Consider the following 60,007-nt stretch of genomic DNA (forward strand, 5'->3'; position numbering starts at 1 on the left):
TGAGCTGCCAAAGGACAGCCAATAGGAAAATAGCTCTTAGTTGCTAGGTAAATTTCAATTGTGTTGACTCAGCGGCTAACAAGATTTATTGCAAGCTTAAGCTCCCTACAAGAATCTGAACTACTAATGGTCAAATCAATTTGATAATACATAAGGAATTCAAGGTGGGCTGGACTTAGATATCTTGTAGATGTGAATCAGAGGTGGGTTCCTCATGGCTTGGACTTCTGGTGACATCACGATGGTGTCATGGAACTGGTTCTGTTGGTGCCAGTCCATGGATGCCACCATATGTTTTTTGGATTTTTTGGGAGGGGGGGATTTTTTGGAATTTTCTTCCAGTTTTTTTCCTTCTGCGTATGCACAAAAGCTAAGTTTCTGGCAGTGCGCATGCAGCTCTTAAAAAAAAAAATTGGCACTGCGCAAAAAGAAGTGAACGGGCAGCAAGGTAAGTTAGAACCCACTTCTGGTGTGAAAGAGACTCATGACTGATGGGCTCAGCGGGTCATCTCCTACAATATCACAGCTTTATAGTTAAAGTGTATGTTTGTTTTCAGAAGGTTCCAGATTCACCACTAGTATTTCAAAGGCCCACAGCTTTGTGGCAAGATGGGTGACAATCAAATTTAATGAATAAAAAAGAATAGAAATCATTTTCAATATGCACACGCAACACATAGTGTGCTCTCATCTTAGGCAATTTCTTACATTGTTGTCTTAAAGCAACTTGGGAAATAACTTGAGAAATTGTACCCCCTGATTCCCAGGTTGAGTCCTATCATTAAACAGAATGAAAAAGTTTCTTCAGAAGATAAAATACAGAAATGAGCAGCCAAAGGTTATAGAACATCATTCACTCAACCCTGGAGACTCTGTAACATTTTCTACAGCATTTGTAAAGTACTTCATCTGGCCAATGGTGTTAAAATAAGATTTCCCTAAAGGGATGTTAGTTAGGGGGCATAATATTTTGAATGTGAAAAATTATGGCCATGAAATATTCTGTTGTTTGTTTGTTTGCATGAAAATTGGAACAAATCATTTTAGACTCTCTTCGTTGTTTTACAGATTATTTGGTCACTGGTCTTTTGAAAGAACTTTTGTACCCAAAAGTTTTATTATCCAAAGCTTATTTGGCAAAGCTGTTTGGAACCACCCATTTCTTACTCTCTACAGCTGTGCTTCTCAACCTCAGCAACTTTAAGATTGGTGGACTCCAATTCCCAGAATTCTCTTCAAAATTAATGATACTATATTGTTTTCCTATTTCTTGAACACATTTTCCCTTTTGAAAGAGAAGATACTCAGGCACGGTTCAGTGAGCATTTGCTGAAATCAGATTTGTTTAGATTACCCTTTAAAATCCATTTTCATATTTCATTATCCTAACCAAACTCTCTGCTTTGTTCCTAGTAAATGAACCACTCCTGGTTATTCTTCAGATCCTAGCCATGCTTTGGCAGTATTTAAACCAGTCATTTTAAATGCTGTAAGTTATCCTTGAGTAGAAAAAGAAGTTTTAGACTAATATAACCTTCCACCCAATTTCCTCTCCTCCAATTTGTTGACAATTGGAAAGCATTGGACCCTTGGCCCTCTCGAGTTTATAGCCCTTCCCACAGGAATCCAGTTCAGAGAAGGCACTCAGATTTACGATTCCTTATGTGACAGGCTCTATTTATCAAATCAAAGACGTTACCATTATGAAATCTTTATCTCAGAGCATGGGCCACTTAACTTTTCAAGGTGAAGGAACCTGTATATACTTGGTTTATACATTGCTATTTTTTCTATTACTGCAGCAGCAGAAATAGATTGAAAATTCTATGTTTGATATTGAAATACTTAATATTTTATTGTATCAATGGTCAATTGTTCAAAATTCTGGATGTATTTTTTTTGTTTGGAAGCTGTTTGCTGTAAACATACAGAATTGATAACTCTTATTTAACAGCTTCTGATTCAAAGCTTCAATTTACCTTCACTCCCACTCATTTTTGTGTAGTTATTATTTTCCTTCTGTTAGTATTATTTAGAAGAGAATTTTCTCTCTCTTCATTTAAAATTGTATGAACGTGTTGTTAGGATGTCTTAAAAAACAGAGCCAGATAAGAATTTATCTTATTAATATAAACATATGCCCCTCATCCAACAAAAATAAATTAAAAATAAATTACAAAGTAATTTAAAAATGATAAATTAATTTAAAAGAAAACAAAAAATACACAAATAAAAGGCAGATTTGATGGACTATTGTGTTCTTTTTCTCCCATCAGTTTTCTATATTTCTATGTTTTAATATGTTTGTTTGTTGTTGATTTTTGTGATCCATCTTTCCAGTTTAAGTTGAATTCTGTTATTGCTCTGTACAGTTTGTTTATCACATCATTAGATATAATCCAGGAGCCTGCCATGTTTGTTAAGTGCAGTGTTATTTTTAACTGATTTGAATGCTACACATTTGATGGTATGTTGTGCAACAGATATTTTTTAGTGTCATCTGACATTTCGTCCAGACACTTGTGCTAATTTTAACTTCACAGCGTAGATATAGGGAAAACAAATAAATGTCGTTTTTTTCAAAACAAGACTGGTGATAGGAAAATCTGATTCCTTTGAAATGATATTAATAGCAAGTGATTGAGGCAATTAAGATTGTACTTAGGTAAAATTTTATAATTGCTTATTAAAATGTTTATGAAATGCTGTGTTAGAAAGTGGTATTTTTGGAATGGAAAAGAGGTAAAGTGGAAAACTATTAATAATAATAGCCATGAAAAGGTTATGATTCTATTTTACCCCCAAAACTGCCTGACTTCTAGACCTATCCCCAAAGCCTAAATGTTGCATATCAACATCTATGTATGTGAACCTGGGGAATCAGAAATCTCAAACATATGTAAAGCCACTGTGGGTTGCAGATATAAATTTATATTTGCAGATGGTCATGCTAAATATTGGGTTGTTGTAGTAGGCCAAGATAAAAGACAATCTAAAGGGTGGAGATAAGTTTCTCTGAACTTTTCCCAATGAGGTATCCCTAACATCCTATGATATAGCATGATTTGAAGAAAACAGGAGAAAATGTTACAGATATTCACGTTTACTTTTTCTGTACTGGTTGAGCCATGGCCTACAGGCATAAGTTGAACCCCTATTTTGTGGCTTCGAAATTGCAGGGTCTGATATTTTAGAATGCTAGTAAGAAAGCAATGCATTATTTTTCTGATTTTCCATGAGAAAAAATGGAAACGTATAATACTTTAATGTAAGTCTTAATACAGGTAGTCTTCGACTTAACAACAGTTCATTTAATGACTGTTTAAAGTTATTATGGCACTGAAAAAGTGGCTTATGATCATTTTTCACACTTACCACCATTCCAGCATCCCCAAGGTCACATGATCAAAATTCAAAATGTAAAAAGCTAGGCACCTGACTCATATTTATGAAGGTTGTGTGTTTCTGTGATCTTCTGACAAGCAAAGTCAATGAAGAAACCAGATTTGTTTAACAATTATGTTATTAATTTAACAACTGCAATGATTCACACAACAACTGTGACAAGAAAAGTCATAAAATGAGGCAAATCTCATTTAACAAATGTCTCATGTAGCAACATAATTTTTGGCTCAATTGTGATAATAAATTGAGGACTACCTGTATACCAAAACATTTTAAAAAATCAAATACCTACCATATTTTTTAAAGACTTTGGCCACTAAAAGATTTTCATTCTGTTTTGTTTATTGGAAATGTTTTTTTTTTCACATAGGTGGGCTGGTTTTAGGCCTAAGCTTAAAATTCTATAAGCAGTTAGCTAGTTTAAGGAATAGACTTAGACATATGGAGACATTTAGAATTATGTAATGGATATTATTTTAAAGAATTTAAGTCAGCCATTGGAGATAAATAAACTCCTTGTTCCACAAACATTTTTTTCTGATTATAAGGGGCGTACATAAGTGCACCAGTGTGCCTTTCGTCCCCTGTGCAATTGTCTCTCCTTTATCTCATATATCTTTTCTTCCTTTCATATATCTTCTCCTCTATTTTTATATCTTTTCTTCTATCCTTTTCTTTATATACATTACTACATGTCTATTCTCTTCAATATGTATTGTGTATTTGATAGATAGATAGATAGATAGATAAATAAATAAATAAATAAATAAATAAATAAATAAATAAATAAATAAATAAATAAATACCCCTGTTCTTTATTTTGATCTGCAGTTTTGCTAGCTGGTGCATTGACTGATTATCTGCCATTGAATCGGTGTTGGTTTTTAGCAATCACAATTAGCCCTTATCTAGTATGATCCGATATATTTTCTTACAGCTATTTTCCTTCAAAACAGAGTTGGACCAGACTTATTTCACATAAAGGTTTACCTCTTCAAAAACATGACAAACGATTATGAGATCAAATTAATCCACATTGGGATGATGCTGTCAGATTGGTAAGAGGTCAGGTGGCTGAGCAATTGAGAAGCCCATTTTATTGGAGGCTCCACACTTGTGGAATTCTTTCTTTTAAACATTTCTCATCACTGTTTCTCTTAAATCTTCAGAAATTGACCCAATATCTCATTTTGTTTGGCTTTACCAAAGCAATAGCAATAGCATTAGCATTTAGACTGATATACCGCTTCACAGTGCTTTACAGCCCTCTCTAAGCGGTTTACAGAGTCAGCCTATTGCCTCCAACAATCTGGGTCCTTTTTACCCACCTCAGAAGGATGGAAGGCTGCATCAACCTTGAGCCTGGTGAGATTCGATCTGCCAAACTGCTGGCAACTGGTGATAATCAGAAATAGCCTGCAGTACTACATTCTAACCACTGTGCCACAATGGCTCTTGCTTTTGTTACCAGGCCCATTTCTGTGTTTTTAATCTAAAATGGTTTTTAAATTGTTGTTAGGGCATTTTTATCAGTTTTATTTTTTTTATTTTATAGGTTTTTTTTAATAAACTATTTCCTGAAATCTTGCTCCATGATACATATAGTGACCGAGCTGAGTTAAAAATGGATAATGGTGATAATTATGAAGATCCCTGCAGTTATTTTGGATCTCTGTTTTCTCAATGCTATTCCTTCATCTTTATGAATGAAAAATGGTCAGTTTGTAGTAAATGTCCTTTGAAGATACTGGCTATTTTTACAGGTCAAAATCATGCCAGGATTGAATCTTAGCTCTTAAAACTAGTTTGTTAGTATAATTCTTTTTTAATGAGTAGAACTTCAACCACACACTTTTAGCAACAGTGTTTGTCACATAATTATGTTTGGTTTTTTCCTTGCTCTGCTTTGACTACTGCTAACTAGACAAGCTTTCCATATATTTCTTAAAATTCAGCAACAAAACTTTAATTAAAAATTCTTCTTAACCACATCTGAAAACAAATGCTATTTGCTAAACAAAGACGAGCTAGACTGCCATGTTTATTCACTAAGGGATTGTATATTTGTATACACTTCCCTTTATTTTAGTTTAAAATCCAATTCTATTTATAACTCTATGTTCCACTTTAACTTTACTTCCATTCTGAAGCTGTGTGCCTGACCTTCTCTTGATATTTACACAAAGTGAATCTGAGATTGTAATAACAGTCAGTTCTTCTAAGGTTTGACTTATCAGCCTAAGACAGCAGACAGCTAAAATGGCATTGAGAGGCTCAGATAACTACACTGTTTCTGTATACCAGTTTTCCCATATTGGTGTTTTTGAAGTATATTTAAACAGGATTAGACAACATAATACCCAATAGGCTGTGTGACATCAGACAGATAAAGAAGGAGAAAGAAGGAAGGGAGAGAAGAGGTTTTGGAGGAAGGTCTGTTCACATCCTGCAAATGATTTTTTTTCCTCAGCTACAGTAACCAGTGATGTGAAATAATATAACAAATGTATGTCTTTACTATGAGAATGTAATAGAAAAGTATATATATCAGTGAGGGCAAACCTATGGGCAGCATGCTGCAGGTGGTATGTGGAGCCATATCTGAGGGCATGTGAAGCGCTACCCTATGTCAGCTCCGCCAAATGATTTTCACTTTTCTTTTTGGTCATTTTCATTCTCCACAGGGTTCAGGAAAGCCTCCTGAACCCTGGGGATGGCAAAAAACGGCCCAACTGGCCAACCGGAAATTAATTTCCAAACTTCCGATTGGCCTGTTAGGCCATTTTCCGCTCTCCCCAGGCTTTAGGAGGCTTTTCTCAATCCTGCGGAGAGTGAAAAACAGCCCAAGAGGCCTACCGGAAATCCAGAGGCTTCAGTGAGGCCTGTGCGCATGCGCGGGTGGAGGGGACACAGAGTGGAGAGGTTGTGTGCATGCACGGGGGGACAATGGGAAGTTGTGCACATGTGTGGAGGGAGAGCATTGTATTGTAGGCATGGGCACGTGCAAGCTATCGCGTGTGCATGCTCACTTTTGGCACCCGAGCCAAAAAGGTTTCGCCATCACTGGTATATATCATTTAGAGTGGCTGTCTGGTTAAAACAGATTAGGACCAATTCTAAGCCTACTTATCACACTTTTTCTTAAAACTGAACCTTAATTATGCACATTAATTCTTCATTAGGTCCTTAAACTTCTATATTTTCCATACACATAGAGCTATGGACGTGGCTTATGCAGGACGCCCTGTATTTTCTTTCAACATCTTTCAGTGCAAATTGGATGATCTGGGTGGAGTTCCATTTTCACTACCCCACTGCGTTCCCCCCCCCCATCCAGGCAGCAGCCCACTCCGGGCAGCAGCTAAGCTATCTCCAAACCCCAAAGCACAACTCTCTGAGTCTTAAGGGATTACCAAGATATTTTGTGTATGTTTTTGTTTATTGTAAGCTGTCTAAAATTCTAGGATGAGATTACATATTCAAGTATATATCAGATCTTAATGGATGCAATTGCTCAATTTATTCTGAGCAGGCTTCGGTATTAGTGCACAGTTGAAAAGAAGGTTAATTTTGGTTTTAGAAACTAACCCGAGCTTTCTCACGCCAGAAACATAGAAACATAGAAGTCTGACGGCAGAAAAAGACCTCCTGGTCCATCTAGTCTGCCCTTATACTCTTTTCTGTATTTTATCTTAGGATGGATATATGTTTATTCCAGGAATGTTTAAATTCAGTTACTGTGGATTTACCAACCACTTCTGCTGGAAGTTTGTTCCAAGGATCTACTACTCTTTCAGTGAAATAATATTTTCTCACGTTGCTTTTGATCTTTCCCCCAACTAACTTCAGATTGTGTCCCCTTGTTCTTGTGTTCACTTTCCTATTAAAAACACTTCCCTCTTGAACCTTATTTAACCCTTTGACATATTTAAATGTTTCGATCATGTCCCCCCTTTTCCTTCTGTCCTCCAGACTATACAGATTGAGTTCATTAAGTCTTTCCTGATACGTTTTATGCTTAAGACCTTCCACCATTCTTGTAGCCTGTCTTTGGACCCGTTCAATTTTGTCAATATCTTTTTGTAGGTGAAGTCTCCAGAACTGAACACAGTATTCCAAATGTGGTCTCACCAGTGCTCTATATAAGGGGATCACAATCTCCCTCTTCCTGCTTGTTATACCTCTAGCTATGCAGCCAAGCATCCTACTTGCTTTTCCTACTGCCCGACCACACTGCTCACCCATTTTGAGGCTGTCAGAAATCACTACCCCTAAATCCTTTTCTTCTGAAGTTTTTGCTAACACAGAACTGCCAATGCAATACTCAGATTGAGGATTCCTTTTCCCCAAGTGCATTATTTTACAGAAACCTTTCCTGAAAACTGCAACTTCTCACTTAATTTTGCTGTTTTCAGTTCCCTTCTGTCTTCTGATTTTTTTTAATTATTATTTTTTGCAAGCCTGTTTTCCTTTTGGCTATTCCTTTCTCTTGGCAGTTCTTGGTTTGATGATGATATCACAGTTCTATTTAGAGCAGGGGTGGGCAGCTACAGTCCCTGGGCATGACTAGCTCAAGAAATCTGGGAGTTGAAGTCCACAAGGCATAAAGAGACCCTAGTTGCCCACCGCCAATTTAAAGAAACAATAAATACCACATTCTCCAAAGACAAAAGTTGAAGGATTTAATTTTGCAGGTGACATATAATGAACTTTTACAAATGCTGTGCTATTAAATATTAAATTATGAACATTAAATGGACATGCTGGAAGACTTTCTCCTGCAGGATCCTCAATGCTAACGAAGACTAATAGCTTTTATTTGGCATTCTTAATCTGTTTAGGTAAAACTCTGAGTTGCTTTCTGGCATCCATTCAAATCCACCACGCAAAAGCAAAGCTATTTCTGTACCAGTTTTTAAAATATGACTGTTTATGGTTGTGCTGAACATGGGCATTGGCTAAAGTAATTATATGGAGAAATTGGAAGTGTGATATTATTCCAGAAATGGTTGTTGGATATGTGTAATTTATCTGTTTTGAAATAGATACTGTAAAAGATAAAAGAATGCAATAATACATGTTAGTATGGCAGATATTTTGGGATATCTTCTAATAATATTATTGTAATTGAATTATTAGTAAGTCAGTAATTGTTGACCATACAACAGATTTTTTTCCTTCTTTTTTTTCTTAGCTTGTATTTTCAAACTTTTTTTTTCTTTAAGGTTAAAGATTGTCTTTAATGGAAACATAAACTCACTAAATAAAATAAAAATAAAAATCTATTTCTAAACATAAATTGGAATGGCATTTTGATATATGTGTGTATAACTCTCTACACACAAACACATATATTTGTGTATTTAGTTATATATATGTGTGTGTGTGTATCACAAGTTTTTGCTGAATTTTTGCCTAGAAGCAAAAAGGCGCTATGATGTTCCTTTAATATACCAGGGTGATCCAACAGAAAAAACATGCATATATATAACCAAACACACAATGTGAAATAATGCTAAACTTCACGTTTCAAAATAAACCTGCTGTCCTATAATTACTTACATTGGAGTGAGTGTCAAACATAATATAATATTGTAAATAAATATAAATATAAACACTGTGAGGTTTGCAATATAAATACGTACTGCTCCTATGCTCGGGTCTATAAAACCCGAAATGAAATTTGAGACCCTGTAGATTATTTGTCATGCAGATCTGAAACTTGTGATTAATTGACTTTTCCTCATTTGAGGGGTTCTTATTATGTTACATTTCATTACACCCAAAACAGTACAAGTGTGCAAACACAACAGCAGGGTTAAAAGTAAATTTGTCAACTGATTGGTGAATTTTAGCTGATTAATAATTAAGTTTCTAATTGATTTACTAACTCCATATCTTTGCTTATTGCTAAAACCCCAATGATTTTCAGGGAGGGTGAAATAACTATTTCATTATTTAAAAAGCAAAAGTTGTTCAACTCCTGGAAAAGATAGTCATGTTTAATATTTTCTTTCTTATTACTTTGGTTTCTTGACTTGCATCTAGTCAAGTTGTAAACTCAAGCAGCTGAGACCATGGGATGAAGTCTTTGTGATCAACGGGAAAATCACCCTCACTCTGGCATTATAAAATGGACAATGTTTAAACTATTTGGCCATAGAAATAAATGGAATGCCATCTTCATGCTTGGTCTAGAAGTGTGTATAGGTATACTATACTACCCTCATGGTGAATATCTTAATGACCACTTGAACTAATCACTGACCATTAATGGAGAGAAAAAGTGTATAAGACGGCTTGTGTTTCTGCAACCCTAATTCCCAGCCATTTGAACTTTTGACTTGTTTCTGAATGTCACTTCCTGTTTTGTCTTTTGTTTTCAACTTCTGCTTTGCTTTTGGCTCACCTCAGATGTCTGTCTGTTGTGCAGCCTTGAGGGGCAGGAACCGAGGCCAGATTTTTTTTCTAATGCTCAGTGGTCTAGTACAATTTTAAGAATGTCCTTTATCATTTTTGGAAGGTCTTGCTTTAGCACAAATAAATACTCCCCATAGTCTGAAGTTTCACCACTGATGGTCAGCTGGATTTGATAAATCCAAGGAAAATAATGCCTCTGAGTTCTTTCATACAACCAATGATGTCTGTGCACCAGCAGGGTTCAAAGAATAGCACAAACAGATGCATTCCTTGATAGATGCATGCCTTGAATTCAGAAATGATGACCTACATTTTGTTCTGGGGACAGTATAAAATTTAACATCTAAGACATTGCATTGCACAAGGCTTTCAGGAAACAAATAGGAAGGGATGTCAATTCAAAGAATATTAATAATATCTATTTTTCATCATTAATTTACTCCAAATGTTACTGAATTGTGTTAACAAAACAGAATAACTTTGTAGAACTTTTTATCAAACTGAATTTTAAGAAAATAGAAATAAACATAGATTATTAAGACAGAAACTTCCTAATTAAAGGAAAGTTACACTGTTTGATCAGGCTTATTCTGAAAAATCAGGGACAAAATTTTGTGGCACTAGTAAAATAATATATTACATATAATATCTCTCCCAGGTCTCTCATTTCATCATGATACTTACCATCTTTTTTCTCTAGTTTCCATTAATTTTATTATATTTCTTGTTGCTTGTTCTGAGACACTCAGAATAGTAGTAGTAATTTTTAAGCTGGAATACAGTGGTGTCAGTTTTGTTACTTTAAAACAACGTGTTTATCTCTCAAAAGATTTATTTTCTTTATTTATTAAAGTAAATCCCTTTTTTCATTAAAATTGTCCTATAGAGCAGGGGTGTCAAACTCACAATGTAGTTGACATATCATGATTTTTTCCCCAGGTGTCGGTGTGGTCAGCGCATGACACATCTGGCCAATGGGACATGAGTTTGACAGGCCTGCTCTACAGGATTGTTACAATAGATTCCTTGGAATTGGGTAGAAGATAACATTATTCACTTACAATCTCTTTCTATTTTCATTTTAAGTCTGTGATTTTTTTTAAAAAAAAAGGTTTGCTTACATATCAAATAAGTTGTATTTTATTTATTTTTGACTTGGGACATTGTGAAGGATAGAACATGGTGTGCCTTAGTCATGTATTAACTAATTGGGTATAACTAAAACATCTTGCTTAGACCAACATGCAAACTAAGTCTTCAACACTATCCAATTTTTATATCCAATTGCATTAAAAGTATTATCTAAAAAGCAAACACTTAAAAACAACTTTGGTCTGACCTAAAATTATCTGCCAATGTCAATGACTACTCCAGCTTCAACCACAACAAGAGCACACAATAGATACAAACTTAAGGTAAACCGCTCCAACCTCAATTGCAGAAAATGTGATTTCAGCAACAGAGTGGACAATGCCTGGAATTTATCTCTGTGGTTTCCCAAACCCCTTAAAATAAATAAATAAATACATGTTAAAAGTTGAAGAGCTCCAATGTAAAATTTTCTAGGTACTTTGCCCCTATGATGAAAAACGGTGAATAATACCTGTTGTTACAGAATTCACAGTTTCTTCATTCACATGTAGAGATCTGCCCTACCTCTTCTCCAGTGAATTAAGACAGCACTTTCCCACTCTTTAAAACCTTTCAGCCAATTTTTAATCCTCCTATTATCCCTTAGCTCTTTGTTCTCATTGATGGAACTTGGAGTCTTAAAAATACTAGAAGGGAAACAATCTTAGAGAAAGCCAGGGCTATAAATAAAGTAGATGTGCTAAAGAAAATCATAGGCAATTTTTCCCCCTTTCACCATCAGCAGAACGGCCATATATGGTCTACTTGTCCAGGACTGCAAATAAATGCTGATATAATAAAAGGGCTGGCTTTGTGTCACTTAGTGAAAGGAAGTTGGGCAAAGTGAAGTTCTACAAATTATAATGCTACAGAAAGAAGTCTAAAGAGAAGTAACAAGTCATTTTGTTTCAAACTTCAGACAGGAAATTTGATATGCAGAACAACTTACATTTTGGCTTGTAAATGTTGATCATGGGGTGATCCAGAAATAAACTCCAGACTTCAAAGCAGGAGAAAGTTCAAAGCTGCTCTGCATTTTATCAACAGAGAGAGACAGGAGAGCAATGCATCCAAAAGAAAATATTCTGATTTAATAGTCCATGAAAAAATAATTCTGCAGTAAACAACTTTCTACAAATTACAAGGTAATAATGCATGGTTTAAGTGTATTATTTTGGTCCAGGATTAATCTTGCATGTAAAGGGCATAATTTTTCTTCTCTCCAAATGCTGAATTGTAATGATTTCGCTATGAGAAAGAAGTAGCATGACAAATGTTATAGCTTTAAAGTATAGGTTATTTTGAATTTAAATTACATTCTACAAAGTACATATCTACATGCATTTCTCTAGGAACTACCTCTGAAATATACTATGGGAATATGAATGTCTTCCAGTTACTAAATCTATTTCGCAGACAAGAGGAAAAGTCATTTGAAGTTACAATTTATTTTATTTTATTTATTTAGTTTTAGCTCTTTATACAAGTGGTGTGGATGAATGGATACAATGATAAGCAGTAACCTAGAGAAAAATAGTTGTTGCACCAAGTGACGTGCCAACTTTACTTCATAAACAGCTGTTTGGGCAGCTGAAGATCGATGGGATTTATTTACTCAGAAATGTTTCATCATCAGGAACTGCCTTGCTTTGTGCTGAACCAGCTTGTAAATATATTTGGCAGTTCTCAATCTACAAGTTATTCAGTTCATCTAAAGACATTAGATTGAGAAATCTGCAAAGTAATGCCTGTGTTTGGAAATAAGATACTTGGAAAATTATGGCTTCGTGCAGAGGGTAATCTTAGACAATAAACAAGGTTGGTTCATATAGTACACTAAATCAAATTGTGGTTTATTTGGTTTGATTTAGTATATGCCAGCCCAAACATTGTGCTTTGAAACCTCTGTTGTGTTATTATATATTATGAAAACCCAGCCAATTATAATTTAGAGTTGTGTATGGCTTTATACAATGTATAAAACAAAGCTATAACAGCAATAACAATAAGCTGACTTAGGAAGAATGTAAGAAAAGATAGGAAAATAGAACTGAGGGCCAATTTTACTATGCTGATTTTAAAGCAATAAAAGAAATTGCATCTAAGTAAAGAAATGAGTGAAATGGAAATGCACAAATCTTGTGCTTATAGAATGATCTCCAATCTTCCCTTGTCCAATTTGCAGTAAAAAAGCAGTGCATTTCATTCTGGTGTACCTGCAGGCACAGTGAAATAAACACAGTTCATTCAATGCCTGTAGCTCTTTGAGTCCATTACAGTTCTCACAACATAAAGAAATTGTTCTTTATATACCAAGGTAGAATCCTATATTCAGGTAAAGAGGAGAGGCTCCATTGCTATTAAAGAGAGGTGTATTTCATAGAAAACAGGATTGGAAGTTTGAAAGCTTTTGCAGAAAAAGAGAAAGGGGGAAGGATATTAAATGCATGGGGCGATGGCCTCTAGCAATTCCCAGCATTCTGGCTAGAAAATTCTAGGAGTTGAAGTCCACACATCTTAAAGTAGCCAAGGTTATGAGGCACTGATCTAACCAGCTAAACAAATAGGACCGTGATGGTGAACCTACGGCACGCATACCACAGGTGGTATGCAGCACCCTCACTGTGGGCATGTGAGCTTCTATCAATATGAATTCTATGTAATTAACAGTCAAAGCATATGGATTATCTAGGTAAATAGTGCATATTCATAACAATGAATAAGCCATTGAATCCATAGTACCAAGGGCTATGATTCCAAATGTTAAAGTCAATCTACAATTTGTCATTTGTCATTCTGATTTCCCAGAATAAAAGAGTCTGAACATATGGATAATCTAGGTTTATAGTATACTGTATATTAATAGAAATAATTAGGCCTTTGAATCAAGAGTTCCAGGGGCCCTGATTTCAAAGTTAATGAAGACTTTGTCAAAATCCTGGCTTCAAATGAATAATATTATTATAGAGCCAGGAGACCAGACTTCAGTTACATTTTCAAATCAAATCAAATACACAATTGCTAATTAACATTTTCTTACAGATATCAGAAAGTCTTAGAAAAATTGTGAAGCAGCCTAGAAATGAGGAGACTTTCTGAGTTCTGGAAAGAGTAACAGCACTCAGTCAAAAATAGGGCAAGATTTCACAAACAATTTTTTCCCCCCAGTAAGGGCAGGAATTCTACAAAGAATGAGATTTCAAAAGGACAAGACAAATGTGGCAAACAATGCATCATTCACAGTTCAGGTGATTCCTGTTTGAAACCTGTATCGTAGGGCAAACACATGAAAACAGTCGACCCATTGATATACATTAGCTACTGGCAAGAAATTGTAAAAATTACAATTTAATAAAATGCCCCAGATTTCTTACTTCTAGTTTCACAGTAACCATTTCTTTGTTATTTCATTCTTAACTTAAAACAATGATTCTCAACCTTCTTGATGTCCTGACCCTTTAATACCTCTTTAACACCTACTTTACTTTAACACCTCATGTTGTGGTGACCCCCCAACCATAAAATAATGAAATTATTAGGAAACTCAGGTGGCGGTTCTAACTTATCTTGCTGCTGGTTTGCTTCCTCCTGCTCTGTGGGGCCACATATGCACTTTGCAAATGCACACATGCGCAGTGCTGAATTTTTTAAAAAGATTATCCAAAAAAAGTGCCAAAAATAAGATGTCGATGCATGCACAGTGCCAGAAATTTGGCTTTTGCGCATGCTCAGCAGTTCCCATGGGGCAGAGTTGTTGGGTTTTTTTGCAGTAATCTATTTTCATGTGTTTGGACCCGCCTGGAGACAGATAGAGGAGTAGTGTCTCGGTTCCTAAGACCATCAGAAATATGTGTTTTCTGAAGGTCTTAGGCAATCCCTGTCAAAGGGTCGATCGACCCCCAAAGGGGTTGCGACCCACAGGTTCAGAACCACTGACCTAAAAGAAAAACAAGGGACAGGTCATTTACATAAATCTGGTAACTTTTGGAGATTGTTGTCTTATCAGGGGTATTATTTATTTATTTACTTATTCAAATTTTTTTAATGCCGCCCTTTTCCTTAGACTCAAAGTGGCTTACAACATGTATGCTTGTGTTGTATGTTTTTAAAAAAATAATGGGTTTTTAGATATTTTTAAATATTAGATTTCTTTATTGTATACTGTTTTATTGCTGTTGTGAGCTGCCCCGAGTCTGCGGAGAGGGGCGGCATACAAATATAATAAATAAACAAACAAATAAACAAACAAACAAATAAACAAACAAACAGACAGACAGACAGACAGATAGATAAACAAACAAACAAACAAATAAATAAATAAAATAATAATAATGTTAGCAATAGCACTTTTTAACCGAGCCAGCATATTGCCCCCACAATCTGGGTCCTCATTTTACTCACCTCAGAAGGATAGAAGGCTGAGTCAACCTTGAGCCGATGATGAGATTTGAACCACTGACCTGCAGATCTAGTATTCAGCATTAGTGGCCTGCAGTACTGTACTCTACCCACTGTGCCACCTTGGCTCAACCTATAGTATACAACCTAATGCTCCTGAGAACATTGGCTATGGCCCATAATCCTTCAAAACATTGACACTAAAGTGTATTTTACTGAGCTGCTCAACCTACTGTACTTTGTGTAGTATGTCCCCTGGCACAAAAACATTGTACATTGTACACCTTGAACAGCAGCATCTCAGTTAATCACCCACACTGTTGAAATATAAGGTTGCTTCATAGCATTTTGCCAGATATTACAACCAGATACCGACTCTTGTCAAAACGTTTATTGGAATAATTAAAAAGTGACATGAATAAATATATTTGCAGAAGTTGGACTTTATTTAGTTCTTTTGCCCAGCGCCTTCATATGTTTGCTGTTGTCCAACTTGTTGTTTAAGCATTCAGTTCATGTGATGGTTCCGGTAAAACATTAACACACACACCCCTGACATCACTCAAATGATATCTTTCTTTGGCAGATCTCTTTGCATTCTCAAGCTCTTGTGTTTTGAAGTTCTAGGTTGGTTCTTTCCTTGATTAGTTTCCATTCATTGCTTCTTGTCCTGCTTTCAGGACAAACATAATATTATAACCTTAGAATTTCACAGTTGGTATAAAGTTCTAATTGTGGAATGTGGCAAATATTTGGTTTCTACCACGTGTCACATCACTTACCACTCCTAAGTGGACAGTTTGGTTTCACAGAAGTTTGATTTACTTGAAGTTATTTCTGTTTTTTAAGTGTTCCCTTTATTTTTTTGAGCAGTGTATATTGCATTGAGCTAGAAGAAAAGTAGAATATGAATCAAATGAATAAGAAAATTATCAACAGTAAAAAAAAAACAAAGTAATCAGACAATCATTTTAAACTACTTTGTAAGTTGTACAAGTTTAATTTAAGAGTGAAAAGAATAAAAGAAAAACATATTTATTCCAAAAAAGTAACTGTGAATTTAAGATGATCTATGAAGAGCATATTGAAATATTCTTTGCCACTTGTTTTTTAAATGATATCAAGAAGCCATTTCCACAAGTATAACTATTTGGTCACACTAAAAGATGGGGGAAAGACTGAAATTAAATGCATTTAAATTACATTAAAATTGTTTTTAAACTAATTAAATATAATTACTATGATGAGATTTTTTTTTTAATCATGTAATAACTTCTCCCCTTCTTTATGTCCAAATTTATCAAAATTGTAACTTGGGGGGGGGGGGGTCGATGACATTCTCCCCGAGGTGCCCATTTAAGTTTTAGATTCGAAACAGCCTTCGTCTGTTATCACATTTCCAGTGCCTGGAAACTGGGGAGTGAAGTATTGTTTGAGTGACAGTAGAGTTCATGTGATCTGCCCATGATAAGATATGTGACCTGTATTTATATGCATTCCAGGGTTATTTTTAACCATCCCTTCTGACTTACAAGAAAGTGGAAAATGACAACGCAAGTTACCGTAGGAAGAGCAGGTACAATTGGACATGAGGAATACAGCCTGTACAGCAGCATGAGTGAGGAGGAACTTATTCAGATGGCCATTGAGCAGAGTTTGACGGAAGACCCGGCTGAGCAAATAGCTGCGCAGAAGACAGTCACTGCCGCGCCACCTCCCCATGAACCCTACTGTCACAACTTCTACTTTTATCCTTGGCAAAGGTAAGCATGCCAAGGAGAAAGCTCAAATGAGAGAGAACTCAGACCAGACTTCTGCTGATGTCTGCATCTCATCTTTTAGAAACATAGAAACATAGAAGTCTGACGGCAGAAAAAGACCCCATGGTCCATCTAGTCTGCCCTTATACTATTTTCTGTATTTTATCTTAGGATGGATATATGTTTATCCCAGGCATGTTTAAATTCAGTTACTGTGGATTTATCTACCACGTCTGCTGGAAGTTTGTTCCAAGGATCTACTACTCTTTCAGTAAAATAATATTTTCTCATGTTGCTTTTGATCTTTCCCCCAACTAACCTCAGATTGTGTCCCCTTGTTCTTGTGTTCACTTTCCTATTAAAAACACTTCCCTCCTGGACCTTATTTAACCCTTTAATATATTTAAATGTTTCGATCATGTCCCCCCTTTTCCTTCTGTCCTCCAGACTATACTGATTGAGTTCATTAAGTCTTTCCTGATACGCTTTATACTTAAGACCTTCCACCATTCTTGTAGCCCGTCTTTGGACCCGTTCAATTTTGTCAATATCTTTTTGTAGGTGAGGTCTCCAGAACTGAACACAGTATTCCAAATGTGGTCTCACCAGCATTCTATATAGCGGGATCATAATCTCCCTCTTCCTGCTTGTTATACCTCTAGCTATGCAGCCAAGCATCCTACTTGCTTTCCCTACTGCCTGACTGCACTGTTCACCCATTTTGAGACTGTCAGAAATCACTACGCCTAAATCCTTTTCTTTTGAAGTATTTGCTTTTTCTGAAGCTTTGTGGAACTTCCCCAATAAATATTAAGCAGAATAAAGTGATCGCTCCAGGCAGCAGTTATTGCGGGTGGGGGGGCAGCACGAGTAGAGGAAAGATTCTACCATTAGTCATGTTCTTTCTAAAGTGGCCATTTTCTGGTATGGTGGAGGCCACTTTGCCAGTGACCACATTTGGAGTACTGTGTTCAGTTCTGGAGACCTCACCTACAAAAAGATATTGACAAAATTGAACGGGTCCAAAGACGGGCTACAAGAATGGTGGAAGGTCTTAAGCTTAAAACGTATCAGGAAAGACTTAATGAACTCAATCTGTATAGTCTGGAGGACAGAAGGGAAAGGGAGGACATGATCAAAACATTAAAATATGTTAAAGGGTTAAATAAGGTTCAGGAGGGAAGTGTTTTTAATAGGAAAGTGAACACAAGAACAAGGGGACACAATCTGAAGTTAGTTGGGGGAAAGATCAAAAGCAACGTGAGGAAATATTATTTCACTGAAAGAGTAGTAGATCCTTGGAACAAACTTCCAGCAGACGTGGTTGGTAAATCCACAGTAACTGAATTTAAACATGCCTGGGATAAACATACAGTAGTCCCTCACCTATCGCTGGTGTTACGTTCCAGACCTGGCCGCGATAGGTGAAATCCGCGATGGGGAATTTATCGACTGATGGTACTTATTTAAGTATTTATATTGTAATTGTTTGGTAAGTTTTCATTGTTTTAAGTGTTTATAAACCCTTCCCATACAGTATTTATTTTAGATACAGTATTTAAATACAGTATTTACAATTCTAGATATATATTTTTTTTAAAAAACCTGCTGATCGAGTTCGGCGGGCTGTTTAAATCTGCCGATCGACTTCCTCAGAAACCCACGATGAAGTGAAGCCGCAGTAGGTGAAGCGTGGTATAGCGAGGGACTACTGTATATCCATCCTAAGATAAAACACAGGAAATAGTATAAGGGCAGATTAGATGGACCATGAGGTCTTTTTCTGCCGTCAGTCTTCTATGTTTCTATGTTTCTAATAGTTGCTCATTCTACTTTAAGGCATGTCTTCCTAGCCCACCTTTGATTTCAAATATAATATTTTCTCCAGTCAGTTCTGTATAGGTAGCCCTCCGCTAGCAACAGTTCATTTAGAGACCTTTCAAAGTTACAATGCCACTCAGGTGGAAAATGACTTACATCTGTTTTTCACACTTTATGACCCTTGTAGCATCCCCATGGTCACGTACACTAAATACAGACAACTTGGCAACTTGGTTGCAGTATCCCGCAGTAATGTGATCCCCTTTTGCAACCTTCTGACAAGCAAAGTCAATAGGAAAGCCAGCTTCACTCAACAGCTATGTTACTAACTTAATGAATGGCAAGAAAGGTTGCAAAATGGGGCAAAACTTACATAACAAATGTTTCACTTTGCAGCAGAAATTTTAGGCTCAATTGTGGTCCTAAGTTGAGGATTGTACCTGTACTGACTGGGACATTTTCAGAGATGTTCCAAGAATGTCTGGTATAATACAGAGATCTTCAAACTTGGCAACTTTAAGACTTTGTGGACTTCAACTCCCAGAATTCTCCAGCCAGCTATGCTATAAGAAAAGTTAAATTATTCTTTTCTGTCAGGTATGAGGACCTAGAATCTTCCAATTTCTGTTGAATTACAACACCCGATATACCCCCTTTTGGTCATACTGACCGGAGCTGCTGATAGGTGTAAATCAGCAACATATGGTTGGTCTCTGAAATCTTTACTTTATTTATTTATTATTTGGATTTGTATGCCACCCCTCTCCGCAGACTCGGGGCAGCTAACAACAGCAGTAAACAGTAAATAACAAAATCCAATATTAAAAAACAGTTAAAAACCCATTATATAAAAAGCCAATCATATGTACAAACATACCATGCATAAAATTGTAAAGGCCTAGGGGGAGAGTGTATCTCAGTTCCCCCATGCCTGGCAGCAGAGGTGGGTTTTAAGCAGTTTACGAAAGGCAGGGAAGGTGGGGGCAATTCTAATCTCTGGGGGGAGTTGGTTCCAGAGGGTCGGGGCCGCCACAGAGAAGGCTCTTCCTCTGGGTCCCGCCAAGCGACATTGTTTGGTTGATGGGACTATTTGCCAAGTTTGCATTCTTAATTAATCTGAAATCATCCACGTGTGGTTAAAAAAAAATCATATGGTGTCTCCCCCCCCATAAACATCATAGTACAAATTTCTAGAAATAAAAAAGTATGTTCTTGCATTCAAATACAACTAAAACACAACTTTCAAAAAACCCTAAACTATCCACTTAAATCTAATTCAGTAACAAATGAGTAGCATTTTTCCTATTAATTGATGGAGGAAGAGGTAAGATTAATTTAATCTCTCTTGAGAAACAGTTCTGAAGTTTAGAGGGCAGCTATCACATAGTCTTTCACCTTTATAGCAAAGATGCTTCTCAAGCTGAGGGACACAGAGAGAATCTGACTACCACAGGGCCACAGATAATATAATTTCCCAAAGTGCCTGCTCTGAAATATAGTCATATATGGGCAAGGCTCCAATGTTACTCATAACTGTCCTATTCTATAATCTGATCCTTCAGCATTTGGGATCAGCTAAGTTTTAAGGACCAATATCATTTAAAATGATAAACATATGTCGACCTAATTTATGATCTTGTGTTGCTGGCAGAGAAGGACATTTCGTCCAACTTGGATTAGATCAGGGGTGTCACATTCGCAGTGGCACGTTGTTGTCACATGAGGTATTGCTCTTTACTAAAGTGAAAGTGGGAGTGGCCAGGGACTGCGGCCCACAAGTTTGACAGCCCTGGATTAGTTGAATGGAGAACTATTGATTGTAAAATGTGATCCAGCACACCTGAAGCAGTAGGCTAGTTTATAGACTGAGAGTAAAGTGTATAACTTAGAGAGTTTTATCTTTAAATAAAGGGAACTTTTGGGTTTCCCAATAGTAATAGCAATAGCATTTAGACTTATATACTGCTTCATAGTGCTTTTACAGCCCTCTCTAAGCCCTTTACAGAATCAGCATATTGCCCCCAACAATCTGGATCCTTATTTTACCTACCTCGGAAGGATGGAAGGCTGAGTCAACCTTGAGTCGGTGGTGAGATCTGAACTGCTGAACTACAGCTAGCAGTTAGTTGAAGTAGCCTGTAGTGCTGCACTCTAACCACTGTGCCACCCCGGCTCAAGGTGATCCAGAGGTAATATTGTCTCCATTTGCAGGTTGTTTACTTTGACAGAATTTATATTTGACCCAACTCTAGCAGCCTTTGTCCAGCTGTCTTGGATCATCATAACAAACAGGCCAATACAGCACTATTAATCTTTACACTTTTCCTGTCTGCATCTCAATAAGAAAATTAAGTTAACACATCCTGTATTATAGGAAAGAGATATAAATTGTCCCTAATCTCTTACCCAAAGGGATATTTTTGCAGATGAGAAGATTCCACACATAAAATAAAAATTATTTATGGATAAAACAGGTCCACCCCAGACAAAATCTCTAGTTTAGTGGTCCTGAAAGACATATTTTAAAAACTACAATTTGCCATAAGTATACCTATATTTTTAACCTTATTTTAGATATTTCTATCCTGTTTTTTTCTATTTGTACAAGTAGTGAAGATAAGTAATAAATATAAAATAAAAAAGTCAGTGGTTAAGGCACCAGAGTAGAAACCAGGAGACTGTGAATTCCATTCCTGCCTTAAACTGAATCAATTATGGGGTTGTGATTAGAGGAAAATAGAAGTAGGAAGGTGTATTAGATATGTTTGCTGACTTCAGTGATTTATAAAAATGAATAATATTTATTTATTTATTATTTATATTATTTATATTATACAGTATTATATTATTTATAAAAATAAAAAATAAATAAAAAAAAATATAGAGACATGGAAACATAGCAGAAAAGGATGTTGTGCTCCATGGAATCCCTTTGAGTTTTTGATTTTGATTTTCACTTAATTATTTTTAATTTAATTAGAATTAAAATTTTATTTATTTTCAAATTTATTTTATTTTATTGTTTTAATTTTTTGTTGAATGATGGACATGTGTTTATCCCAAGCGTGTTTAAATTCTTTTAAACTTCCCTCCCATCAGCTTGAAATTATGCCTCTGTGTTCTTGATTTTTGCTTAATATTAGGATATAAATAAATATAAACATAATTACAGTCAAAATTGTTTAAATTATTTTTGGCAAAAGTTGCACTTTGCCACTTTCTAAAATATTTGGCGAACAGAGTCAAACATGTTTCCTTGAGGAGTACTTGCAATAGGCCACACCATAAAACAAGTTAAACTAAAGCACATGAATAGATTACCTTAAGAAACATATATATAGTTAAATGAGTAGCACTGTCAGGAACAAAAGCCACGTTGTGGTCACTAAATCTTTGATGTGAATCCTTTCACTTTACTTTCATTTTGATCAGTGTTGATTCCTGGCAACTGCCTAAACAAGTCTCTGCTGCTTTCTTGGCTAAATTTTGGAAATTCTTTGTCGTTGCCTCCTTCCCAAAGATGAGAGAAAGTGACAGGCCAAAGGTCACTCAGTGGGCCTTGTCCCTAACGAAGGGCTAAAATTCACGATCTCCCGGTCACTAGCCTGATGCCAAACTGGTTCTCACTCTTACTAGAAAAATAATACAGGTAGTCCTCGATTTACAACAGTTCCTTTAGTGACTGTTCAAAGTTACCAGTGGTGTGATTCAAAATGTTTTTCTACCAGTTCTGTGGATGTGGTTTTGTGGGCATGATGTGGCGTGGTGGGCGTGGCAGGGGAAGGTTACTGCAAAATCTCCATTTCCTCCCATCTCCAAGGGAAGATTAATGCACATCCTCCTGATAAACTGGAACTTGGGAGGCAGAGAATAGATGGGGGTGGAGCCAATCAGAGGTAGTATTTACCAGTTCTCCACACTACTCAAAATTTCCACTACTGGCTCTCCAGAACTGGTCAGAACCAGTTGAAACCCACCTCCAATCGGCACTGAAAAAAGTAACTTATGACCATTTTCCAGACTTTCAGCACATGCTCAAAAATTCAGATGCTTGGAAACTGACTCATATTTATGATGGATGCAGTGTCCCAGGGTCGTGTGATCCCCTTTTGCAACCTTCTGGCAAGCAAAGGCAATGGGAAAGCTTGATTCAATTAACAACCGCGTTACTAATTGAACAACTGCAGTGATCACTTACCAACTGTGGCAATAAAGGTTGTAAAATGGAGCAAACCTCACTTAACAATGGTCTTGCTTAGCAACAGAAATGTCGGGAACAATTGTGGCCCTACGACTACCTGTCATCCACGGTTTAGATGTCACAACAGAGAAAGCTACTCCTGTCCTCACCTCACTTTTTTTGCTGCAGGATGACACTCAAAGGCCAGTTGGGTTACTCAGCCCTAGATAAATTGTGTGCCCCCATGCTAAAAAATGTGAAGAAAGAGGGGTAAAAAACGAAGCTGCATCCACTTAATGTGCCGGTGAGCAAGCATCCTTGGTTTAGATCAGTGTTTCCCAACTTTGGCAACTTGAAGATATCTGGACTTCAACTCCCAAAATTCCCCAGCCAGCAAATGCTGGCTGGGGAATTCTGGGAGTTGAAGTCCAGATATCTTCAAGTTGCCAAGGTTGGGAAACACTGGTTTAGATGAATGAGTCCCACTTCTCTGACTTGCCTAAATTGATGGTCTTTCAGAATTCAGTTGCATTGCTCTTTTGGTTCCCACTTTAAAAAGGCTTTTAAGAGAAAATTGACATCTTTGTGTCATAGGGAGAGGGGAACAAAATCTCTTGTACCTGTATTGATTGCACTTACCTTTCAAAATATACATATTTTAAAAAACAATCAATTAAAATATTTGCTAAAACATGTAGGTAAAGATTGCTTCCATGTATGCTTTGGCCCATCATTGAAAACCTTTGATGACCGGAATAGCTACATCTGATATACCGAAAAGATATCAGAAGCTTATGAAATTTAGGCATAATCTAGCAATCTCTTCCTGGCCTGGTTTAGTTAATTGTGCAAAGCTCTCTGACAAAGCATTCTTCTTCAAAGCATTAAAACAACCACATCTTTTGCAAGACACACACAGCTACTTCCAAAGGTGCTGTAGATGTCTATCTATGTGCATCCACACCCCATTCTGTCCTTGACACTGACTCAAAATAGTTCTGCTTACGTTCAAGGACCGGATGGTGTTTAAGCTGGAAAAGGAGAAACTGCTTCGGAGTTTATGCGTGGAACACAAACCTAATATGCACTCTGTCTTCTTTTTTTTAAAAAAGAAACTGCTCATTTTCCTGGGATTGTGTGGCTGCCTCCCACACCTGTCAGATGATCTTGGGAAAAGCTGTGTTGGGCTTACAGAGTTGCAGGCCAGTTTATGAGCCTTGGGCCCTGAAGCATTTTCTGTCCTCAGATCTGAAGTCCTGCATACACACATGCAGATAGCAGAGGCAATGTTCAGAGTGGTTGCAAAAGCATTGCCAAAGATGTGTCCATTCCAGGCTTGAAGAGACAAGCTTTGAAACAGTTCTTTCAGATGTTTTGCACAACCTTGTCATTCGGAACCAACCTTGGAGCTCTCTTCTTCTTTTCATTTCCGAGCGATACTCTCAGGCCTTTCTTCCCCCTCAAGTGAAAATGCCTTCAAGTCCTTTCTCGGCCTGCTGTGTGGTAGTGGGATTAATCTCACTGCAGTCATATATGGTCATTTAAATCCCATGACACTTCCTCTGCGGGCCAAAAATAATCTAGGAGTGAAAGAGCAGCTGAGACCAAGGCCTAAAAAAACTGAGACCATCTGCTTTTGTTTAAACCTCAGAAAGTCTACAGGTTCTCTTCGTCTCTCTTCTTCGGTCTCATTTTCTGACTTCTTTGCTAGACCAGATATGATTTGCTTTTCTTATTCGGAATATTTTTCGCTATTTTATTCATGCTGTCATCACTTCAGGCGTGCTGCACAGTCCGGAGGCCAGACTTCAGCATCCGGTTCAGGAGTCAGGCAGAGGTACGATGGCAGCTTCTTCATCTTACCCCAGGCTGAGTAAGTTCTTCTTCTCCCTTTCCTGTTTTTTTTTTTAAATGTTGTTTTTATGAGGTAGGCTTGTTTAGGCAGCTGGAATGACATATTAAGCAGTTCATGAAGAATTTACAAAATTAACTGAAGGAAACGTTGCTCTCATGGACTGTTTGCCCCCCCACCCCCGTTTCTACCTTTGCTTGAGCCTCTCTCTCTTGAAAGTCTAATTGTTAACTCCATTTGGTTTTGGTGTCCCTTGTAGAATTTTCTGGTGCATTGAGCTAAGTCAGAAAAAGTAAGAATGAGTGGCTTCTCTAGTGATTAATTTTGACTGCCATTTAGCCAATTTTTCTTAGCTGCATTGTCACCATGTATTTTATTCCAAAATAGGATAATTAGCAATGATCAATTTTTCATAATCCTTGAAAGAAATATAATGTCTATATTACTGCATGTTGCACAAGATGTCAGCTCTCTGATTAGGGCCCTACTATGGCCATAATAATTACATGTTGTCTAGTTGCTAAATTAACTACAGTGCCTCAGTATTATCAGTATACAGGTAACCCTTGACTTGTGACTACATTTGAGGCTAAAATTTATATTGCTAAGTGAGAAATTTGTTAAATGAGTTTCATCCCATTTTACAACTTTTTTGCAATGTTATTAAGCGAATCACTTCAATTGTTACGTTAGCAACATGGTTGTTAAAGAAATCTGGCTTCCCCATTGATTTTGCTTATCAGACAGTTGCAAAAGGGAATCACATGACCCCAGAACATTACAACCGTGATTAATGTGAAACAGTTGCCAGGCATCCAAATTTATTTTATGTATTTATATATATTATTTATTGTATTTATATGCTGCTAACTCCAAAAGGACTCTGATTTACAGTCATAAGATGTGAAAAACTATAAGATGCAACAGTCATAAGATGTGAAAAACTATAATAAGTCACTTTTTTCAGTGGTGTTGTAACTTCGAATGGCCACTAAATGAACTGTTGTAAGTTGAAGACTATCTATATTTGCAAAACAGTTTTGACACTTGCAGATTTGGTCAGATCTGGCCTAGTTAGTGGGATGGGAGACCATTAGAGAATGTCAGAGATGCAGACTAGACTGAGAAGACAAAATAATCCCAAAAGAATGTAACGGTAACCATTTTGTACTGTTGTCAAGAAAACTATGAACTGAATTTGAGTTAAAGGTAATTTTACTTTTAGATATATGTTTGGCACTGGTAACATTTCCTTTTATATTCTCATCTGTATAATATTGTGCTTCAGTTAGCTTCCTGAATTGCTTTCTCTTTTACATTTATTGTGCAGCTTTGTCAATCCTTCGGGAGTGTGATGACATCAAATGGTACTTGATAAATAAATATGCCAACAGGCATTGCAAATCCTGTATCAGAAATAATTCTAGAGAAAGTGATGGGTTCTCCCTTTTGTTTTAAAGAGTACTGGATCCTGTAGTGTCGGTGATCAAGGAAGGAGATGAAACAGCACTGCAAAACATGATACAGGCAGGAAAAAACCTTGCCCAGCCTAACAAAGATGGATGGTTGCCACTACATGAAGCTGCTTATTATGGACAAGAGAGCTGCTTGAAACTCCTGCATAGATGTAAGTATCAGAAAAGAGGCTGATTGCAGAGAGGATGAAAGAAAAAATCATTTCATGATACAAATGAACCTGTTTGGTTGTATTATAACATTGTACATGGTACAAAGTAGCTTGCATGTGCAACCTGTTTCTATACATGCAAATTTTATTTAAACGATTCTCCTAAATTTGAAGATAATGAGTTTGTTTTCTGCAAATAATAATGAAAGCAAGTTTTCATAGTTTCATTATTTATTTATTTTACTTAGAAACTCATATGGTTACTTATCCTATACAACATAATCCTGGGTAGTTCACAAGAATGTTAAATAGTCCACGGAGAGGGGCGGCATACAAATCCAATAAATAAATAAAAAAACAATGTTAAATAAAAACAGAACACATACTGTATATACATACTGACATACTGCATGTATGTGTTCTGTTTATATTTAACGTTATTGTGAACTACCCAGCATGCTTTTTTTATAAGAAAGCTGTGGACTTGGTATATGAAAATCTTGCCTGTTTATAGTATTATGCTGATATAAGGCAGCATGATGCTGCTGCTGCTGATAAACTCAGAAAGTGGGACTTTCCAAAGCTTTTGTACAATGATCGTATCTTCCTACGAAAGCAAATCAATACAACACACCCCAATTGAGTCCCAAAGATGTTAAACTATCCATTAAAGTATATCTATTAAAGTAGTTTACTATCTCATATAGGTTCTTATAGTAATTGCCATGGGCAAGCTTTTAACCTTGATCATTCAGTTGTATTGGATTACAACTTTATTTATCTGCTTGACTGTGCTGCCAAGAACAGAGTTGTGGTTTGATACATCTGGGGTACATCAGTTTGGAGAAGGCTTATTAATATTATCTAGACGTGCTGTATGCCTTACTTAATGTGGTTCAATGTTTTCTCAATAGCTTTCCCTGGGACAATTGATCAACGTACACTTCAGGAAGAAACAGCACTCTATTTAGCAACAAACAGAGGGAATATTGATTGCATGCATTCATTGCTCCAGGCTGGAGCAGAACCTGATATTGCAAACAAAGCCAGGGAGACTCCACTTTATAAGGGTATGTAACTTCATTCATGTTGGGTTTTGAGCTAGAATGTACTGGTTTCTTTAGAATTGGAGATGCTTTCCACCCTGGAACCTTCACATCTGTAATGACTCTTGAATCTTCATAACTTGACTTGAAAGCAGGATATGCCAGAGAAATAAAGAGGTTCCCATCCTTTCCTCCCTCCAATATTCCCCCAATATGCCCTTGGAATTTCCACTTGTGATTCTTAACTTTCTGGGTATAAAATTATTTTGGGCTCAAGAAATACATTTGTTCCACTTAAAAAAATAAATAAATTCATGGATTTCAAATGATCTTATCCCCCAAATCTCCCCAGAGAAATAAAACAGTTGGTATATTTGTAAGCACAGTCCCTTGCTGTACCTAGTGTCATAATTAATTAAATAAATGTTCTCAACATGCAGATTTTCTTTCTTTTGACCTGACAGCCTGTGAACGCAAAAATTCGGAAGCCGTGCAGATACTATTGCAGTATAATGCTGATGTGAACCATCGCTGCAATCGTGGATGGACAGCCCTTCATGAAGCTGTTGCTCGAAATGATTTAGAAATAATAGAACTTTTAGTTCAAGGAGGTGCCAAAGTTGAATCTACAAACTTTTATGGAATTACCTCTTTATTTGTAGCAGCTGAAAGCGGCCAGTTAGATGCCTTGAGATACCTGGCGAAATGTGGTAAGTACCAAATGTAGGAAGCCACAACCAAACCATTGATGGATTGGTGGTGGTCTGCACATCATTTATTCATTTTTCATTTGTGCTTTTCTTTAATCAGCTTATGATTTGTTATTGGTTTAGTTTCAAGTACATTAAAATATTTATATTTACTATTATTTTATTTATAAATAAAACAGAAACAATAGAAATATCAAGAAACATCAATACACCTGTGTATTATTCCAAGCTTTAAAGCTACTTTGAGAATCCTAAAATAATTTTATTCCTCTTGAAAATGTGCATTATTTGCATAAATTGAATATTCATTTTTTTCTGATTGAAAAGAAGTCTAGTGTTGGGCTGCTTTGTAATTGTGTTTCTAGTTACAGTTTTGTTAAGTCTGCCAAATATAACAAGAGTTTTCTGTTGTTTGCAAGAGAAACAAATTCTGTTTGGCACAGATTTACGCAGCTGAATGTTAGGCATGTTTATTTAAATGAAATCACCATCCTCTTGAAAGAGGTTTGTTCTCAAAGTATATGTGTATGTGTGTGTATGTGTTATGTGTGAAAGATTTCAGGGCATTGAGATCAAGCAGCAGACTGACATATCCTATTTCAACAGGGAATCTTTGCTCATGGTCACTCATGTCCTTTTCACCTCAAGGTTTGACTACTGCAATGCTCTCTACATGGGGCTACCTTTGAAGAGTATTCAGAAACTTCAAATCATGCAAAATGCAACTTCACAAGCGGTTATGGGCCTTCCAAGGCATGCCCATATTTCGTCATCATTCCGCGGACTGCATTGGCTGCCAATTGGTTTCGGGACACAATTCAAAGTTTTGGCTATGACATATAAAGCCCTACATGGCATAGGACCAGATTATCTCTGAGACTGCCTTCTGCCACACAAATCCCAGCATCCAGTCCCACAGAGTTGGTCTCCTCAGGGTCACATCAACCAAACAATGCCGGTTGGCGGGACCTAGGGGAAGAGCCTTCTCTGTGGGAGCCCCGGCCCTCTGGAATCAGGTCCTCCCGGAGATTCGCACTGCCCCCCCCCCTTGCCTTCCAAAAGAGTTTAAAAACTCATCTTTGTCACCAGGCCTGGGGTAATTAGATCTTCCCCCTAACCAACAAATTTTTTTTAGCGTAAGTTATTGGGTGAATGTTAATGAATGTTTTTAAAAATGTTTTACAATTTTAAAAAACATTTTAATTGTATTAATTGGATTTATTGTATTGTTATGTCTACTATATATGCTGTGAGTTGCCCCGAGTCCTCGGAGAGTGGCGGCATACAAATCCAATTAAACAAACAAACAAACAAACAAACAAATGAATAAATAAATAAATAATATCCATTTCTTTAGAGCATTTCATTGTCACTTTTGCAAAAATGATTAAGTTGGTAAAAAGGCATTCAAAATAATAATTTGTGAGATAAAACATTAAAATAGTGACACCCATTAAAATAATATCCAAATCACTATATCACTTTAAAAAAATAGAATTTAAAACATGCCAATTGTTCTTAAATACCCCAAGTCAAAGGACACATTTTTCAATAAAAATCTTATTACCATGTTTTTAGTCAGAAATAGTAATATCCTAATTTCAGTGAAGCATTCATTATTTCTTTTAACTGTGTGATTAGAAAGTTGGGGCTTAATTAAAAGAGTAGCATTCACCCCTTAAGAGTTCCTTTCAACCTACAACTAAAATGACCAAACTGGACCATTTCCAGAACTACCTTCTCTTTATCTAATCTAATATTGACCAAATTAAGTCTCAACCTTGAATTGTAACTTTATCTGCAAACAACAAAGGTGTCCCAGTCATTTTTTGTCTGCATCTCTATCTCCCATTCCACTGACCTCATGGGCATCCTCCTAGAAAAAGGACTTCTTGAAACCCTAATTAAAACGGATAGTTCAACCATATCATCTCTCTTGTTATAACTGACTTTTCTGCTGAGCTACAAGAAGATTACATTTTACAGTGTAGATTTATTTATTCTGTGTGCATTGAATCAAGTTATTGTATGATTTCCAGCACTTCATAAGCATAAAGCAGTTATTGTAAATCTTTATGTTTTCTTCGGACTAGAAGTTTCTGGTAATGAACTTTGTGCTCTTATTAATTCCAGATTTTTTGAGATTCTTCTTTATACATATTTCATTCCTAGGTGCTGATATCAATACCCAAGCTAGTGATAAAGCTTCAGCTCTCTATGAAGCTTCTAAAAATGGACATGAGAAGATTGTGGAATTTCTCTTGTCTCAAGGTGCTGATGCTAACAAAACCAATAAGGATGGGTTCTTACCAATTCATATGGCCTCCAAAAAAGGCTATTATGAGTAAGTTGCTTCTTTCGTTTTCAGTGTTTGGTCAGTTTAAACAAATGAAGATTAACTGTGTATAAACTGCAGGTTAAAAAAAATCAATTACTTTCACCTCAGCAGTTGACATCAAAAATTCAGTTATCATTTAAATAAAAAACAATCAGGATGTGATAGATCATATACAATTTAGAATACCCAAAATAGCAAGAAAGAGAAAAATATTCAAGTTTATATTGCGGATACATATGATACATCTTTCTCTGTCCCATATACGTACTTTTTATGCGTGAAAATCTTCTGTCCCAACATTCTTAAAAGCTAAAGTTTCTTTGTGAAGGTACGAGACAAGGAACAGAAAAAAGTAAGACTAACAAAGGATGAACCAATGCAATTGTTTTGACATTCTAATAGTTGGTTAGACTTGAATCATGGGAGAAATGGGTCCTTTAGGCCACAGACCTATAACTGGTAACAAGGTTATACAGGTGGTTATATAGTTTGGCTCCTTCCAAGATAATTATTTAATTTTTTTTTTTTAAACCCTAGTGATTATATTGCTTTAGCAGTATTTTGCAAATTTATACACAATGTAAAGTGATGATTTGAGATCCATTTCAGGTCATATTAGTGAGTCAGTATCTATAACCAGAATGGACTTGGACAGTATCACAGGGTCAATATTTTTAATGTATTTTCAGTCATGCTAACTTTCAAGTAAGTTTCAACTTATATGTGAGATTCGTCACACAGGAAAATTTTAATTGCTCATAGTAATTGTTAAGAGCTATATAATAATATGGATTTGTTTTCAGAAAGAATTTAAGATTGAATCTGAACAAATCTGAATCTTAGTGTAACTCTTGTAATATATGTGTCAGTAAGATGTACATTTTTATATGTTTACTCAATTTAAGAATTCTAGCCCGAGTTATTAATCTAAACAGGTGGACTTGAATGTTCTTCCTGTTGGGGTAGACTTCCACTTACAAAATACTGTTCTATCAAAATGATTCAAGTTTCAGGTAAAATTATTCATAATCTCTTCCTATCTTTTCCATTAATGAGGTCGGCATATCTGTAAATCAGACATAGAACAATATTGATTTTTGCAGTCCACATACTGAAAATACCTACTGTTCGCTACAATCACCAAACCCCCAAAACTTTAACCTTAGACTATCTATCAGTTAACCTCATCCCATTCCTAAGAAGTCTGTAAGGGGCGTGCATAAGCGCACCAATATGCCTAACGTCCCTGCCCTAATGTCCCTATGTGTTTGTAACCAATTTATAATGTATTCATAACCATGTGTATCCATTTTATATAGTCACAATCATGTTTATACTTTTTTGTAATGCTTGACAAATATACTTGACAAATAAATAAAATATAAATAAAAATAATAAATCTTGTTCATGTAATCCAAGGAGAATGAACAGGGAGAAATTATTAGATTACAGTGGATTAGTTATTAGTGGGTTCATATTAATTGGATTTGGATTTGGATTGCATTGTTTTTTATATGTTGTGAGGTGCCCGGTGTTCTTGGAGAGTGGAGGCATGTAAAGCCAATAAATAAATAAATAATCAATTTTTTACCTAATACCCTATGTAACTGGGGGGAGATACTTGCACTTTTCACATATCAACAAACTACCTCTCCCATCATCCCTAAGTACTGACCATGCTGCATATTGATGAGAGGAGTTCACATCCACAGGTAATGTACCCCTGCCAGAGGAGAATTGTTTAAAAATCTAGTTCTGTCTCTTTAAGAAAAGGAAGTACAGGACCCAGGCTGGGAGACTAAAGAGCAGGGAGTTGGAAATGAGGCTGGAACAGTGGAACTGTGTTCTCTGATTTTTTTTTTTTTTTAATGACATTTCTTTTTAAAGCACGTAAAGTCTTGTGAAATTCTTTGCAGGTCACTATATAAACACTAAATGAACTCCAATATGTTTTGTCAATAACTTGTTTATGACAATATGGTGTGTGGTGTGAGAGAGAGAGAGGGAAGGAGGGAGGGAGAGGGAGAAAAGGAGGAGAGAGAGAGAATGAAAATGAGAATGTCCAAATCTGTCCACTAGAGCATGAGGGTCTCTTATTTGAAGATTACTATATCTACTTATTGCATCTATTTATAATCAATAACTGATTATATTTGTCTTTCAATTTAATTTTTGCCAGGATTGTGAAAATGCTGCTCCCAGTAACAAGTCGTACTCGCATCAAACGTAGTGGCATCAGCCCTCTACATTTGGCAGCTGAGCGCAACCATGATGATGTCTTGGAAGAGCTGATTGATGCTGGCTTTGATGTAAATGCCACCCTTTCTTTTGAGCGTTCTCGACTCTATGAGGATAGGCGCACCAGTGTTCTCTATTTTGCAGTCATCAACAACAATATATATGCCACTGAGCTGCTGCTTGGGGCTGGCGCTGATCCCAATGTTGACCTTATAAATCCATTGCTCATCTCCATCCGCCATGGTTGTTTGAAGACAATGAAACTGCTTCTTGATTACGGAGCTAACATTAATGCCTACGTTGCTTCTCACCCTACAACTTTCCCTGCTACTGTAATGTTTTCAATGAAGTATGTTGCCCTGCTAAAATTTTTGATGGACATGGGCTGTGATGCCAATTCTTGCTTTACGTGTTGTTATGGGTGTGGCCCACATCCTCCAATTGATATTAGAAGGGACAGGTATCATGATCCTGCTCCTGCAGTGACCAATGAAAGCAAAATTGTACAGGTAAATTTATTTTTATTATGGAAAATTGACCTAGTCTCACAGAATTCTGTACTGAATAGCTTCCAGACTGCAGGTAGAGTCTTATTTTTAAATGCAGAGTATAAACTTTTCTTCCCATATATAGATGGATGGATTTTTATGCAGAAAAAAATCCAAAATATATATTTCCAATCCTAAATGGTAACCTTAAATATTCTGGTTTCTCCATTTCCTTTTGTGTACCTACCTTACTGTCCCTATGTTGATTTATATATGAATTGGTAGATTTCAGATTTTCCTGTAGAATGGTCATCTATGTTTTACCTTTTCCTGTAGCAACATCTATGTTGTAACACGTTTGAGTTTTTTGAAAATCTCCTACCTTTCTGCTGCAATGAAAGAAATCAATGATTTTTTCCCAAAATAATAATAAAGAAATGACCTTCAAAAACAATTACCAGGCTATAAATATGAATTCAGCCCCTGGTCCAATTAATATTATATCATACTTAATAAAGATAAATGCTCCTTTGATTCACCTCGATTTAGTTACAAGTATATTTCATTCCAGTATTTTCTAAACAATATATATATATAAATATATTAAGGAATACAGTAGCCTGAAATTCTTTCATTTGGAGTGTCAATCCAAAAAACATGTCTTTCACTAGATCCATTCAGCTAAACCTTGAACATTTTGGAAAAAATGAAAGTGTGTATGTAGATTTAGACAGAATTAATGCACATTTACAATGATGTTATAAGAGCCTAGTATTATTATGCCCCTGAGGCCCATCTGGCCATGATTCAGTCAGGATTCTAAAAAGTCTTACAAACATGGCTTCTTTTGGGGCATGGGGATTAGGAAGTTAAGATGGCCAGTGAAATGGAGATTGTTACAGTGCTTGTTTATTGTCCATGGGGCCATTCTGTGTATATATATTTTCTGTATTTTTATATTTATCATTATTGGATCTTTGATGTATTTGTTCTTGTCTTGTTTCTTGTTTGATTAGCTAGCCAAAGTTGCTGTGGCAAGATGGGCAGCCATAGAAATAGATTACATAAATAAATGGTACAGGTTTTTTTAGACTTTTATAATGCATAACATATTAGAAATGGGTTCGTCAACTGTTCTGAGACAGTGACTGCTTTCCCCACTACTGGAATACAAATTCCCTTCTCTCCCCTATAAGTGATATGCCTCTTTCTCAATCTTGATTCTCCACAAGACGTTATGAGTTTGAGGGTTCTCTGCAGCATCGTAGCTGTTTCTAGCATTACACTATTTTGGACAGAGATTTCTGATGCTGTTTCTAGGATCTGTTGGAACACTTTTCAGCTTAGGAGGCACAGCCCTGAGTGTGCCAATAATGGCTGGAATCACTTTGGCCTTTACTTTCCACATCCTTTCTAGTTCCTCCTTTAGGCCCTTCTTCTAGGAGATATGATATACAGTATAATTAATTGTAGCTATTAGCACACTTATTGAGAAAATGAATTTTGTTTCTGTGAAATAATTATTGCAAATAATTATACTTGAAAATGTTATTTACCAGTGGTTCTCAAACTTTCTAATGCCGCGACCTCTTAATACAGTTCCTCATGTTGTAAGTCTAGCGCCAATTCTCCTAACAGAGCTTTAAGGTGATTGACAGGAAGGTCAGAGGGGCACCCCCACTGTAAATGCCTGATTGGTCAGATTCTAAAAATATGTTCCAAGGCACCAGAAAAGCTTTAGTTCCTAACACCATGGGAAATTTGTCTTTTCCCGTGGTCTTAGGCGACCCCTGTGAAATGGTCATTTGACCCCCAAAGGGGTTCCAATTCCAGATTGAGAACCACTGTTCTATACTGTTATATCTTGTATTTTCTTATGCCTTTTGATTATTTACAATTTATTCTTACCCACCCACCCCAGTTTTGTGAAATGGTTTCAACCCCAGAGATGAGTCGTTGGGCAGGCCCTATTATAGACGTTCTTTTGGATTATGTGGGCAATGTGCAACTTTGTTCCCGATTGAAGGAACACATTGACAGTTATGAAGATTGGTCCAACATTAAAGTTAAAGCAGGTTAGTTATGATGTGGGATTGCACTTCCATTATTCAAGAATAGAATACAACAGTATTATTTTGTAATGCAACCATTACATTATGGAGTTATATTCTTACATGTGGATAACAGCCAAATTATAAAGGTTACATACAGGGAAAAATATTTAAGTCTCTAAGATATATTCAATGTTAGCTCAATAACTCACAACAATGCCATTACTTAATATATAGTCTGATTGTCAGGAGATCCCACCCAAAGATTATTTGTTCAAATTATTTTATTAAAATATGGATATGGGTATTTTGGAGATTTTTAAGAAGAAATTGGACAACAATTTGTCTGAAATGGTACAGGGTCTCCTCTTGAGCAGGGGTTGAACCTTGGGGTTCAAGGTTTTTTCCAAATCTGTTATTCTGTTAATCTGTTGTTAAGATCTGAATATCATCTTACTAAATTGAGATATACATATATTTTAACCATTCAAATTTAGTCATTTTATTTTAAAAGTCCCTAGTTTTTTTAAAGTATGTTTGTGGTACAGTACCTTTGAAATAGATAAAGTTTTTATGCAAAAATATTAGCTTTTAGAGAACTATTTTAGCCCAAAAGTTATATAAACATAACATGATACTTGCTCGCTTGCTTATTTACTTATATACTTGACAATGTTTTTTTCATTTCCAGAGCCACCAAGACCACTTGGACATCTTTGTCGAATCAAAATTCGAATTGTGATAGGAAAAAACCGCCTTCCACTTATTGAGACTTTACCTTTGCCAAGAAGATTAATTCGCTATTTACAATATGATTTTACCCAGTGATCTCAAGTGAATCTGACAATCAACCACTACATGGAGTGATCATATGTATTATAGAGCGAGCTGCCATGATAGAAAACAGACTGATATGATGGAACCGAAAACTTGTTTTGATATGTAAGAAGAAAAAAATAAGGATTCCTGCAAGTTAAATCTCAGAACAAATGCAATAGCATTTAGAGTATGGGAAAGGGCTGAAAAAATGAGAATAAAGCACTTGGCAAACAGTGAAAGGGATATTATGCTATTTTACACTCTAAGTAGCTCAACGTTCAGTAAAAAATGCAAACAGGGTAAAATGTAGATTATAATCTACCAATAAATCTCCAGGTGATCTACATGTCACCAAAAACTTCCAATTCTCCCTCGTTTAACAATGGTGACAGAATTAATTAATTAAACTGCTAAAATAAATGTTTAATAGCTTGGAAGAAAACAGGAGGTTTTTATGATTTGAAAGAACATAAGCACAAACTCCAGTTCTACTACCAAAAAGAAATTCCTGATCTGGGCATGTGTCCAGTAGTTCTAAATCTGCCTTCTTAAGCTGTTATTTTGTACTTGATTCTGGTTGATGGACCTCATAATTCTAGTGAAAAATAAACATGCATATTATAAGCCTAAATTATTCATAACCAAATATAAGGAAGAGGTAGCAAAAGTGATATCTTTCCTTATAGGTAAATGCAATGAATTATGCAGATAATCACACTGTAATCATTCATAGTGACATCAATAAATTCTTTTTGGATTACAGCAATTATAAATATTGCTGCCACCTGTATAATATACTGGATTTTGTCTCTGTTGACATAATTGATCATTGTGTTAACAGACATTAGTAAGTTTACCCATTCATTTGGATAACAAATATATTTTGTCAACAAAACCATCTTGATGCAATGCAAAGATTAAAAGAATAATGGTTAAATCAGCATAACGTTTCAGTTTGGGGATTGTATTGTATTTTATTTCAGTTTGCTGAACTTACCAATGTTTGGCTGTTCTATTCTATGTCACCATATTTTCATGTTTTCCCATCTAATTTAACATGTATTCACCTTTTATTCTTATTTATAAAAGCATTTAACATTATTTTCTTGTTCCTGGTTAAGCAGTTTTGCAAATACTGGACTTCAAGAAATAAACGATATTAAAGAATTTAATTTATAAGACATAAGAACACAACATTTAACTCAGATGTATAGAGCTGTATTATATAGATATATGTACATACATTAGTTATGAAGATTAATGTGACTGAAATCTGGTATTTAACCTTCTTTTAGCAGCATTGAAGGGGAGAGTAGATTCAAATCCTGTGTTGCTTCAGAAATATTTTAAGAGAAAATTCTTGATCTGCTATTGATGAAAAACAATAATAGTGAGTTGCATAATTGAAAAGCCACTAGGTTAATTTCAGGATAAGTAATTTAGCTTAACAAGGTTATGAATTGAGAATCTTATTGCTTAATTAGATTATGTTTAACAATTTAGGCTTTCATTAGAATAGTCTTAACGACCAATGATCTTTATGTAAGCATTGACTTAGCAGCACTATAGTTTTTAAATAAAACTCGGGTGGCATTGTATATTTTTAGAGAAATAATTTAGTGGCATTAAGTTATTAGAAGAAAAAATTATCCTCATGGATGTTGAATTGAAGATATCTTAAATTGACATCCTCTTAATACTTTCATGAGAATGTATTCATCTTTCTAATTCAGATCATCTTTATGGGTCTGTGAAGTATTTATAAAAAGTGCTTCAATTGATATAATTCATGTTTGCTCTACAAGTGCAATAACAAAGAAGCTTAATGATACTGCATGTTTGTGTCTGTAACAACATATATATCTATACAGTTTGTGTGTGTGTGTGTGTGTGTATGGCTAGCTGATGAGGACAGAATAAGGCTGAAATAGATCTATCCTAGTCTCCCTTAATTTTCAAATTCAGCAAAAACATGTGACATGTTATACACACACACACACACACACCATATATATATATACACACACTGTATATATATATATATATATATATATATATATATATATATATATATATATATTTGTTTTCGTAAATTTTCACGGGTATATGTATGTAGATTGTTCTGAGTTCGGGTTTTGCCCTGTGTAATGTTTTGCATGTCTATGCGACGTTTCGGCGAAATCACATTCACCATCTTCAGGCTGAGGTTCCAATCTTTGTGTTGTTGTAAATTTACAACAACACAAAGATTGGAACCTCAGCCTGAAGATGGTGAATGTGATTTCGCCGAAACGTCGCATAGACATGCAAAACATTACACAGGGCAAAACCCGAACTCAGAACAATCTACATATATATATATATATATATATATGTATGTATGTATGTATGTATGTATGTATGTATGTATATATATATATATATATATGTATATATGTTGTTACACACACAAACAAGCAGTATCATTAAACTTCTTTGTTATTGCACATTATATATGTATATATACACACACATACAGTATATATTCTGTTGAGAAAAAAAATGGCAATCCTGGTAAGGGTATTGAGGATAGCACTAATTCAAGGAAATATACAATTTCATATTTTCTTCAAGCTGACTAATCAAATTGATTCACTCTTTTTAGGGAAACATTCATATATCAAATATATTGGAGAAGAAGCATTAAAAAATCTTCCTAGATTTTCTCATTAGACATATACAGATAAATTGTCAATTTGAATTTCTCGCTCACATAACCAGGATTATCTCCAATGGATGCCATAGAACGAGGAAGAAATGATCCACTAAATGCCCCCTTGAGAATAGTCCTTTCACTTCATTATTTCTTTGCATTAAAGAAAATATTTATTTATTTGCACATTCTGCATGCTACCTCTCTTAATCATTTCAACTAATCCAGCAATAAATATTTGTACAGAAATATTTTCAAGAAATCTGCTTGGCTGAGTTTCCATAGGTCTGTTAGCTGAGTAATGCCTTAACACTGGTTTAACATATGTAAAATAATAAGAATTATCTACTCAGTTTTCTATATGCTTGCCTGCTCCAAGGAAATTACAAGTATAATGGTGGATATGTAGCTTTTTACTGCGCCAGTGATTTTGTGATTTTTTAAAAATTCACCAGTTTTATCACACCTGTACAAATTCTGTTGTTTTATACAAGCACAAAATATTATTGTAAATCTTAAAGTTAAGAATATTTAGGACTTAAAAATAAGATTAATAGTTCCATGCTTTACCTGATAGTGTTGAAAACAAAAAAACTGTTATGCTCTATATCATATACAAAGGATAGGATTTTAGGATTTTTTGCAAACTGTTCTATTAACATTATCTGTTTGATCTATTATTTTATAAATGTGTGCCTAAACAAGATTGCAATGTATTTTTGAAATTTTTGTTATGTTAACAATAGTTTTCTTAGTAAACTGGAGATTAATGTGGGAGGGATCATGAACCAATATTTTAAAAGCACTGCATTTTTATGTGTTGTTGTTTGCATTGAATTTGTGTAAAATTAATTTCACTGCAGTTTTACTTTAAAGACATTTCTGAAAGGAGTACACACACTATATATATGTTAAACAAAATACATGTAGGAGAGGGAGTGTCTAGATAAATTTGGCCTGTAAAAGTTTAATGCAATATAATTCTTGCAATGGAAACTGCATTTCCAGGTACATTTGGCTACCATGTTTTTCTAATTTATAAACATAGGTTCAATTAAATATTTATCTGATATTGTGTAAATGTTATGCATTCATAGAGTGCTACATGGGTTACATTCTCTAGTGATTTTATAAAACATTGTGCTTGCTGATTCTTCTACTATTACTGTGAGTAGGAAAATTTCTAGAGTCAATAGAGATGCTAAAATAAAAACAGAAATAAAAACTGAAACCCCCTCTGCTTGATGTACCAAATAATATTTCAGATGATGCAGTAAATTTAAGCACACATCAGATGCCAGAATCCCAATCAATAACATAGTATGAAACATGTCTCCTGAGATATCTCTTCCATTTCCCACACCCAACACAGAACATGGCACTGAAATGTAAGTCCTCATAAATTCTGCTTTTACCAGCATATAGGCCCACATTGAAAGCTTGAAAGTGATCTTTTTCCCTAGTTAATTAAAATTCATTGTCTAATCCCATAGTGTTATTTTCACTTACCACAAATGACCAAGAGAGACTGTTTAAACCATACACTTATTTAAAATTGAAGAGTTTAGTATCTTTACAATTGTTTTCATTTTAACTTTTTGAAGGCATATTATTTGATACTATACATGTGCAGTCATACAGGGAGACCACTGAAAGTATAATTCTTTGCAAATAGGACAGTACAAATCTATGTAGGGGAAGATTTCTTGCAAACAGAACATCTAATAATGAAATTACTGGTTAAAACCACACCATAGCTGTTCTTATTCTATACAGTAAGTACAGTATATGGATTTCTTGTTAATTTCTTTATAATTTAGGTTTGGGCTCATGAAATACATATGCACACTACAGCACTCTTCAATTAGTGACTGTCTCATACAGTGACTGTGGTGACAACAGTGATACAAAAGTAATTTTGCAATCAATCCCCATATTTTTGAGCATCCTAGGTCTATAAAGCAAAGGAAGCTGAAGATATTAAGGACAGTCACAATTTCAGTTAGTCACATTTCTACTCCCTATTATATTTGCTAAATAAGGAGTAGTGGTGGTGACAGAGAGGTGAGAATGCAGCATTGCAAGCTAATTCTGCTGAATGCCAACTATCAGTTCAATTCTCACCAGCTCAAGGCCATCTCATCCTTCCATCCTTCAGGGGTCAGTAAAATGAGGGGCCTGATTGCTGGGGGCAATATGCTGACTCTGTGAACCACTTAGACAAGGGCTCCAAACCTTTTGGGCATGAGAGACTGGTTCTGGACCAAAAGGGGTATGGTTTCATGTGCTGCCTGCATCCCATGAATGGGACTTCACTACCTTGCACGGACCAGTTTCTGCCATGCCATAGACTGGTGTCAGTCCACAGATTATGGGGAGTTGGGGATCCCTTAGAGAGGGATATAAAACATTGTGAAACGGTATATAAATCTAAGTGCTATTACTATTGCTACCTATATATGCTCTGATTTATATTTGGTTTGCCACAATCTCCAAAAGGTAATAAAATAAAGGTTAGTTATTCTTAAATAGTTCCTTAAAAGAGTAAGAAAAATTTCTTACAGATAAATCTATATTGTTCAATTGCAACATCATATGGCATTGTTCCAATGGCAAAACTCTGGAGTGTGGAGAATATTTACAACAAGCATTAAATAAATTAATCTTCACATAATCAAGTTGCTAAAAAAGAGAAATTTGAAAGATATTATAATAATCAAAAACATTGAAAATGTATGCTGAAAAAGAAATATGAAAAGTAAGGATAGTGTATAAATGGTAGCCATTTTCCATAAATGTTATTCCATATTAATGAAATGAACAACTCAGTGGGGAAATAAACAGAATACAGGTCAAGATATTAGACACCTGTGACTCTTGTGCAACAGGGCTCTTAAATTTACAAAACACCATCTTAGATCAAACCATAGGGCAGTGTTTCCCAACCTTGGCAACTTGAAGGTATCTGGACTTCAACTCCCAGAATTCTCCAGCCAGTATTCGCTGGCTGGGGGATTCTGGGAGTTGAAGTCCAAATATCTTCAAGTTGCCAAGGTTGGGGAACACTGCCATAGGGCATGTCCTTTTTATACCGAAGCCACTGAGAGCCTCTGGGAAGACTATAGGACATTGTGCTAATGCTTATCAAAACTTAATATTCAAAATGCATATAGATTCCTTTAAAAATATATCTTGAAAAGAACAAAACCTCACTTTTATAAGATACCTGTATTTCATCTATTTCCAAGTCCACTCCACTTTTGTTACTTCGTATCACTGGATTTGCAGCTCAAACAAAGCTGTAACATATAGTTGGAAATTCATTTATTAATAGCTTAGTTTTGGTCTCTTGCCAGTTCATGCAAATGCTATTGTTTTTAAAAAAGAGAATTGTAATAGCAGCTGAATCACAAATGAAATATCTGAAGTGTAAAGTAGTTTTCATAATAGCATTTATTCTGCTGTTCCCTACTTCTCAAAGATTAATTGTATGGCAGTTTTATTGGTTCATCTAGAACTGCTTATTGTAACTGGTCTAGGAGTTCAGTCAGTACATTTGTAATACCTGCTACCTAGAGCACTTTGATTTAGAAATTAAGGAAATGAACCTAAAGGTTTTTTTTACATACAAATCTTTTTCATATTGATAGGAGTATTCTTGTAATAGGAAAAAAACCCATATTGTTTATTGTGTGCCACTAAAATATCTAAATAATAGTCATTATTTTCAGCCTTAAATATAAATGATTGCTTCGTATACTGTATAAGGGATGACAGTAGTGCAAGGCTTCTTGCTTTTAAATGACCAAATTTCAGAGAATAATTCAGCTAAAAACAACCAAGGACGTTTTTGTTAACAGAGCTTCCTATCCAGAATTAAAAACAGATGGGCTAGAGATTAAAAACAAGTGATGCATTTGCACAAGAGTAAAACAATTATTTTCTTCCTTAAAAGATAACACTTTTCCATCTAAAGACATTTTAACAGTGGAGACTCAAAGGAAAAATTGTATGGGATTTATTTTTGTTTGTTGCAACAGTCTTGGTATTTACATTTCAGAGGGGAAAACAGCATCCTTATTTACAGAAGTGTGTTTTACATTTTCTCACATGACCTTTTTTCAGCAGTACAGACAAAATAAACCCCTGCCCTTGAATAATTTTATTATTCACAATTTGTTATTAAATCTTTCTTGCTAACTCAGGGAGGGACAGTCTACCACCAAACTAAAGTGTGGTTTATTTTTTAAATTTTGTTAATTAAGTCTGTCACTCTTTTTTTATCCTGCCCTTCTTTCAAACAACTCAAGTGGTATCTATTTTGAATTCCACACAGGCATATTTTGCCTTAACAACATCTTTGCCAGGTAGATCAAGTTCGGAGATAATTGGCCTAAGGTCACCAAGAGAACATATCTTAGCAGGAGACCTGATACATCAACACTGGGTTGAATTCAACACCCTTTCACACTTTCCTGGCTTTTTGTATTCCCTGATGAACCTCCAGAGCAGGGGGGCCTGAGATTAAAGAGCAGATCAGCTGTTTTTCCCCCCCAAGCTCTGGAAATAGCCTAAACTAAGGCACTGTTTCAAAATCAGCACTGTCAGCAACCTGATGATTGAGAATGAGGTCTCTTGCAAGCTGAGGGGAGCTGCTACAGCTAAAGATAACTAAATACGCTAAAGATGAGGGGCGGCCCGGCAGGCTTGGTGGGAATGGGCTTCCACACTACGGGCCGATATACTTTCTGACCTGGCTGGCAGGAGGCTTCCCCCTCCGTCGGGGAAGGCGTATCTTTCCGCCACAAACCCAAGGCGGAGAAGGGGGCCGCGGCAGGCAGGGCGGCTGGCAGCGGAGGTGGGGGCGGGTAGACCTCGGGGGAGGCCTGGGGCCCATGGTACTGAAATGGACAGCAGCTCCAGGTCCTCAGTCCCTTGAGGGCGGCCTCTGGCCTGAGCGGGGGGCTCTCGAGAACCGTGCCAGCGCCGCCACCGCCGTCGTCGAAGCCTATTTTATTTTTCTTTCCTTCGTAAGGCGGGAAGTCTTTCGAGGACGACGAGGAAGGAGAGGGCGACGAGCAAACTCCCATTGGAAAGATCACGCTACTGATAACACCGGGAGAGCCCGGAGCAGGCCGGGGTTCTTCCCAAAAAGAAGCGGGCAGTTGTCTTTTCCTCATGGGTACTTGGTCGGGCCTGGGCCCTGCCTCCGAAGTCCCTGCCAGCTGCTGCTGCTTCTGTTCGTCACCGCCGAGGCGCCCTGGGGCCTTGGAAGCCTTGACGCCCTTGGTCGGTCCGGAGGCCGCGTGGCCTCGGCCTAGCGAACTCTCAGGGCTCAGGCCTCGCGGCCTCCCTTCAAGCTGTCTCCGCTCTCGAGCGAGAGGCAGCTGCGGCTGCAGGTGGTGATGGTGGTGGTGGCAGCGGGGCAAGCGGGAATATTTCTGGGAAAAGCGCTTGAGCTGCTTCTGCAGGTATTTCCTGTGGTCTACGGAGCGGCGGCAGGGGGCCGACTTGTCGAGGGCGGCCTTGATGTCGCTCGAGGCCAAGTTGACGAAATTGAGGAGGGTTTTCACTTCGCTGTCTGCCGAAGCCATCACTCAGCCCAGTCGCGGATTTCCAAGAGGCGAGGAAGGAGGAGAGCCCGTCCATGAAAAGGTTGGCTCCCTCAAGAGCTGGCGCGCGCCTGGGAACGCCCAACCCAAGGCGGCGGTCAGTTGGGATGGCGGGGAATGTTTATCCTTGGCAGGAACATCGGGCCGCTTCTGCCATATGGAAGGTGGGTAACACAGGTAGGTAGCCACACGCGTGCCTTTCTCCACAGATTGTGCTTTCACATCACACCGGAAGCTTAAAAAAAAAAAAAGGTCGCTCCAAGTGTTAATTGGCCAAAATGGCTGCGCCTTCCCCTGCTTCCTTGATTTTTTTTCTCTCTGGAAACGAAAAAAAAAAGGAGTGGGTGGGAATCACTGGGAAGATACAGATTAAACATAATCTGTAAAAATAGGAAAGGGTGGGTTTCTCGTGGAACTCAAAGGATGAGGCAGAGCAAAGGCCTGATTAAGTATCTAAGTAGAAGTATCTATTGTTAGGGATGCAAATGCATTTTTGAATGCTTTCAGTGATGTATCAGACTCCCACAATACTGAAGTGGCTACTTATATTTTTTTCATCTTATGAAAGTTATATATATTATAAAGTCCTCAAAAAGTTTTTTTTACATTGTTTATCCACTTGCATTCACTTTAAACAGAGTATTAAAAAGCCTCCTCTACCTTTTGTCCTCTCACTGACATTCCATATGTCTGCACAAATAGGATAACAAAGACTAAAATGCATTTTTATTTTCGCATGTGACAATTCCTGAAGAAACAACTCACATTCCTTTTCACATATCTGTAATGATCATATTCATACTGTACTCAGGTACACACACACACACACACACACACACACCAGTTTTAACACTATTAATTACAGCTTCACATATACCCCCAAAACTCTTTTAGCTTAATAATGCAATTATTAAGCTAAACGTGTTTAGCTTAAAAGATAAACATGTTTAGGATTTCAATCCTTAAATGCCTAAATATTCTTTTACTCTCTCATTATCTCCTCCACATTATATATAGATATACATATAGATATATATTTTGACATAGAGATAGATAGATAAGATAGATAGATAGATAGATAGATAGATAGATAGATAGATAGATAGATAGATAGATAGATAGATAAACACTATGCTGGGCACAAAGGCAGACCTGCAAAAGTGAGACAGACATTTGTTTCAAATAATTAATCCATTCAATATATACATTGTTTCAAATGCTTTTTTCTCCTGCAGGATAATTATCCTACAAATTTACAGCTTAATAATACAATTATATCATATGTACAACCATTACCTCAAAATATTCTGTTTCCCTTATTCCAGTCTTATACTTGCTGTGACTGTGGCCCTACTACTTTGAGTAGATATCTATGTACCATTTTCATGGCCTTCCAAGTTAAATTACACCCTTCCCAGCAAGATTCTCTCTTAAACATTGAGTGTTACTGTAGCTCTGTGGTAGAGAAGAAGCAGCTCACCAGCTAATCTTGTTACATAGGTTAGATACCACCAACCTTTAGAGAAGCAGCCGGACCCTGTGAGTGTTTTGCAGCACTTGAGTAAGCTGAATGAATATCAAGCCCTTCTAGTTAGGAGGCTTTCTCAGGCCAATCAGAAGCCACTTTGCCAAATACAAAGCATCCCAATCAGGCATTAGGCTCCCTGTTCTCACATTCTTTGCCATCACAAATAGTCACCATGGGGACAGCCACAGAAAGACAGCTAATAAATACGATCATTTCCCTGTGATTCCTACCATTCTTTCTGTTCCAACCCCCTCCTCCCCCTTTTTAAACACAATCAAACATGATATGCTGAGGATGAGTAAAGAAAGCTTGTTGAGGCTCTTTTCTTTAAACTACTCCAAAGCTGTCTGAAGACTGGCAGTAACCATGCTTGAGTAACACTGGACAATGCTAGTTTGGAAGACCTGGCTAGCCTACTTTTTAAACTGTTCTTGATCAGGCCTTTTTCCCCACTTAAAGGGAGGCTGATGTCAGAAAAAGGTAAGAAAAGAACAAATCTCTAAAGAGATGTGCAGATATCCATGGAAAAGAAGCTTGAACGCTCAAGAATCTTGTCTTTATGTTTGCCCCCTCAATTGAGCCTCACAAAAGCTGAATTACCCATTCAAACTACCCGGACAAAAGGATGGAGTTGGATAGTACTCTTGCATCTGTAGTCAAACAGTTAGAGACTTAAATCGAGTCGTCATGATGGAGAAAGAGTTAGACAAAGCCCATAGAATTGCCATCAGCAAACATTTTCCTGTGTCATATTAGTGAGTCTCCATGACTCCCCCTGGCCTGGGGACAATAGCACAAGTTTGCACACTCGAATACTGTCACCCTGCCAACGCTGGCAATGAGCAGAAACAGGACAATCCTTTAAGGGGAAAGCATGCCCACTGCAGGGAAGGTAAGGAGAGAGGGAAGAAAAGCATGTGAAATGCTAATTGAGCTGCTTCCTTTATTGATTCAGAGTTATATGAGTCCTCATCCTCCTTGCAGAGTTGTCCTTAGGGGTGGCAATAACTTAATAGCATGCTAAAGCATTGAGTCCCACACTGTGGGTTATCCCTACAGAGGTCTTTAAGAATAGGAAAGCAGAGAGAGAGAGAGAGAGAGAGTTGCCCTGAGTGAATTTCAAAAATGCTAGACATTCAGGAATAAAGCCAACTAGCAATGCAGTATATCCACAACCAATGCTGGAGCAGACACAAATCCAACGGTTGCCAATTTTAGCACAAACACAGCACAAATATAGTTAAATTCTAGTTCTTAATAGGGTGTTTAGGCAATCACTTGTCAGTTCATATTCCTATAGGAAAAAAACTAAACTACTGAATATTAAAATGATACTTTAGAAGAAAACTGGTACAACTGCAACTTTAATACCAGTAAGATCCTATCCTTATTTGCTGATAAGTGAATATCACTGATGTATGTGAGATTAATTTCTAAAGAATCAGACACTGAATTGCAAGGTTTTGTGAACAACTAAGCAAATAAAGCAACTCTTAGGTAAGTATTTTTTTAATATTTAAAATCTTGTAATCCTTTAGGTACAAGTATTTCACTCATTTATATTTTCCTCATAACATTGTCTTTCTATTAAAAAAGCTTACAATTTCAATAGTTTAAAATCAGTTAAGAATCAACACACAAAATAATGTTGAAATAATTCAACAAAATAATGCCAAAATAATTGTTGCCAGGAAATTGTGTGCTAACAAGCGGATCCAAAATTGGCACCAAAACACATTTTGGTGCCATACCAAGAGGACAACCTGAATAATTTCAAACAATGTTCACACTTATTCGAATGTTTTAAATTTTAAGTCAGATTCCTTTAATGTAAAAACATACTATAACAAAACAATAAAAAGGTTACATAAATGTTTTGCAAATACTGCTTCAATCAGTTTTTTTTATAAGAAAAAAAAATCAAAGTCCTTAAATTTGTTTCCAGTTTTCTTTGCACATAATTGAAAAAATACTAGTGATGATGATCATATAAGATTTAATGATTACTAGGTATAAATTCTTGGCAGTAGAAACTCTGTAATAATAAAAGACTCTGTTTCCTATGAAACTCTCAGGAAAATTACACAAAAATAGGTTTTAAAGGACTTTAATTAAGAAAAGATCCATTCTTCAAATCAAAATTTCTGCAATCTTTTCAGTATTTTTCCACCAACAGTGACTGCCAGAGAGAAGATGTAGTTCAGTCAAACATGTTGATTATTGCAGACTTGCTTCAAAACAGTTTTTCTCACATTTGCTTAGAAGCTCATCTAGTTGCTGCAAAAATGTAAGCAATAGATTTATTGTCCTCTCTCTCCCAGTGAGAACATCAATAGACATGTCTCGGTTACTCACTTGTTCCTTGGCAGGTGCAGGAAATCTTTTAATATGGGATAGCCTCTTTTACTGTTTATATTGCAAACAAAAACAACAAGCCCTTTGGAAAAAGTGACTGAAATGCATAACCATAGTACATGTGAGTAGAAATAATAACTTACTAGGAACTTTGTTAATTTCTTTGAGGCTAGTTTTAGCTCAGATCTCTAGCTTTCCATCCTTAGATTGTATAAGCTTTCCCTCCTATATGCTAGTCAAATTTCATTATATTATTTACTATTTACAAATATAAGAAGCCTATAAAATGAGTTTCTAAGTATTATACATATAAAAATAAATAATTATGCGATAGAAAATCTTAAAATAAAGCACTAATTGAAATATACTTAGAACAAAGAAAATGGAAACAAAATATAATAAAACAAATAACTAAAAAGGTTATAGAAAAATTTGTTTGCTTGGTTGTTGTTGTTTACTTCAATTTCTATATTATTTCAATCTGACCCTCAGTAGTCAATTTAAAAAGAAAAACAATAGCTTGAAAAAAATACAAAATATTTATACAAATTCAGAAACCATGGGACAGCAGAAAACAACTTTACAGAACAGTAGTGGGCTGCTAACGGTTCACCTCGGATCAGGCAAACTGTAGCAGCGGTGGCAGGAGGCTCTGCCCACCCACCCAGATGTCATAAAAAATGCTCTGCACATGTGCAGAAGGTTCTGCGCATGTGCAGAAGCATTGCACATGCCCGTTCCTGAACCTGGTAGCAAAGCTAAATGAAACACACCACTGTCACAGTGCATGGAAAACAGATAATAAGCCACCTAGAGTCATCTGATTGAAACATCTTAGAAATACTCATGAACAATAAAATAAATATTTAAATCAACCTTCATTATTGCCTTTATAGCTTTGTTTAGAAAACCTGCAACTTGGAAACCAGGAAGGAGCATAGTAGTACTCAGTATTGTTGTGTCCAACATCTCTTGGCTATGCTTTTGTATGCTCATTATTTCAGAGTTTAATTTGCATTTTAAGACGTTGTTTCTCTATTTTTTGAACTGAATTCATTTGGTGTATTTGGCTTATACACAGTAATTCATATTTTCTATTTATTTATTTATTTGATTTTTTTATGCCACTCTTCTCCTTAGACTCAGGACGGCTTACAACATGTTAGCAATAGCACTTTTTAACCCAGCCAACATATTGCCCCCACAATCCGGGTCCTCATTTTACCCACCTCGGAAGGATGGAAGGCTAAGTCAACCTTGAGCCGGTGATGAGATTTGAACCATTGACCTGCAGATCTAGCATTCAGCTTTAGTGGCCTGCAGTACTGCACTCTACTTTGGCTCCTAAGAGATCTTATAGAAATTTTTAAAAATGCAAACTTGTAATATCTGAAGAGAAGAAATTGTCTTGAAAGAATAACTCAGTTACTAAATTTATGATTTAAAAAACCAATAGGAATCAGGACTATGATTTTAAAAAACCATCAATGCAATACTTTTATTAGACCAATTTAAGATTTAGAGTAATTGCAAATATGAATTTTCTAGTTATTTGAGTTAGAAAGTTGATAGTTAAATATCTCAATTTTAATATATATCAAGGGTCATGTACAATATTGAGTGCATGAAAATTGAGGAATAAAGCAAATAACAACTAGGCACAGACTTGTGATAGTCCAAATATTGCTGAACTACAGCTCTTAGCATTGCTAGGAAACATGCTGTTGTGAGGCTTGTCTAACAATTCTGATTTGCAAGTCAACTCCAAATTCAACTCCTCTACAAGTTTTAACTAAATAAAACAATTGGTAATTATATAAGGGGGAACACAAAACAGAAAGAAAATATACAAGGATAATTCCTAGTGCCATTTTATGGTTGACACTGAAGATGAGGTTACACTTGGGCTAATAGAAGACATAGTATCATGACATTAGAATTCATATTTTTCCATTTATTTCTAATTTATTACTCCTCTGCTTTTAGATTCAGTAGAGGCTTAGCTCGTCATTTCAAACGGAAAATACCATTAAATTTGGTCTTAACAAAAAAAAATCCCACATATTCTGCAATAAATCCAAGTAAATAAAATTAAATTAAACAAATAAACAAACAAATAAATAAATAAATGGGAGAACAACTCATTTTGTTAAATTGTCTTCCTGCCATTTAACTATTACCCTAAATTGTTAATTACTAATGATTTTTCTGTATTAAGTTCTTGAGCAAGCATTAGGAGATAATTAATGAAAACAAACTAAACATTCTAATTCTAATGTTTTTTTAAAATTTAGGATTTAATTTACTTGTAATTATAAGACCCCCTCCCAGTCTATTCCATTAAAGTATGTCATACTGCTGCAGAGAACCATTTTGGGTCTTTCCCCCCATCATTTCTTGTTTTAGAGTTCCAATTCCCCTGTAGCTGATTGATAATAAGGCACTGAAGTCAAGAGCACTATATTCCAAATAAAGGAAACTCTTTCAAGGTCAGACTCAGGTTGAGCTGCACGGGGTCTTCCCAAAGAGGCCACTGGAACTTCTTTGTTCCTCTCTGCTTTGGCCATGTTCATCTCAATGTACATTTGAAAGAAACAATTAACAATAGGGCACTCCACTTGGAGTGTCTGGTGCACTTTGAAGCATCCACTGAGTAAAGCCATAAGAATGATACATCATTTTAACTGTGAGACTGTCAAAGTCATACAGCAGTTGAAAAAATGTCTCCACATGCCTTCCCAGCATGCAGACAGGGACCAGCTGTAGAGTCATTTCATATCTGACATGTCATTCCTCTAAAAACTGGCCTCCTGGGCATTTTGGTATGCAAAGGATGGAAAATGAAATATATATATTTCTTATATATATATATATAATTTACAGGACCAAACTCATATAGCATTTTCCATTTCTTTCAGTCAATCATTCATTTACATCAAAGGAAGAAGTCCTGGACTTTAATGTTAATGAATAATTCTTTTGAAATAATTAAATTTTTCATCATGTTTAGCAATCTCTGCAAGAAATATTCATATATTTTCCTTATATTAAAAATCATAGGAGTGTGTGTAATTTGTACATTTATGCTGTATTAAAAATAAAAAAAGTCAATATTAATTACCATTTAGAATGTTAATATTTTCATCAGAAGTGAAATATAACATTAAAAAAACTATTATGACTTCTCTCACAATATTGTTAGTTTAATCATAGTTTCAATCTAATCACTTAATAAAATCTGTTACTTTATTTACTTCCCACTTTTGTTATTTTTATAAATAACTCAAGGCAGCAACTATCCCTAATACTCCTTCTTCCTTCTATTTTCCCCAGAACAATAACCCTGTAAAGTGATATGGAGTGGGAGAAGGTGACTATCTCAAAGCACGAAGCTAGTTTTTCATACCTAAGGTAGGAATAGAACTCATACTCTCCCAATTTCTCACCTGGTGCCTTAACCACTAGTCCAAACTAGTTCAGCATATGCATTTTACATGTATATAATAGACCAGGGATATAGTTAAAATGTCTACAAAGTAAAATAGAAAGAAAGAAAGGAAAATGATAAAACTTGATTTCTAGTCAAGTACTGTCCCCCCTGTTCTTTAACTCATCTGACTCTTAACAAAATGTGAGTCGAATAGGCTTTAAAAAAAATTAAGATATTTAACTTCAAGGCAATTATAATATTGGAAAGAATTACATTAAGACTACTTTTAAAATGCAATGGGAATATTTCGAAAATATAATTTTGCAAGTAAGTGGTTTTTACTTTAAAAATACATTGTTGGTAAGTTAGGGTGGCATCTTTCGGTATAATGCACAGTAACTTATGAGCATTATACAGAATGAGATAATAGAATACTGGAATGGACTCTACAATCACTTTTTAAAAATATGTAATAAGTTACATATATTGATGTATAAAAAGAACTCTGAAATCTACAAATAATCCCTTTATCATTAGTAAGCATTATGAACAATCTTCCTCAGTAATTAAAATTTAGTAGGGTGGAACTGGAAATGGAGGAGGAAAGGCTGATAAAGTAGTAATTAAATTATCACAAGCATCCTTAAAATGAAATATAGCAAATATTAAGCTTTATGTAGCATACCTCTAACTGCCTTTCAAGTTAGAGGATTTTTGAGATGAAAAATTAGATAATGCTGCTTTCAGATTTTTGGGTATAATGAATTCAGTTCTGTCACAGATTTCTTGCCATTTTGAGAGAGCCACATAGCTAATTTTTATAAAAAGCAAACTGGAGATCAGTTGTGGATGATGCACTACATTTTTTAAAAAGCCAATAGAAATCAAATTGGAAAGAATTATCTAGTAACAGAGAGCAGAAGAGCAAGATCTTGTCTTCAAATGATAGATGTTCATCTTGCTTCATTTATGGAATCTGGCAAAGACCAAGACTATGTGAATTTTATTAAAGCATTTAACCCTTTGTGAAAATTCTTTCCTTAAACTCTTTTATTTGAATACTTTCCTCAAGGCTATTAACTTTTTTATATATTTTTTTCATTGTTATAATCAGAGATCATCCCTTGGCCAAGAAACAGAGGTGAGCAGCCCTAGAGTCAGACATGACTGACAGGGAAACATTTTACCTTTTTATCTTTGGCCAGAGATAAAGGAAAAATCTATTTAAGAATCTTCGTTTAAAATTTCTGTTCTGCAAAAGTTGGAAAACTAACCTTTCTTCAAATAAAGTACTTAATGTTCTTTCCAGTTATTCTGAAATACTGTTGTTTAACAGACATTTACTACTATTGTTGTTTTTCAGTTATTACTATTGTTATTCAGACAGTCATTCATGCTTAGTCCTGACTGTTGCAATGGATTCTACATGTAGCTGATCTTGATGATCACTCAGAAGCTTCAGCTGATTTGGAATGAGATGGCACAAACAGTACAGGTAATGCTTCAGTATGCCCATGTAACATTTCTGCTTTGTGAACTACATTGTTTGCTTCCATGTTCAATTCAATGTGCTGATTATTACCTGTAAAGCTCTACATGGCCTAGGGCCAGATTACTTGAAGTCTGTCTCATAGTATCTGCCTGGCCAATTTGATCTTGCGGGGTTAACATGCTTCAGGTTCCTTCAAATAAACAATGTCAGAAGAAGGACTCTTTTCTGTAACAGTACTGGCTGTCTGGAATAGGTTTCCTTGAGATCTGAATGATTCTAATTCTGCTGTTGTTTTGAAGAGCTGTAAAGATGATGTTTCATTATGGTTGCCATCTTTTATATTTATCTTTTGATTTGATTTTTAATTTTTATTGTTGTGAGTTTCCCAGAATTGAGAGTTGGATGACATACAATTTTAAATAATAACAATTATTATTATTAATGGATGTGGTAAAAGAAAGTAAAAATAATACTTATCGTAATAGGCATCTTGGGTTCAATTCCAAAACATCTGGAGCACCACTAGAACACTGTAGGTATTGTCAAAATCATCATCAATCAATTGCAAAAGGCAGCTTTACTTTGAACAGTTTTGTGATGACAGTTTTAATGTTAAACAATATCTGTTTATTCCAGGTCCTTGGGAAGGACTCAATTGGTGGACAAAAGTGCCAAATCCAGTCCAAGTATTTGGCTGGTGACAACCATAATAAATCATTTTAGTGTTATTTTCTAAATCTATCAGTACTCAGCTCGTAGCTCATTGGTGTTAACAGCAATCAAATTTCTTTTGAGTCCAGAGTCACTTGTGACCTTGAAATTTTAGAGGAGCCTTACGATCTCTTGCAAAAGTTGTAGCTAAATTGTAATATCAGACGGCAATATGACGCAGTGAGTATGACACCCGTGATCTAAGCCAATCATCTGCAAGAATCCACTATGGATAAAACTAAAAATTGTTGGAAGGAGTTCTCTCTACTTCAAGGCTGTTTGTCTCACTACTAACAAAACTGCAAATCTCTGTTGCATGTTGCTTCCTGCCTTACAGGCTTCCTTTTCTATAATGGCAACTGCTTTGATGTAGTCTACAGTGGCTGTTATTGGTAAAACCTGCAGTAGTAAAACCCATTCTTTAGCTATTCATTCTTGTTTCTTAATTATTCCATTATTTTGGATTTTTTTTACTCTTTCTCTCTTATATAACCACCCCCTTAATCTCTCATATAGAGACACAGAGATGAACACATACACATGAACATACACAAACAGTTTATCTTATAATTTTGGGAATCAAATCCTATGATGTTTTCCTACCAATATAATACCATGTTTCCCCAAGCATTCTGGAAATAGTCATTTTGTGTGGATTCCTTTATTTTCTCTAGTCTTAACAGTTTTCAAAGAGTTCCATTTTATGGAACAGAATGCCATTAAACCTAGTTCTGAAGCTTGGATTGATATGCCAGAAAAGCAGCATGTAAAATACAAGAAAACATATATAACATCTCCAGCCACCAGGAGGAGCTTTTTCCTTTATTTTTGTTTTTTCCGCACCATCTTGTAAGACTACAAAAAATATTTGAAGACTCCAAAATTATGCTTAATTTTAAATCTATGGTCTATAGGCAATAAAGGAATCTAATTTACATTCAATTCAAATTCAAAGGAACAATGAATGGAAACTTTTGGAATGAGGTGGGGTATACGTTTCTTGAAATTAGTTTGTCCTTAAATAAAGATATCTAAGTACAGTACAATATAGATGCATTACCCTGTAATTAAGAGGATGCCAATAAATAATTTTCATTGTGTCCTATTTTATAAATATTTGCTGTAATGCATAATTATTCATATGGAAAATAGAATGAAAATAATATCTGCTCTATTGATAAGTAAGCTCAATCAATAATGAAATTAAGAAAAACAACAATTTTATGAGCAATAGGGATGGGATGGTGAAAAATATTAAATTCCCACTTTCCCCCCCTGCAAATTTGCTCAAACCAACTGTAGATCATTACCCAATTAACTCATCCTACATAATCTGATTTATCTCACAGGACCACCAACTCAAAGAGCAAAGTAGAATTCTACACAAGCACTTTTTTAGTCAGATTACTGGAGGTTTTTTGTCAATATTTACTATGTTTAGGTTAGGAATGTACTCTGAATCCTAGCATTACAAGGCACACACCTCCTGGTTAAGTGAACTGGAAGCATGTAATAGTATATTATCTTACAAGATGGTGTCTAGAGATCCTGATTCACAAAGAGAAGTGTGAGCATACTTGGAGAAGAACTCAGATTTCGTTGCACATGTGAAAACCTATCAATATCATTATTTACTATTAGCAGAGAATGTTGCATGACCCATGAATATGGTTCAAATTGAGAATCTAGTTTACATGTTAATTTAAAAAATGCAATATAAATGTTTCACTTAACAATGTTCATAATGGGTCATGGAAGTCAATCCTCATTGGTTAATCTGGTAAAATCATGGCATATAGAAGATGGTACACTGGATATAAAATGAACAACTGGTAAAAAGCATACATTAATGAACGAAAACAAAGAAAGTAGATATAGGCCGTTTGTGAAACATTAAAAGGAAGGATATATTTGGAGGAAAATGGTCTGATTTTATGGAGTAGAATTGACAAGTACAGGCATAGAAATGAACCTATATATATTATGAATTAAAAGGGTAAACTGTTTGCCATTAAAATATAAATTGATTTTATGTAGCTTATTGTAGATGAATATAAAATTAGAAATTCAGAGGTCAGTGATAGTAATGTTCCAATGAGTGAACATAATGAAAGATTTGAGTTTTAAAGGAAAATTGTGCAATATTCAGAATGAATAGGATCTGCGGATGGGAAATATTCTGTTGGATAATAGGTATGGATGGATGAAAATAAAATGAGACTATAGAAAAGCACATGGAGATGTAAGAATGAATGAGAATAGTGTACCTGCTTGAAAAAAATGTTTTCAAATATATATTACCGTATTTTTCGTTGTATAAGGGAAGAGCGTACCTGTGGCAGAGGGAGGAGGAATTGAGGGTCGTTTAGGGTAAAAGATACGGGGAGTGGTGGGCGACAGAGAAGCACCTCAGTCAAGTTTTCAACTGGAGCCGAGAAAAGGGGATGAAGGTGAGCCGCCTTGGTCCTTCAGAGACGTGGAGCCAGGCCTTTGTGATCTGGCAATGCAGTGAGTCTCTTTCAGAGATGGATCCCTGCAGCAGAGGAATTCTGGGAGTTGAAGTCCACAAGTCTTGAAGCTGTCAAGTTTGAAGACTCTTGGTTAGGGGTGCAAGGGTCTTCAAACCTGACACGTTTAAGGCTTGTTGACTTCAATTTCCATTTCTGAGCTAGCATGACTGGTGGAGGAATTCTGGGAATTGAAGTCCATATGTCCTGAAGCTGTCAAGTTTGAAGATTCCTGGGTTAGGGATTAGGGGTGCAAGGGTCTTCAAACTTGGCAAGTTTAAAGCTTGTGGACTTCAACTCCCATTTCTGAGCTAGCATGACTGGTGGAGGAATTCTGGGAGTTGAAGTCCACAAGTCTTGAAGCTGTCACGTTTGAAGTTTGTAAAAAGTGTACATGCTTGTAAAAAGTATTCTGCTGCACTGGTATTTTATTAAACAAGATAATACTACACCATTTGGTTCAGAATACTTTTTTCCTTGTTTTCTCCTCTAAAATCTAGGTGCATCTTATACACCGAAAAATACAGTAATCAATTAGATTAAATATAAGATTATATATATACACTTCATAAAAATCACCATGTCAATCCTTCTAATAATTATGATTACACCAACCAATCAGATCACTGAAACATAATCACCCAATCTAATTGCTACATTCAAACCAAATCTCCACCCCCACTCTATACACTAGGAAGAAATGACAGTTGCAAACATTCCATTTTACAACAGCACGAAGCTTGGAAACTTCAGCCTGATGATAGTGGATGTGATTTCACCGAAACGTCGCATAAACATGCAAAATATTACACAGGGCAAAACCCGAACTCAATGGAACAACAGCACGAAGCTTGGAAACTTCAGCCTGATGATGGTGAATGTGATTTCACCGAAACGTCGCATAAACATGCAAAATATTACACAGGGCAAAACCCGAACTCAGAACAATCTACATATATATATATATATATATATATATATATATATATATATATATATATATATATATATATATATATATATGTAGATTGTTCTGAGTTCGGGTTTTGCCCTGTGTAATGTTTTGCATGTCTATGCGACGTTTCGGTGAAATCACATTCACCATCATCAGGCTGGAGTTCCAATCTTTGTGTTTTTGCAAATGAATATTAGCAACTGACATTTCTTCTTAGCATGTAGTGTGGGGGTGGAGATTTGCTTTGAATGTAGCAAATAGATTGGGTGACTATGCTTCCGTGATCTGATTGGTTGGTGTAATCATGGTTATAGAAGGAATGGCATGAAGATTATGAAGTGTTTTGTTTAAGTCTGATTTCCAAATATAAAATTCTAAAATCATAATAATTAAAGGATTGACATATTGATTATAATGAGGTGTTTATTTTGTTTAAGGCTGGTTTCCAAATCTCTGGCAGGCGCGAGGTATCATCCCTTTTATTTAAACAAAAAGATCTTTTTTCAATTTCAATAGCTTCTAGAGAGATTCTTTTATATAAATTCTCTGTTTTGTGGAGTAATTTAGTTTTTTCAAAGTCAATTTCGTGCCCTGTTTTTTTAATGTGCTGGACAAGGGAGGAGGTCTTCTCCTGTTTCTTGACTGCATTCATATGTTCTGCCATGCGCTGGCTCACTCTTCGGTTAGTTTGTCCAATGTATGTGGCTGCACATGTTTTGCAAGGGATTTCATAGATACCTTGGTATTCTAATTGGATTTTATCTTTGGGGCTCCTTAGGATATTAGATATTTTTTGGTTAGTGCAAAATGAGGTTTTGATGTTATGTTTTTGTAGAATTTTACTAATTTTATCCGTGGTGCCTTTGATGTAAGGAAGGATGGTGGTGCCATTGTCCTGTTCTTGATCTTGTTTTTTGGGGGGTGTCTCTTTATTGATTAGGTTTGTTATTGTTTTCTCTTTGAATCCATTAGAAATTAGTACATCTTTGAGTTTGTTCAATTCAGTTTTTAAGTGCTCATGGTCAGCTAAGCGTTTGGTTCTGGTGATGAGAGTTTTGGCCACTGAGGTGATTTGTGCGGGGTGGTGGTGTGAGTGTGCGTTTAGATAACGGTTGGTATGGGTTTTCTTTTGGTAGATAGTATGTCCTAGGCTGCCATTGGGTTTTTTATAGACCAGTACATCTAGAAAGGGAAGTTGATCATTGATTTCTGTTTCCATAGTAAACTGTATTTTGGGGTGTAGGCTGTTGAGATGAGTGAGGAAATTGTCTAGTTTTTCTTTACCATGTGGCCAAATTACAAAGGTATCTACAGTTTACTATGGAAACAGAAATCAATGATCAACTTCCCTTTCTAGATGTACTGGTCTATAAAAAACCCAATGGCAGCCTAGGACATACTATCTACCAAAAGAAAACCCATACCAACCGTTATCTAAACGCACACTCACACCACCACCCCGCACAAATCACCTCAGTGGCCAAAACTCTCATCACCAGAACCAAACGCTTAGCTGACCATGAGCACTTAAAAACTGAATTGAACAAACTCAAAGATGTACTAATTTCTAATGGATTCAAAGAGAAAACAATAACAAACCTAATCAATAAAGAGACACCCCCCAAAAAACAAGATCAAGAACAGGACAATGGCACCACCATCCTTCCTTACATCAAAGGCACCACGGATAAAATTAGTAAAATTCTACAAAAACATAACATCAAAACCTCATTTTGCACTAACCAAAAAATATCTAATATCCTAAGGAGCCCCAAAGATAAAATCCAATTAGAATACCAAGGTATCTATGAAATCCCTTGCAAAACATGTGCAGCCACATACATTGGACAAACTAACCGAAGAGTGAGCCAGCGCATGGCAGAACATATGAATGCAGTCAAGAAACAGGAGAAGACCTCCTCCCTTGTCCAGCACATTAAAAAAACAGGGCACGAAATTGACTTTGAAAAAACTAAATTACTCCACAAAACAGAGAATTTATATAAAAGAATCTCTCTAGAAGCTATTGAAATTGAAAAAAGATCTTTTTGTTTAAATAAAAGGGATGATACCTCGCGCCTGCCAGAGATTTGGAAACCAGCCTTAAACAAAATAAACACCTCATTATAATCAATATGTCAATCCTTTAATTATTATGATTTTAGAATTTTATATTTGGAAATCAGACTTAAACAAAACACTTCATAATCTTCATGCCATTCCTTCTATAACCATGATTACACCAACCAATCAGATCACGGAAGCATAGTCACCCAATCTATTTGCTACATTCAAAGCAAATCTCCACCCCCACACTACATGCTAAGAAGAAATGTCAGTTGCTAATATTCATTTGCAAAAACACAAAGATTGGAACTCCAGCCTGATGATGGTGAATGTGATTTCACCGAAACGTCGCATAGACATGCAAAACATTACAC

General features: G+C 35.9%; 2 protein-coding genes across 2 annotated transcripts; one reads left to right on the forward strand and one right to left on the reverse strand.

The window, feature by feature from the left end:
* Positions 1–11,805: 11,805 nt before the first annotated feature.
* ASB2 (ankyrin repeat and SOCS box containing 2) lies at positions 11,806–37,382 on the forward strand. Its single transcript, XM_070733595.1, has 10 exons — positions 11,806–12,101; positions 16,857–17,117; positions 24,896–24,988; positions 26,428–26,594; positions 27,509–27,664; positions 28,105–28,350; positions 30,523–30,694; positions 32,868–33,435; positions 35,336–35,489; positions 36,157–37,382. The coding sequence occupies exons 2-10, from the start codon at positions 16,900–16,902 to the stop codon at positions 36,291–36,293; spliced, it is 1,911 nt and encodes a 636-aa protein (XP_070589696.1). The 5' UTR covers positions 11,806–12,101; positions 16,857–16,899; the 3' UTR covers positions 36,294–37,382.
* A 5,596-nt stretch (positions 37,383–42,978) lies between these two features.
* FAM181A (family with sequence similarity 181 member A) lies at positions 42,979–46,058 on the reverse strand. Its single transcript, XM_070733608.1, has 2 exons — positions 45,885–46,058; positions 42,979–44,906 (listed from the first exon to the last, which is right to left on the reverse strand). Exon 2 carries the CDS (start codon positions 44,568–44,570, stop codon positions 43,638–43,640), a length of 933 nt encoding a protein of 310 aa, XP_070589709.1. The 5' UTR covers positions 44,571–44,906; positions 45,885–46,058; the 3' UTR covers positions 42,979–43,637.
* Between the last annotated feature and the right edge of the window lie 13,949 nt (positions 46,059–60,007).

Source organism: Erythrolamprus reginae, chromosome 1 (genome assembly GCF_031021105.1).
Source record: "Erythrolamprus reginae isolate rEryReg1 chromosome 1, rEryReg1.hap1, whole genome shotgun sequence".
Lineage (NCBI taxonomy): Eukaryota > Metazoa > Chordata > Lepidosauria > Squamata > Dipsadidae > Erythrolamprus > Erythrolamprus reginae.

Coding starts and splice junctions, on each gene's coding strand:
- ASB2 (XM_070733595.1), top strand. CDS start 16,900: ATGACAACGCAAGTTACCGTAGGAAGAGCAGGTACAATTGGACATGAG. Junction 28,351..30,522: donor GAGATACCTGGCGAAATGTG/GTAAGTACCAAA, acceptor TTTCATTCCTAG/GTGCTGATATCAATACCCAA. Junction 35,490..36,156: donor CAACATTAAAGTTAAAGCAG/GTTAGTTATGAT, acceptor TTTCATTTCCAG/AGCCACCAAGACCACTTGGA.
- FAM181A (XM_070733608.1), bottom strand. CDS start 44,570: ATGGCTTCGGCAGACAGCGAAGTGAAAACCCTCCTCAATTTCGTCAAC.